The sequence below is a fragment of the Epinephelus fuscoguttatus genome, linkage group LG15 (genome assembly GCF_011397635.1).
Source record: "Epinephelus fuscoguttatus linkage group LG15, E.fuscoguttatus.final_Chr_v1".
Taxonomy (NCBI): Eukaryota; Metazoa; Chordata; class Actinopteri; order Perciformes; family Serranidae; genus Epinephelus; species Epinephelus fuscoguttatus.
In genome coordinates, this window is record NC_064766.1 from 42,020,256 (window position 1) to 42,083,456 (window position 63,201).

At 43.0% G+C, this 63,201-nt stretch overlaps 2 protein-coding genes and 2 gene segments (V, D, J or C); 2 read left to right on the forward strand and 2 right to left on the reverse strand.

The window, feature by feature from the left end:
* Nucleotides 1-10,983, reverse strand: part of LOC125902886 (T-cell receptor alpha chain V region CTL-F3-like) — an 18,928-nt gene extending 7,945 nt beyond the window's left edge. Inside the window, 2 exon segments of the V gene segment in view lie at nucleotides 10,633-10,726; nucleotides 10,815-10,983. Coding sequence covers nucleotides 10,633-10,726; nucleotides 10,815-10,860 — 140 coding nt within the window.
* Nucleotides 7,894-8,923, reverse strand: LOC125902880 (T cell receptor alpha variable 38-1-like). The segment is given in 2 exon segments: nucleotides 7,894-8,447; nucleotides 8,758-8,923. Coding segments are annotated over 2 exon segments (504 nt in total).
* Nucleotides 10,984-14,679: 3,696 nt separating the features above from the next.
* LOC125902879 (armadillo repeat-containing protein 1-like) lies at nucleotides 14,680-24,334 on the forward strand. Its single transcript, XM_049599538.1, has 7 exons — nucleotides 14,680-14,939; nucleotides 17,293-17,486; nucleotides 17,571-17,662; nucleotides 19,689-19,878; nucleotides 20,133-20,249; nucleotides 20,708-20,782; nucleotides 23,082-24,334. Exons 2-7 carry the CDS (start codon nucleotides 17,325-17,327, stop codon nucleotides 23,271-23,273), a joined length of 828 nt encoding a protein of 275 aa, XP_049455495.1. The 5' UTR covers nucleotides 14,680-14,939; nucleotides 17,293-17,324; the 3' UTR covers nucleotides 23,274-24,334.
* Nucleotides 24,335-38,141: 13,807 nt separating this feature from the next.
* Nucleotides 38,142-59,944, forward strand: LOC125902090 (cytochrome P450 7B1). Of its 2 annotated transcripts, XR_007451057.1 has the most exons (7): nucleotides 38,142-38,334; nucleotides 47,063-47,199; nucleotides 52,569-53,180; nucleotides 53,622-53,828; nucleotides 53,944-54,122; nucleotides 56,263-58,945; nucleotides 59,028-59,944. XR_007451057.1 is itself a non-coding variant. In XM_049598210.1 (6 exons), the coding sequence occupies exons 1-6, from the start codon at nucleotides 38,264-38,266 to the stop codon at nucleotides 56,554-56,556; spliced, it is 1,500 nt and encodes a 499-aa protein (XP_049454167.1). In that variant the 5' UTR covers nucleotides 38,142-38,263; the 3' UTR covers nucleotides 56,557-59,944. The 2 variants fall into 2 exon arrangements, 1 of the variants encoding a protein (XP_049454167.1); XM_049598210.1 differs by having other exon boundaries at nucleotides 56,263-59,944.
* The last annotated feature ends 3,257 nt before the right edge of the window (nucleotides 59,945-63,201 follow it).

The window sequence follows — 63,201 nt, forward strand, 5'->3', positions numbered from 1 at the left end:
AAAAAAGGTTAGTAGTTTAGTCTGTGTTAGAGGTTCCCTGCAGATGTAGAATAAGTGGTTTCCATATTATATCAAACCTATATGCCTGATCCATCCTAAGATATCTAATCCTCTCCATCTCCAGTGAGTTAACAACATCGGCAATCCACATTTTAACATTAGGTACATCTTTCCCCTTCCATAACATTAATATATATTTTTTAGCAGAAATGAGACAGAAGTTAACAAAATGCTGTTGGGACAAAGAGAGACCACTCAAATTCTCAGACAGATTAAAGATAATTATTTGAGGATCTGGTTTCACTTGGAATCCAAGTATTTTAGAAATAATATTGAAAACATCAATCCAGTAATTCTCAATTTTAGGACATAGAATAAAACTGTGAGCGAGAGTGGCCTCACTTGTCTCACATTTTTCACATAAGGGTGACACAGAAGGAAATAGTCTGTGCAATTTCACTTTAGAATAGTGTAGCCTGTGCACAATCTTAAATTGCACGAGGCAATGTCTAACGTTTATTGAACATCTATGTATTTGTGTCAAACTATGATTCCATTGTTCATCAGTAATAATAATGCCAAGATCTCTTTCCCAATGTGTACGTATGTTTGAGGTGTCAACTTTGTCCTGTTGTAAACTTATGTAGAAATCTGAAATAAGATGAGGAGAGTAGGGGGAGCGACTAATAATTTCCCTAACAGTGGAATGAGACATTATCTTATATGATGGACTCGTTTACGGATATGGTCTCTTACCTGTAAATATCTAAAAAAAATTATTTTTGGGGAGTCCACACTTGTCAACTAATTGTTGGAAGGAAGCAAAAACGCCCTCAACGTGGAGATCCAAAAAAGTCTTAATACCAGCTCTTTCCCATATATTAAAAGTATAATCTAAAGTGGATGGAGGGAATGAGGGATTTCCGACGATTGGCATCAGTGGATATAAGAGGCTCAAATCAACAAGCTTACCTATCTGTTTCCAGATGTCCACTGTTGCACAAATTAGTACATTATTATTATATTTGGAGCTGTGTACTCTAGATGGCGCCATTAGGATGGACACAGGTCGGTATGGATAACTGTCCTCACTTTCAAGTATCAGCCATTTAGGAGAATATTGGAAGGAGTGAAAAACATTATCACTCTGGCATTTGCTGCATAATAATATCGGATAAAGTCAGGTAAAGACAGACCCCCCTCAATTTTTGGTTTACATAAATGATTCTTTTTAATCCGATGTTTTTTATTATTCCACAAAAAGGGGTTAATAATAGAATCTATTTGTTTAAAGAAATTCTTATTTAAATAAACTGGCAAATTTTGGACAAAGATAAAGTAACTGAGGAAGACTAATCATTTTAATTGCATTTACTCTACCAATAAGTGAGAGAGGGAGCGTTTGCCAAAACTTCAGACATGACTGAAGTTTATTAAGAAAAGGGGGGAAATTTGCTTTATATAAATCCTTATATTTTTGAGTGACCTTTATGCCTAAGTAAGTAAATTCAGTAGTTGTCTTAAAGGGCAATAACTCAAGGAAGGTTGGGTCTTGCAGCCTGATGGGCATGAGTTCACTCTTACTCCAATTAAAACAGTATCCAGAGAGACTACCGAAGAATGTGATCAAATCAAGAATATGAGGAATGCTCAACTCTGGTTTCTTAATATATAACAAAATGTCATCTGCATATAACGAAAATCTATTTTGCGTCCCGTCTGTGTCATAGCCATGGATCACAGGGTCAGATCGTACCGTCTCTGCTAATGGCTCTATTGCAAGAGCAAACAGAAGAGGACAGAGGACGCAGCCCTGTTTTGTGCCTCTGTAGAGTGCAAATTCAGGTGATATGGTTTGATTTGTAATTATTCTGGCTTCAGGACATTTATAAAGGAATTTCACATATTTAACAAAAATTTCTCCTATGTTGAATTTATGTAATACTGAAAATAAATAATTCCATTCAACTTGATCAAAAGCTTTTTCAGCATCAAGGGCAAGAACCACTAAATCATCATCTGGAAAACGAGTTGAATACATGATATTAAATAAATGTCTGAGATTAAAAAAAGAATATCTTTTGGGGTTAAAACCTGTTTGATCAGGATGAATGATCTTACCAATTACTTTATTTAGTCGAAGGGATAATATTTTAGCTAACAATCGATTATCAAGGTTAAGCAAGGATAGTGGTCTAAATGAACCCACTTCACGAGGGTCTTTATCTTTTTTGGGGATTACTGTTATGACAGCATCATACATTGTTTGAGGTAAGTCATCCGTCTCCAATGCGCTTGTAAACAAACGGTGAAGATGGGGGAGAAGGGTTGTAGACATTTTTTTGTAATACTCTGCAGTAAAACCATCCAGTCCAGGAGCCTTGCCACTTTTTAGACCATTAATTGCTATTAATATTTCTTCTTCCGAGATATCTTTATTTAAGAGGTCACTATCTTGTTGACTTAAAGAGGGGAGGTCACAGTTTTTTAGAAAATCTTGTATTTTTGCAATATTGTTGCCTGTTCTGGAGCGGTATAGCTCTTCGTAAAATTGGAGGAACCTGTTAGTAATTTCAGTAGGATTAGAAAGCGTTTTTCCAGTCTTACATTTGATTCTATGTATTGCATGATCGCTCTCCATTTTTCTTAGCTGTCTGGCAAGTAGTCTATGCGGTTTCTCGCCATATTCAAAAAATTGCCGTTTCATATTCAAGAGATGTCTGTTTACATTAGAGATTATGATTTTATTATATTCATATTTTAATAGTAAAATCTTCTGATATAATTCCCTAGAGGGATTCTGCATGTTTTCTTTGTCAATTTGTTGCTCTAATATAATTAGTTTATTTTTGCATCTCTAACGTCTGTGCTTCTGGGGAAAAAAGTGAACTCTCTGAGACCCCAGCTTTTGTTTTTATGCATTTTAATTTCTTCTAGCTGTTTGGGATCAGTAGGACCTGATAAGTCTAAAAAATAAACATTGTCTTTAAACAGGAAGTAGCTTTTGAATAGTGATGTCCTCATATGAGGCCAATGGGTTCATTTTTAATAGTGTGTAATAAAGTATAAAACACTTTATTTCAACATTGTTGTGCAAAAACAAAATTACAAACAATGCAGCATTTGTTCAATGTTGTGTAACTCTGTGGGTTAGGGGTCACTGTTCAAGTCTAAACTGTTCAACACTGTTCATTTCAACCACCTGAACATGGCTGTGCAAAACTAAATTATAAATAAAAGCTATATATCTCTAAAAGCCATGTGATTTGTTCATTTCATAACTCTGGGTGGATTTTCCTTGCTCCATATTCCCAGCTAGGAATGTTCTTTTGTTTGTAGGAACAGTCTGTCACACCTGATTGGCCTGTGTAAAAATGTTGTGATAATACAGTAGTAAAGTCCCAGTGTCCTCAAACGAGTATTTCTTAATTAACAGCAGCTCAGTTTGTTACTTTTGTTACAATTGGTCCAAGTTGTATGCAATATCAAACTACACACATTATTAAGCTTAAACAAGTTTCAGCCATAAAATGTGATCAGGTTTTGTACCTTGGTGGCCATCTTGTTTTTACATGGATTAGTGTGTTGAGGTCTCACTACCACTAGAACGAGGACAACAGGGTTAAATTCAGCAGAATAAGCTATAAGGTGCAGGAAACCCCAAAAGAAATGTCCTCATATGAGGACACAGGGTTGTAGGAGGGTAAATGTGTGTTCTGTCTGATTTTACCTGAGGTTAACTAATTACGTCTCTGTAAGATCATTAATTACTGCATTTGAATAATACCTGGGAAACAAAGTGAACTCACACAGAAGCACATTCTGTGTCAGTAAAAGTCACTGGGGATCATTATCTTGTAATGTGTCCTCTGGATCAAACTGTCAGATTGAACCAGTTTGACTTTTAAGGATCAAACAGCAGTGGAGAGAAAGGACATCTTTGGTGGATGCCTCTGATGTTGGTTGAGTTGTTTGAGCGTTTGTTGTGTTAAAGTCTAACAGTGTGTGACTCCCTCTAGTGGATGTTGTGGAGTATTGTGTTGTCTTTGCTCATCATGTTTTTGTACAGAGTTTTGGTGTTTCCTGTCACTGTGGGCCTCACAGCACAGTAGTACACAGCAGAGTCTGTCACTGCAGCAGAGGAGATGTTCATATTGATTTGTTTGTCCTCCACTTTAATCGTCAGTCTGGGGATTTGTTTATTTCCTTCTGTTCCTGAAGCAGAGTGTGAGATGATGAACTCTGGTGGTTTTCCTGGATATTGTCGATACCAGTAGAAATAATCACCAGGTGACAGTTTGGAGTATCTGTAGGACAGAGTAACAGTGCTGCCTTGTAAACTGTACTCTTCATTCTTGACTGGAGTGAGTTCTTCACAGCTGACACCTAAAGGAAGAGATAACTCTGTTATAACATGTTGTAAAAGTCATAATAAGTGAATGACATTCAGAAACGTTGACAGTGATCTTTTTGAAATGCAGAATGTAACATACCTGTTAGAATGTAAAGAAACAGCAGAGAAAAGACACAATACTGCAGTGACAGCATGTTGAATAAAGGTAATGTTGATGGTTTGTGTATTGAACTCTGTTGAATATGCAAGTTTCTCTCTCTTCTATAGTTCAGTAACATCTTAGCTCCTCCCTGAGTCTCTGTCTCCTCTTAGATCTGTATTTTCACTTCTCTCACTTACACTTCCTCCTGGTTAACAGACCGGGAGCAGCATTTTTTTCCAGCTGGAGGTGGAAAGTGTTTTTGTTTTTTCTTCTTCTTCTAATTCTTAATAATTAATTAATGTTAATGAAATATATAATCACATATTGTCAGAAAAACAGTGGAAATTGATCTTGAGTTTAGAAATAATTTGACCTAAAGACAACAGGTATATAAAATGAGAGGACCTAGGATTGAACCCTGTGGTACACCACAAGAAATCACAGCCTGACAGAACAACAGAGAAACTTCTTTTATAAAGATCAGAACAAAATCAAAACCTGAGTCTGTGATGACAACCAGTTTATGGAGATACTTTATTCATCTGTTTGATTAGTCAATAATGGAGTTAAATATTGTGACACTCTATGTCATATGATGATCATGTTTTAGAAATATGGAATATACCACTCAAATATGTTAGTTGTATTTTTGAAATGGTTTGAGATTTAGGTATTCATGAATATGTTCAAGAGTCACTGACAGAAATAACTGACATGGAGAGTGAGACTTAAGTTTTATTAGATTTAAGAGGATTTGCTTTCAAACTGAATCATGAAGAATTATTCCTCATACAACTATTAAGTAATAAATATCAAATACTAAAATATATAGAATAATAATTATAAAATAATGGATATTAATTATTAAATATATGTAAAAACATTAAATATAAACTAAGAATAGATATAGAATAGAAATTATAAAATATAGCAAATGGAGTGAGAATCTAGAACCATTTACCAGCTGAGACTGATGGTCGTTGGGATAAATTACGAAAACTATACTTTGTATGAATTTTTGTTTGATGCTAGTTGTGGAATGTATGAATATGTATTGTATTGAATGTATCTAAACAGTCACCAGGAATCTTTGTTGCTTGGTGCAGGATGTAGGAATATGTAGGCTACAGTATTGAATGTATCTAAACAGTCACCGGGATGACTATAATCTCAATACGAGTGTCAAAAGTAGCATTGGTCTTATTTAGCAGTAATCTAAAGTATATTTTGTTGTATGAGCTTGCTTCATTTCATTTCTTTTTATTTTCTTGTTTTTTTCCCCTTCCTCTATTATGCTACCTCTTTTTGTTTGTTTTTAATTTTTCAGTTGGAATGTACTGTATTTAATATCTCCGACCCCAGGAAGTATAGCTATGGCTAATGGGGATCCTAATAAACAAACAAACATATAAACAATATCTCATAACACCACATTATCATCACAACCAATCTGTGGAGGCACTTAATTCAAAGTGTGATCTTTTTACAGTGGCAAAGAGGACAACAAGTGATTTATGGCCAGCATCAGTTGATAGTAACAAGTCTTTTAAAACCTTTAAAAAAAAGTGCAGTTTAAGTGCTGTTTTTTTTTCTAAAAACCAGACTTAATTTTTTTTAAAAGATATAATTTTCATTAATAGAAGTTAACAGTTGATCTGTTACAATCCTTTCTAAACCCTTTGCAAAAAAAGAGATCTTAGAAATGGGCCTGAAAGTATTAAGATCAGAGGACTCGAGAGACGGTCTTTTTAAAAGTGGTTGAACCAGGGCAGTCTTGTAAAATATAGGGTGAAACTGTGATAACAACTTAGTTTAAAAATTTTACAGGGAGAATATCTAAAGGACACGTTGAGGCTTTTCATCTTCATTCCCAGGTCAGCCAGAGAGGTTAAAGAAAAGGGAGCAAATGAACAGAGGGATACTGAGCATGGCTTCTTCATGATGACTGGGGAATCTGGAGGAGAGATTCAGTGTCTGATAGTTAACCACACAAGGGAACTGGCACTTGAAATTCACCTCTTGGCACTTCCCTCTTTACACACACACCACACATATGGCAGTGGTAGTAGACCTAATGGATAGATAGAGCTGGGTGTCATCAACATAACAGTGGAAATGAATACCAGATTTTCTGAAGATATGGCCCAGAGGTAGAAGGCAGATAATAAATAAATGGGGACCTGAGGCAGAGCCCTGAGGAGCACCACTAGTAACTGGAAAAGAGCTGGATCTGAAAGTTCTGATTTGAACAGAGTGAGTACGACCAGAAAGATATGATTTAAACCAGTTGAGGGCATTGCTGATCATACCAATGGTAGCTAGTCTCTCTAGAAGGATGATAAATGAGATGGTTTCAAAGGCTTTAAAAGCCCAGAGTCAGCTGCCATTAAGAGATCATTAGTGATTTTTTCCAGAGCTGTGTCAGGACTGTGACAGGAGCGAAAACCAGACTGAAATTGTTCACATTGTTATGACTAAAGTGAGTGAGGACCTGAGCTGCAACTGATATTTGAACTGTTTTCAGGAGGAACAGTAAATTTGAAATTGGTAGAACATTGTTCAAATTCTTCAGATCTGTACCAGGTTTCTTTAGTATTGGACTTATAGAGCAGGTGATTGAGCAAACCAGTTGATATTTACGGAATAAAACAGCAGTGAAGAGAGATGACACCTTTGGTCTCTGCCTCTCAGATCTAACCTGACAACTTTTCTCATCTGTTGTTTGATTCTCTCTTAAAGTTATGTAGTATTCAGCTCCCTCTAGTGGACGCTGTGGAGTATTGTGTTGTCTTTGTTCAGAAGGATTTTGTACAGAGTTGAGTTGTTTCCTGTCACTGTGGGCTGCAGAGCACAGTAGTACACAGCAGAGTCTGTCACTTTAGCTGAGTTGATCTCCAGATCAACACGTTTCTCTGTTTTGTTAATGTGAGCTGAGAAATCAGAATCAGTTGGATAAATCGATCCTCCCTCTGTGATGTAGAGCAGGAACTCTGGTCTGGATCTCTGGTACTGTCGGTACCACTGGATATTGTAGATAGCACCCTCATATTTACAGGTCAGGTTGATGTTTGTGTCCTCTGCAACATGTTCTTCAGTTGTTTGTGGCTTTATGCTGTTCATGGAACCCAGGGCTGCAAAATGAGTATTATTCATGTCAGTTAGTCTGCAAGAGATTCTAACATCAGGAGACTTCTGAGATCAAACATGAGCAAATGTCTTTTTCTGTGGTAGAAATTGTTGCCTTACACAGATAAACCTCTAGTTGTGAGATATGTGGTTAATACAGCAGGTTAATGAGACTTTGATCTCTGTTGTCACACTCACCTATAAAGTGAAAGAAAAGTAAAAAGAGGTAAAGCAACATGTCTTTGGAGTTGTTAAAGCCAAACAGACAGCAGATGAGCAATGTTCTTCACTGCAGTAGAATGAACAAACTAAAGAGCCTCTCTGCTGCACAGCCCTTCTCCTCAACATCAACCTGATTGTGCTTTTAGTTCCTCCAACATTTCTGCTCTGGAGACACAAACAATCTCATTGGTTGATTCAAACACCAGTGGGCGGGGCCAGAGTAGATGTTGTGGAGTATTGTGTTGTCTTTGCTCATCATGTTTTTGTACAGAGTTTTGGTGTTTCCTGTCACTGTGGGCTGCAGAGCACAGTAGTACACAGCAGAGTCAGACAGCTGAAGCTTCTGGATCTTCAGAGGAACTGATCTGAAGGTGGAATTCAGTGTGGATGAAAATCTCTCTCTGGACTCTTCTGGTGTGTTCCCATCGTCCCCTTTAATGCGGCTCAGGATGAATTTGGGGCTGTTGTTTCCATCCTGTTTGTACCAGTATAAATATGGAACTAGGCTACTGGCCTCAAATGTACAGCCAAGTGTAACTGTGTGTCCTTCAGTAGCGATGACATCTCCTGTTGGCTGGATCACTCTGTCTTCTCCTTTACACTCTGGGGAAGAAGAGAACATGCAGAGGAAGAGATGAATCAATAAAGATGATTGATTAAAGGAGAACAATCAGTAGGTTTAAAGAGTTACCTAGACAGAGAGTCAGACACACACACATGTAGAATAGTCTGGATTTTCACTGCCTTCTGTCTGATGTCACATTAAACCATATAAGGAGTTATTTAGAAGGTACTAGATGCCAACAGAAATGATGTGTTTAGCTTTTCTGTATGGTGAACATTAAAAGCACTCACAGCTCAGTTAGTTGTGAAAAGTGTTGAGAGAGTAAACATGTAGTTGTTTGTATCTTACCAAAGAAAAGAGCAGCAAGAATAATCCACAGCCAATGTTCCATCTCTACAACAAGGTTTAAATCAACAGGAGAAACTAGCTGATGTTCAACATTCAGTGTGAGAATTGTTCTCTTCACAGCAGCACTTCTTATTGACTGAATGGTTGAACACAGTGCAGAAGTAGTGCAGCGCCTACTTGATAATGTGGCCCTCTAGTGGAGGTAAAAGTTGAGTCCAACAGTGTGGAAAAAAGGCTTCCAGCAGCTTGTCAGTGTGTCAGCTTGTGTTTTTGTACAGAGACTGTGGCTTTGCTGTCACTGTGGGCCTCACAGCACAGTAGTACACAGCAGAGTCTGTCACTGCAGCAGAGGAGATGTTCATATTGATTAGGTTTTGATCCACTTTAATTGTTAGTCCAGGAATTCGTTGATTTAATATTGCTCCAGTCCCTGAATGATACATGAAAAACTCTGGTGGTTTTCCTGGATATTGTCGATACCAGAAAAATTGATCCCCAGTTGCTTGTTTGGAGTATCTGTAGGACAGAGTAACAGTGCTGCCTTGTAAACTGTACTCTTCATTCTTGACTGGAGTGAGTTCTTCACAGCTGACACCTAAAGGAAGAGATAACTCTGTTATAACATGTTGTAAAAGTCATAATAAGTGAATGACATTCAGAAACGTTGACAGTGATCTTTTTGAAATGCAGAATGTAACATACCTGTTAGAATGTAAAGAAACAGCAGAGAAAAGACACAATACTGCAGTGACAGCATGTTGAATAAAGGTAATGTTGATGGTTTGTGTATTGAACTCTGTTGAATATACAAGTTTCTCTCTCTTCTATAGTTCAGTAACATCTTAGCTCCTCCCTGAGTCTCTCCGTCTCCTCTTAGATCTGTATTTTCACTTCTCTCACTTACACTTCCTCCTGGTTAACAGACTGGGAGCAGCATTGTGTACCAGCTGGAGGTGGGAAGGAAATGGAATATCAAATCACAGATTGGCAGCAAAACAATGGAAACCAATATTGTGTTTAAAGTAATTTGCTCTACAGGCACCATGTCATAAAAATGAGAGGACCTAGGATTGAACCCTGTGGTACACCTCAGTAAAATCACAGCCTGAGAGACTCCAATCACAAACACAGTGTTCGTTAGTAGACATACTTCTCTACATGGGTGAACATCATTTTACCAGCTGGACATTTTTAAATATCAGATCAACAATGATGTGTTTATTCATTTGAAAAATCAGTGAGGAACACAGTCAGCATACAGAGAAACATGTTATGTGTCAATAAAATCAATTAGTGATCCATATTTTAATCATTATTTGTCCAAACTGTCAGGTTGTGTGAACCAGTTTCAGCTTAAAGGATCAGTGTTGGAGCCTCTCTGTTAGCATGTCTGAGGATTTTCTCTGTGAAACTCTCATTAATTTAAACTTCTCATTATCATAAAAGACACAAACACATATTTGATGCAGTAGATTCAGTCTTCTGTGTTTTGTGGCTTTGTTGTAAGTAGTAAGACTGTTGTAACTGACTTGTTGTAAGACTGTAGACTTTATTTGGACCTCCTGTTAAAGTCTAACAGTGTGTGACTCCCTCTAGTGGATGTTGTGGAGTATTGTGTTGTCTTTGCTCATAATGTTTTTGTACAGAGTTTTGGTGTTTCCTGTCACTGTGGGCTGCAGAGCACAGTAGTACACAGCAGAGTCAGACAGCTGAAGCTTCTGGATCTTCAGAGGAACTGATGTCTTGTTGAGTGTTGCATCAAATCTGTCTTCCTGAGAAACTTCAGCAACTTTTGCTCCAGAGTAGCCTCGTAGCATAAACTTTGGGTAATCATTTAGTTCTTGTTTGTACCAGAACAAAGTTGGACCTGAGTAACTGGTCTCAAATGTACAGCCAAGTGTAACTGTGTGTCCTTCAGTAGCGATGACATCTCCTGTTGGCTGGATCACTCTGTCTTCTCCTTTACACTCTGGGGAAGAAGAGAACATGCAGAGGAAGAGATGAATCAATAAAGATGATTGATTAAAGGAGAACAATCAGTAGGTTTAAAGAGTTACCTAGACAGAGAGTCAGAATCAGGATGTTTCTCAGCCAGTGTTTCATGTCTGCAGTGAGAGGGGAGGAGACAGAGGAAGAACATTGATACTCTGATGGATCTGGGCCTTCACATCATTGGTCCTTCATCTTCATCATCTGCTGAGGAACTCTCAACATTGACATCTCATCAGCCACCCTGGTACGATCATGAAATCAATGATGCTTGAGTCACAGCTCTGTTGTTGAATAAAAGGAGAAGCTGAAGTGTGTAAATGTTGAGTGAGGAGCTGTCAGGTTTTTGTACAGAGTTTTGGTGTTTCCTGTTACTGTGGGCCTCACAGCACAGTAGTACACAGCAGAGGAGATGTGCAGGTCATCACCTTGATTTCATCCAGACAGTTTACATGGAAAGCTGGTGTCTAATCTCAGAGACTCTGCTGGTTCTGTACCGCTGAGCTGGAGGAGCTCAGGTGGTTTTTCAACAACACCAGAGGATCAATAATCACCATCAGCTTGTTTGGAGTATCTGTAGGACAGAGTAACAGTGCTGCCTTCTAAACTGTACTCTTCATTCTTGACTGGAGTGAGTTCTTCACAGCTGACACCAGAAGTGATTCCTTCACTGCTGCAGACTTCTTTACGTCAGCATTCTGGACCAGTTGCTCATCTGTCACATGTCATGTTGACCAACTCAAAATCAGTAATCAATGACTTATGTCGTGTTCCATCACTTGTTTCCTTGCTTTCAGTACTCACCACAGCTCCGTCCTTCAAACAACTCTAAATCCTCCACAGTCCACACGTCACGTCTTCAGTGTTGAACATATGTAGAAACAGACCTCAGCTGAAGGTTCACACACCCTCCTCCTCCTCAGTGGTGTAAGGTAGTTTTGAAGGGCCCCAGTACACACTAACACATATCATCTCACATGATCAGAGACCTGATGGTAGATAACATCAGCACACGCATTACCCAGCAATCATCACTGTATATACTGCATGTATGTGACCAAAGACAAGAATTAACAATTTTAACACTTTGTTTACAGTGAAAGAATAAGTATATAACTTTATTAAAGATGTCATTCAGTATTTCATAAAAAAAAGAAAAATAAACATGATGGAGATGTGTTTCTCTTTTTCAACGGCAGTTACAGCCGATGTTTTTAATTTAATGAGAGTTCTTCTTTGAACACATAAGGGCCCATTCCACAGCCAATACACTGTCAGAGGGCCAACTCTCTCTATGGGCCCCCACCTCACGGGGCCTCGTTTATGGTTTATTTTTTTGCACAATTACAACACACAAAAAGGCAAGAAAAATGAATAATGTAATACAGTGCAGGGAGAAGTAAAAACCCCACAGGCCTTGTTTAAAACCTCCTTCAAATAAAATGTTTACAAAGTTATTAAGAATTCAATCAATCAATCAATCTTATTTATAAAGCCCAATATCACAAATCACAATTTGCCTCACAGGGCTTTACAGCATACGACATCCCTCTGTCCTTATGACCCTCACAGCTGATCAGGAAAAACTCCCCAAAAAACCCTTTAACGGGGAAAAAACGGTAGAAACCTCAGGAAGAGCAACTGAGGAGGGATCCCTCTTCCAGGACGGACAGACGTGCAATAGATGTCGTACAGAACAGATCAGCATGATAAATTAACAGTAATCCACATGACACAATGAGACAGAGAGAGAGAGAGAGAGAGAGAGAGAGAGAGAGAGAGAGAGAGAGAGAGAGAAGGTGCCCGGTGTATTATAGAGGGGTCCTCCGGCAGACTAGGCCTAAGTCAGCCTAACTAGGGGCTGGTACAGGACAAGCCTGAGCCAGCCCTAACTATAAGCTTTATCAAAGAGGAAAGTCTTAAGTCTAGTCTTAAATGTGGAGACGGTGTCTGCCTCCCGGACCGTAACAGGAAGATGATTCCACAGGAGAGGAGCCTGATAGCTGAAGGCTCTGGCTCCTGATCTACTTTTGGAGACTTTAGGGACCACGAGTAACCCTGCGTTCTCAGAGCGCAGTGTTCTGGTGGGGATGATCGTTCGACGGATCCCACTTCTGACACCAAATTGTTGCGGAAATTCTTTGCTGCTGGTGAATAATGAAATAGAGACTTCTGCCGGCCGACAAGGTTTTTATTTTCTTTGCAAAGAAAAGGTCAGTCATCACACGAGCAGTCAGAATGAAGAAAGACCCCGAGCATGGGGAAGGTTAAACATTTATACCTGAGGATTGCCTCTTACGGTGTGTTTCACACCCTTCTGTCTGCGGCAGGGAGCGGTGCCCCTATCCATTGTTTTCACACTCTTTCGTCTGCTGCAAGTATTGGCTCCGACCCCCTAGGGTGTGTTTCACACTTGGTGTATCCTGCAGGATTTTTCTATCTAGGTGGGAGGTTAAGATGTCTAGACATCTGAGGTATTTGAAAACACAAAGAATACACAAAGAAATTACAATTATAACAGTAGGATTTTAAATTCAATTCTGGATTTTACAGGGAGCCAGTGTAGAGAAGCTAAAACAGGAGAAATATGATGAATGAATGAATGAATGAATGAATGAATGAATGAATGGTCATAAAGAGTTTTTAAGGACTTACTAGAGCTACCTGATAATAGAGAGTTACAGTAATCCAGCCTTAAGGTTATAAAAGCGTGGACTAATTTTTCTGCACCTTTCGGGTCAGGATAGGCCTAATTCTCACAGTATTACGCAGAGAGAGTGAACTGGTCAGGCTCTGTCATATCCTAGAGCGCTCATAGTGCCATGTTATCCCACCACAGTACATTAATCTGAACAGCTGTTTGGTACAGCTCAGTTTGAGTCACTATATCTTAATGAAAAATGTGTTGAACTCAGTCTGATTTAATCGATGATGATGATAATTATTGATTATTTACTCCATCGCTGTGTCATGATAAAAATATCCACTAGATGTCGCTGTGTCTTTAAACAGTCACTCCAGACACGAGAGCTGATTGAACAGATTTACTTTACACAAAATAATCATCATAATTATAATAATAACTAGAAAGGTCGAATAATGATTACAAAACATGCTCTGCTAAATGCTTCATTTGTCATTTTATGGTAAAGGTAGTGAAGCTAATCTTACGTCACATTCCTTGTTAAACGATTTATGTAATGTTATCCAACACATATATACTGGAATAATTTTGTTAGTGTAATCTTTTACCAAACAGTTGACTTGTCTTTTTTCCAGTAAAGGTAGTGATGCTGAGATAATACATTTAGTTTTTATGAAATCAAAAAAGATGAATATTCACTGTTCTTAAATGTTATTTCACTTTATATTTGATGAAAATAAAAACTAGTATAATTTTTCACCTTTTCTGAGATGTTGTCAAAGTACAGTGATGGTAAATATCTAGAGACATGGAAATAATTATCGTGCTGATAACAATACTGACTCCATGACGACGTGTGTTGCTATGCTAACAGCATTATATCAGGATATGGTTTGTAATCTAGATTTGTATTTCCTTCTGTTTTTACCACTGACCATCTGCACCGTTTGGGAGACGCTTAAAGTTAAAAACAAACAAACAAACAAACACTGATTTTTGTTTATTGCCCAAAGGAAAAAAAATACAATGAAACTGTTCTCCGTAGGTTTCTTAATGTGTGGACATTAAAGGGTTAAGTAGCCTGAAGTACTTGAGTAAATGTACTTCGTTACTTTCCACGGCTGTTTGTTTTCTCCACCACTAAAACTGATCCTGCATCAGTCCTCCAGCACCCACAGGGCGTGGGCCCTTTAACTCTTAGAACAATGCAGCTGATTGGTCAGCAGAATCAGGTGGCGGCTCGCCATCCAATCACAGAGCTCAACATTGATACGTGTCCGCGCTGGGTTCTTTTCAGCAGGAAGAATCGCCTTCGTTTATTTACCGTCACAGTGAGCAGCACCTGACACACAGCGTGTCTTTATTTAATTCACATATAAATGTTATAAATATTAACCTGTGAATGACGTCAGTCAGCTGCCGCATCGGAGCCGTGACGTGTTTCCTGCTGTTCATGTCTGTTCACCGTGAGACTGACGGAGGAGAAGCTAACGCGACTGCTAGCTGCTAACGTTAGCCGTTAGCCGCTCGGAGCCGGTGACCGTCAGAGGTGAGCACTGTTAGCATTAGCATTCATCCACAGCCGGCGGGTCACACAGCTGCTCTGACCCCAGATACGCCGCCTGAGAGCCGGACTGGCAGGGTGACAACACCCGCTCCCGGTGGCACATCACCGTGTGTGCGGTCTGTGAGGACACGCCGAACATAACGACGGACTCTGACGAGTTAACGAGTTTCTGTGAACCAGGACGAGTTCACACGCCCCACAGACATGACGGGATATAAATTAGAGAATATTCTGGTGAACTCGGCTTATGCTTCATCCACCAGGAAACAACAACAACAACAACAACAATAATAATAATAATAATAATGTTTGAAATGTGTTTTAGTGTCATGGCTGTGCTGATAGCAGGTTGGTCTATAACAGGCTCAGACTGAACTGGATGTTTGCAGTGGCACTCAGGGGTTTGAAGTTAAAGTAGTGATAACCTGTAAAATACACAGAATAATACACGAGCATCAAACTGTATTTAAAGAAGCAAAACTAAAGGAAGTCAACAGTCCCTGTGTTAATGTGTGATCTGTAAATAAACATCAACCTCCACAAACACAAAACAAGATTTGGAAACTTTCAGAAACAGTTTTGTAAATATAGAACAGACCTGCAGAAACACTAATAATGCCACACATTAAAACTAAAACTACAAATAAATAAGAAGTGTTGGTGGATGTTTTAGTGACATTTACAACTTTTAAACAGATATTTGTGAATCCAGGTTTTATTTTTATTTTTGAATATTTGTTTTGCATTTTACTGAGTATCGCAATTATTATTATTATTATTATTGGGTATATTTTAAATAAAAACCTGACTCTGCAGATGAACCAGTGACTAAAGCTTTTAGATTAAATGCAGTGCAGCAGAAGTTTGATGTGTGAGTGAGGGTTCTGTGTTATATTCCACCTCTGGGTTATTATGGGCTGTCTCTGCTGTGAGAGACCTCCTCAGGTACCAGACACATGGCGCACACAGTGACATTAACCTGACAGATTATTGGTTGAAGTTCAGCGAGGCAGAGTTTCATGAACAGTTTTTATGCTTCAGATCCTCCTCTGCCTCCTCACACTGCTCCTGATGGCATCTGCAAGGATCACATAATAACCAATCAGAGCTCAGGAGCCATGTTGGTCACTGCTGCTGAGCTGCAGTCAAACGTGGCAGTGCCGATCAAATCTGAATCACAAACATGTTTTGGTGAGTGTTCAGCTTCAGGACGTCCCAGTCAGGTCTCAAGGATCAATATGGGGACCGATCAAAGCATTTTTTAACTGATTGGCTGCGTTAGTTTCACCTCAGCTGTCACACAGACTTTCATGCACAGAGACATGATCATATATATGTATGTATGTATGTACACCAGAGTCAGGCTGTGAAACACTTCTTCACACTATGAGCACACGTCCGTGTCCTGTCTGTGACATCATCACCTCCTGAAGTCCAGTTCAGACCAAAGATTCACGACCACGTGAAACTGTTTCAGAACGTCACAGAGAAAAGTGTCAGCGGTGTGAACTGGCCGGTCTGAGCTCGACTCAAGCCGGCTGATGGTGTCACCTGACACTCAGCTGGTCAAATGGCCGGCGGCTGGTTTTAAAGCACGTCACCTGTTTCAACAGCCAATCAGCTTGTAGTGAAGTCCACTGGTTAAGTCAAAATGACCACAGACGGTGTGTTGGCTTGCTGCAGCAGGTGCTCCGTCCCCACAGAGCCCTCTGTTTCTGTCCTCACGGTGTGCCGGTGTCAGACGGTGGGTCGCTGCTGCTGCTGGCTGTATGTGCTTATGCCCCGCCCACACACACATTCTCACTGGCGTATTGATTATGAATACAGTCCATCTGATGCTGGTTTTGTTTCATCACTGTAGCCAGTATCTCACTATCACTATCCTCATTCAGATTTTAAGAAGCCACAAATTATATTCAGCCACAAAATAAGTCTGAAAAGCTGCAAAGTCTGCGGGTCTCGTGTCTCTGCGCTCTAGACGCCTTGGCGTGTTTGCCGGAGCGCTCTGAACCCCTTGAGTTGAAAAACCTTCAGCTCAGAGCCTCACAGCACCCCACACCATCTTTACTTTTTTCCCATTGTCCGATGGGATGATTTGAGGGGTGGGGCTTCTGTGGTGGTCACGACAAGAAGTTTACTGTTGGTATTATTTAATATTTGAGAAAGTTGTGCGCTGCCATGTTGGATCTGACCTTGTACAGTAACATCACATGGTACTCAGTGTGAGTTTGAGGCTGATGTTGGAGAGAACAGACGCACAGCAGAGACCCTGAACCTGTCGGAGCCTCACACTCGTATCAGAGTTTGACTGAATGTTTGCTGCTGCCGTCCTCAGTTGGTCGTTGCATGGGTGAGTGACAGTCAGCCATGAGTGCGGAGCCGGACGCCCTGGCCGTGGTCAACCAGCTGAGAGACCTGGCCGCCGACCCCATGAACCGCAGGGCCATCGTCCAGGACCAGGGCTGCCTGCCGGGACTCATCCTGTTCCTGGATAATCCCAACCCTCAGGTGGTCTACTCCGCCCTGCTGGTGAGTGTGTTAGTGATCAGTACAGCTGGTTGGTGCCGTCAGCCTGCTGTCGTCAGTCTAACTGTGATCGGTTGTTGTTCCCAGGCAATCCGGTACCTGGCAGAATGCCGAGCCAACAGGGAGAAGCTGAAGGGGGAGCTGGGGATGATGCTGAGCCTCCAGAACGTCGTACAGAAGTGAGTCTGACGCAGCCGTACAGTCCGGATCTCTCGTTTGAATCCGGTGTAATATTTGTTCCGCAATCTGACATCTGTGATCCAGCTGCAGACTGACACTGCTCATCTGGGATGTTTCTCATATAATAATGGATGGTCTATGAAATGTTCCAAGATAGGATTAAGTGTCCCTGAGTCCAAGATCATGTCCTCACATGTTTCATTTTGTCCGACCAAATGTCCAAAACAAAGAGATTCACTTTGATATTAAACAGAAAAACAGAAAATCCTCAGAGTGACAGCAGTGACTGTTTTTCATTCATCGCTGACTCTAATCGATGTCTCCTCACACATCACCTTACAGAACAAAAGGCCAGTGTGTTTCGTGTCATGTCTCCAGAGGCATTTTCAGAAACATATGCAGGTATTTTTGTAAACAGATATTTTTCCCCTCTGTTTAAAAAAAAAAGTTCTGTCCACATGACCTCCTTTTACAAAATGTCTCCGTCTGCACTAGAACGCCTCCAAACATTGACATGTGCAGCGTTCACACAGACTGTGTTGCTGCTGCTGTAACTTCTGTATTTCCCCAGCAGAGCCGTGCAGCTGCTGCATCATCACCAACATGCTCCTGCAAATATTTCACAATAAAAGCCTGGTGTTAACAAGTGAGGGGATTCTGTCTTCAGAAGCGTTGCTTGGGGACTTTTATTTTGAAACGGAAAAAGGAAGTGTTGAGTTGAAAGTAAATACTTTTTTTATGACTGACAGATATAAACATTGAAACTGTAGGTATGATGTCATGTGATTGTTAAAACAACATTGTCACTTCCTGTCTGTTGCTGAAAATGCATCATGTGAAAAAAAGAACAGGCGAGCCGCGAGACTCCTCTTCTCTAGACGTGCTGGGCAGCGTTACCTGCGGCCGGGCGTTAGCCGTCTGTCTCAAGTGTTCAGGCTGATGTTACCCTCTTTAAAACGTCTGATTCGTTCAGTTCAGAGACGAAGGAGCTCACTGAAACACACGAGTGATGCTCTGTGAAAGTTTCCCTTCCACTCCTCATCAACAACAGTCCCAGTCTGGAAAGTGTCCCACCGTCTGCTGGTTCCACTGGTCCTGATCCAAAACTGTCAGTTCAGGTGGACTTTAAACCGCAGACGCCTCTGTTCGTCTGTGAAGTGGTGAGTTTAAAGTCGTCATTAGGCCAGGCGGTGCCGACAAAACGCTAGCTCATCACACAAAGCATCAATGGGCATGTGAGATTTGAAAAGATGACGTCATCATTTTCCAAATGCTGCATTTAAAATGTCCACACAGATCAACAGTAACCTCAGAGGGCATTCTCTGTTTTAGTGACCTGAAACTGTCTGTGTGGACGAGAGGCCCAAACACAGAGCGAAACATCTGTTTATAAAATCATCTGCAGACAGAACCTTTGTTTGAAGATGTGCCTTGTGTCACTGCAGAGGGACAGCTGACCCACATGTTGGTGACAGAAGAGCATCACGCTAACGTCAAGTAGAGCTCAGTTTGTCCCCAGAGGGACAGTTGGTCCTACAGCAGTGACACAGTAAAACACACACGAGACAGTAAAGGTTAGAAACAGAGAGGAAAGAATATATTAAGTTTACAGAGTGTGGTTGGTCAAATGAAGTTACAGGGTTCATGGCTGGAGTCCTCCACGTCGGTGACCAATGTGACCACGGGGTCAAAGGTTACACATAAGCATATTTTTACCCGTCACACAGCTGTTTGCAAGGTACCTGTCAGGCACCTGACCCGGTGCACTCATTAACGTAACAGAAGCTAGCAGCAGTGGCACATAGGGCCAAAAAAAACCTGGAGCGCTTGAGACCATCAGTGTCGTGGCACGTTTAGATGCACATAAAACACATCTGAAGTAAAGTCGCAGTGATTGGACTAAACAGAATCCACAGGGACTGGCTGAACTGCGTCACTCTTTGTGATGGCAGCGTTCTGCAGAGTGCGTGTCCCTGCTGCACCGACAGGGACTATAAACTCTTTCTTCTTGTTCTGTCGTCATAGAGCGACGACTCCTGGAGAGACGAAGCTGCTTGCGTCTGAGATCTACGAGCTCCTGCAGGCGTCCAGCAGCGCTGACTCTGAGCCGGGTGAGGAGGCCGTCAGCAGCCGCCGCAAAGCCCAGTTCTTCCTGGGCTCCAGCAACAAGAGGGCCAAGACCGTCATCCTCCACATCGATGGACTGGACGACTCGGTGAGCAGGAAGCCCTCGATGATGACATCATTCATTCATTCATTCATTCATCAGTGTGTCACTGTCTGAAAGTTACAGGCTGAGAAATCAAAGACAGAACAGACCTTTCAGATCAGCTGAAAAACTTTAGAGTCTCTTCATCTCCAAATGTTCCTCACTGTGTTCGCTCCAGTTCACCACAGCTGAGGGCGACCAGTACATAAAGAATATTAAAACAGTAATCATCATCATCTTCTTCTTCTCCTGTCGCTCAGAGTCGGAGGAGTCTGTGTGAGGAGGCTCTGCTGAAGATCAGAGGAGTCATCAGCTTCACCTTCCAGATGACCGTGAAGAGATGCATTGTCCGAATCCGATCAGACCTGAAGGCTGAGGTGAGACGACGCCCAGTGCTCCTCTTCATCAACACTCTGAAAACAGGATGTTCCTGTTCAAATCATCACCTCTCTGTGATCAAATAATTCAGTCTATAAAATGAGACGTAACAAGTTTTTCCATCTGATCACCTGCTCACAGTAACAGTGTGACTGCTCTGTGTGCTGTCGTTCAGACTATCATCATACATCATATTTAACGAGCTCGTCTCATGAAGCTGTCAGATTAATGTCTAGGAGACACAGTACAGCATCGCCCTCTGACGTGTACTGTAAAAAAACCAGTCATTCCCAGGAATCCTGGAAAACCTGGAATTCTTTAAAACATACAGACGAGTAGACGAACATATCCTGTTACCATGGTAACTGGTAACTGTGTTTATTTGTGGTATTTAACAGACCTGGTCAGTGAATGCAACAGAACAGGTGATGGCTGACTGTAACTGATCCTTTTTCAGGCTCTGGCGTCTGCGATCGCCTCCACTCAGGTGATGAAGGCTCAGCAGGTGGTGAAAGGAGAGAACGGAGACGAGGTCAGTTTCAGTTTTCATGTTTGATTTGACTCCATGCGTTTGTCAGGGCGAATTTAAATCTAGCTGAAGGTGTAAAACATGTCGATTTATGGAGTTTGTGCCTCACTGAAAAACCTGCCAGATAAATGATGAAGAACAGAAGCTCTGCTCCTTCACCAGGAAGTTAATCGTGTCAAACACTCGGTTTCCTGCATTCTGGTGATTACTGATGCACCAAGTTATGGTGGAAACGTCTGTTATTTATGTTCAGAAAATACAAAATTCAGGCGACGATTCAAAATATAAAAATCATTTATCAGTATAAAAAAAGATAAATGACTGCTAACACACTTTGATGGAGCGTTAAGTGTTTGTCAACATTTATAACCCTATGAAAACATTTTATATCATCACAGTTGTGTTTTTTATTCTTATTATTATGTTATTGTTTGATTAATGATCTGTTTCTCTTCAGTGTGTCCACAGGAGGACGTAGAGATGTTAACTAAGACTTTAACACTTGAATCTGCTCACAGCTGCATCATAAGCCCTTTTCAAACAGGAGTTGTGCAAATTAGCAGGAAAGCCCAATCAGTCTTTTTTCAGCATTGGCAGTATAAAAACAAAATCAGGGAGTGCAGCAAAATGCCGCCTACCTACTTTTGTTTATACAGAATGTGCCTTTTTCGGGGCAATGGGGGGCGTGAGCAAGTAACAAAACGTGTAGCTCAGCGTGTGACGTAAACACTGACTAAAAGGGTTCCACCAATATGTCTACCCTACAAGGCAGAAAATTGGGCACCTCGGATCAACTCGCCAATCCGGCTCTGTGTGTCTAAACGCTCGCAGCTTGCCGGCAAAACGACCCAACATTCGCCGAAAATCTGGCAGTGTAAAAGGAGCTATAGTCTGTTATAAACCATTTATCACTTAGACACATTCCTGTTTCCAACGAAGGCGACCGTCCTCTCAACCTCCGCTTCCTAAAATGTTGGGGTTCATATTGGATCCAAACATTTTAGGAAGCGGAGGTTGAGAGGACTGTTGGGGTTAAATGAGGTTAAATGAGGTTAAGTCTCTACACCAGGAGGTGGCAGCAGAGTCAAAGTGACCCTGAATGAAGAGTCCGTTGTTCTCAGCTAAATGTTTGTCTTTGTGTGTTTTGGAAGTAACTTTAAAAGCCGTCGACTCACAGCGACCTCCTCACCGCCCTGATGAGATACACTGATTCACACTGTGTTCCAGATTATTATGTGAGTGACACATCAGCAGGACTTCAGTTTCACATTTAGTTTGTAGTTTGGTCTTCATGAAAGCGAAACTTACTGAAAGAGGCCGTGCCACATTATAAAGCTCGTCACACTAGAACCAGTTAGAACCACCCACAACTTTTCACTGTGGGAACAGACAAAAAGCGCACTGTACTGCACCAAACTAAACTGCTTGGTGAAAACAGCTAAAATGACCTCCATAAAATATGTAGAATTCCTAACTGATCATTTCCTGCCATGGTTGCTGTGGGCAAAAAGTGAGAAGAATAATGGTGTGGCCCCGATCACCACCTGACCCCAACCCCACTGAGACCCTGCAGATCCTCCATAACAGAAGGTCTGTGAGTGTGGGCGGCAGGAAGCTCAAAACAGCAGCTCTGAGAGGCAAAAGTCTCATCCTCAAATAAAATACAGTCAAACTAAACATGGTTCTACAGGGTCGATGTAAGAGACAGTCGGTAAAGTGATGTCAAATATTAATGTACAATTTTATCTGTAAGCATGTTGTTTTTGGTGTTTTCAAAAAACGATTTGACCATGTGTTTAGAATTCATTTTGAATGTTCTTAGACTGTGTCATAATTTGGAACAGTGTATTTTGAATACTTTTCCAAATATTAAAAAAGCTGTTGTCATCATCATCAGTAGTTTTACTTGTAGTAACATTCACATTATAATCTAATTGTTGAGGATAAAAAAACCTTCATTCTATTGAATGTTTGGGAAAAACGAACAGAAACAGTTTGTGCAGAATCATTTGGAACACAGTTTACTAGTTTTAATTAAGATGTCTGTCTGAGTCCACACTTAGAAAAGCAGAGCTTCTGTTCACCCGTGGTATCATCCAACACATTCTAATTTTCTGACACATTAGTAAAGAACAGTTGTCTCCATAAAAAGGACGGCAGTAGAGCAGGAAAGCCTCCGACCATTAGGAAACGCTATAAACAAAGGAGGACCCAGCAGATGACCCTGTGGGACTCCACAAGCATTAGATCATTCACACTATCACTTACTTTAAGCAAGTCCAACAAAAGTTTTTGTCTCCAGGTTTTGATCCCGCTGGCGGAGGACGGTTCGGTGGAGGTGGAGCAGAATGTGGACCTGCCGGACTACCTGCCGGAGGACGAGAGCCCGTCTCAGGAACCCGACAAGGCGGTGAGCCGGGTGGGATCCAGCCAGGAAGGGAACAGCTGGCTGGGCGCCGCCACCAACTTCCTGTCCCGCTCCTTCTACTGGTGACCCTGTGGGGCCACCGCCCCCTCAGTCAGTCATCCCGCCTCCTCTCAGAACCAAAATCTACCTGTTGCCAAATCTCACCGCTGTCTGTCTCAGTCAGAGAGACAAAGACCGAGACAGATCCTCTAACAATGAGTGTAAAAAAAGAGCGTGCAGCACTTTACCGCTGCGGTGAAGACAGGCTGCTGTTCCAGGCGAGAGGAGCCCATCCAATAAAAACACAGGACTGGGGTTTCAGTTTGAGGTGAGACGACGTCCTCTCTGCAAACGGGTCCATCTGTTCCAAACCAAATTGTCTTAATGGACAGGAAGTGTCCTGCAGCGACATGAACAAACACCACCGAGTTAGAATAAAGAGGACCAAACGGGACGTCCCTCTCTTCCCTTTTATTATTTATTTATTTGACCAACAGACTGAGCGACTCTTCTTCTGCAGTTTGACGTGATTTTAAGGACAAGCAGTTGGAGTTCAGTCAGCGGTGCCTTCAATCCCTCTGATCCTCCGTCACCTCAGGCTGCAGCTAACCGTTGTTCATTATGATTCAGTCACAGGTTCATCGACCGTCTGAAAACAATGGTGACAAACGCTCAGAGCGACGTGTTCAAATGATCCGCCTCAGTACACTCTTATGCCCCATCAATGATCAAAACAAAACTAATAAAATCCTCCTCACCCTTAATACTGAACTTTTTCAAAGCAGCTTCTTTATCACTGTAACTGTGATTAAACCTCAGGAGTCGTATTCACAAGCATTCAGAGAAAACTCACAGAGCTCCGAACCCTAGATATTTTCAGTAAGGAGTCAGAGGTCAGGATTATTTAGGAAAGTTCTCAGAGGGACAGAAACTGTGACCTCAGTGAGGAGGTGTGGTCGACCCTATCGTTAAGGGTGACACATTCCTTTAACAGATGTGATTGGTTGTCAGTGACACACCCCTCTGTGAGTCTGTAAGGTGTGAGGACACCCAGTGGACATGAGATGAACTGCAGACTGTGACAGTGTTGCCAACAGCTGTGTCTCAGTTCAGGGGCTGTGGTCTTCAAAGGACGTGGCCTTCGCAGCCGATGTCGACTACGAAGGCCACGTCCTTTGAAGACCACATCAGCCAAAATGAACGGTCTCCGAAATGGGACAGTCTGCGGAGGATTTCCTGGTTGCATCACCAGTTGTTCTCGCCCCGACCCGTTGGCGTTCCTGTTACTTACCAGCTGCGCTTGACGAAAGAAGGAGTAAGCTAGTAAGTTAGTTAGCCCTGAGTCATGCACCCACAGATTGTTACTTTATATATTTTATTTAAAACTTGAGATGATTTACCACAGGAGACACTGCCGTCTGATACATTTCAGGCTGACGGAGTGTTTTCAGGTAAACTTAAATCAAGATTGTTTAAACTGTGTGCTTTTAGCTAACGTAGTGTTAACAGTTAACCATTAGCTAGTTAACAACTGTTTGTTAACTTGCAATTACAATTGTCACCAGCGCGCAATGCATCTTGGGATAGGCTGGGCCACAACGGATTCATCCTCTGCATCCACCTGGGACGCGTCGATGTGACACAGTCGGCCTTCAAATGCAGCCTTTGGAGGCTGCGGGCCTGAACTGAGACACTGCTAACGCTCACTGCTGAACCCAAAAAAATCTTAGTCTTGTTGTGATTTTATTTCTGGCATTACAGCATTATTCCATTGGCTGTAAAATGTGTCCGTACGCCTTATGAATCTGACCTCACATATTCTCCCTGCACCCTCTAGTTGGTAGCATTTAATTTCCTCACTGTCCTCCAGTGTTTGGAGAATTTCTCCGACCTCTTTGTGTTTCCACCATTTTCTCCTCTGATTCATAAACTCATAAAGTCCTCCTCTCTGCTCCGAACAGTGTTTCACCTCAGGAGCTCCTTAACTGTCTGAGACACTTTGTGAATAACTTTTATCTTCACAAGACCTCGTCTTAACTACATGACTTATAATGTAAGAACTGCCCGTTGTTGCATAGAAAATTTGAGGCTTTGAGTGGAAATTCTAAGAAATTGTCACAATTCCAAGAATTTTCCTTCTTTCTTCACTCTTTCACGCCTCCTGTCAAGCAACTCTTCATACTAGGAGGCTTTGTGAATGCGGCCCCAGATGTTTGAGGTGTCCTAATGAATGTTTTTAAATGGCGTCTGCCAACCATCCCAGAGTATTTGCTGGATGTACTGTGGACGCAGGCGCCTCAGGTTCAGATTTTTACAGGTTCATGTAAATTTGAAGCTCTGGGAACAGCGCCAGGCATTTAAACCAATATTACATTGTGGCCAAAAGTGGAATTACACCATTCGGGTCCGTCACCTGACGCCCCCCAGACCATAAACACCCATTTCACCCGCAGACTTACGTTGTGAAGGAGATGACTGTAAATCAGTGGATAAATTATTCTGAGCATCACAGCTTCAGAGAAATGACTTGTTTCACTATCAGGATTTGATCCATTCACTCCAATAACATTTGAGATGTCTAGAAGAGCCACGCCATCAAATCATATTATAGCCATTCTAGTTAGCTGTTCAGCTGCTGTTCAGTCTCCAGTGCGCTGGCTCTGTGGGCTGCACACTGTGGACGATACAGGTCATTTCATACCGAGGAAATCAAGCTTTTTGGCTTCGTGCACCGCTGAGCAACTTTAATGGAAAAGAACAGGCCCCGCCTCCAACGCTGTGTCCAGGTGTCTTTAAACATCCACTCTGGATCAACGTTGTTCTGAGTGTTTGTCATCATTTCTGACAGAGTGAAATCTGAAGCAGACTGACGGCGAGCTGCAGCCTTCCTCGGTGGAGTTAAAGGACCATGAACAGATCTGAGGTCAGAGGGACGGACTCGTTACTGAAAGGTCACAGGTTTGATTCCTTGTTACTGCTGAGAGAACAGTGCTTTACTTTTATTTCCAGTGTTTACACCAGTGTCCCCGAATGAACGCCTTCACACTGAACTTTATTTAAAATGTCCCCGTGGATCAAACTCCTGCTTCACGTTTAAACATGGTGGTGTTTTATGGAGCAATGTTACTGAACTGTATTCTTATTTATTGTTGGTGATGTGACAGGGAATCATTTCTGCACGGTTTAATCTGAGTGTGTTTTTAACTGAGACTTTGAAAAGAAACAACAACCCCAGAGATCATCTGTACCACAGGCTGTATGTAAAGATGGACGACGCGTCTCCACTTCCTCCCGCTGTACAAAAATGAAGCCAGGATGTCCTGATACTGCCGCTGCCATCTTGTTCTGGTGACGTCATTTGGAGCCAGAGTCTGCGCTGTACAGACGGCTCACACAGCCATCAATCATGATGTCACATCCTCCTTTTTTATAACCTTAAATAACCAATTAAACCCAAACTGATCGACCCAAACTCACAAAAACAGTCTTTGGGAAAAATTAATCCGACATGCTCTTTGAGTTTTCAGTTTGGCTCCCATCCGCTAACGTGGAGGGGGCGGGGTTTATGACCTGTGCCAGGGGGCGATTCAGATGTTTTGGCTTCACTTTTAGGGAACTATCATGTTGTCCATCTTTATACACAGTCTGTGGTTTGCGCAAGGAGCTTTTTTTTTACCCATATTTACCGCTATTGTTAGGTGGCGACTTCTAGTGGCCGTAGTCATTATGACGGGAGATAAGACAGGAAGTCAGCTGATGCAGAATAAAGAGCGACAAAGTGTGTGCAGACAGGAAGTGGATGAAACACATGACTTTGACCTAGGAGGTCACTGTGTCCCGTCTGAAACCAAAAGTCAGCGTTTTTTAACCGACGTACGTAAGTTAACCTACGTCAGGTACACACAGGGCTGAGCAGCATTTACAACATTAAGATACCAGAACTCTTAAAGTGATACTCAAACCAATAAAGAACGTCATTTGATACCTTTTTCTACGTCATTTCGATAATTATGTGAATGGAAGCTTTAAGTTGCCTAAATCGTCACCAAACTTTCTAACGCTTCGGTGGCGTGTCGGCACACTGACCACCGCACTCGTCTTCATCGCACCACACTGTTTGGGTTTTGTGGGCCAATGACACGTCACATTAAATCAAAGAACGCAGTGATTGACTTCGAGTAAAACCATAAAGGATCAAATGCAGGTATGATCTCACTGAAGGAGATTTGATCCTACCTGGTACTGAGTTATTTCAGTCGATAAGAGTTCAGATACTCAGCCCTACGTACGGAACATACTTTGAGCTCCAGTGTGTCGGATTTAAATCTAATCTAATGGTCGTGTTCTCGTTCCCTCAGAATGACACGAGCTCTGTAGACAAGGACCTGCTCCCTACGTAGACATAAACATCTCATTCTGTGGGAACGAGAACACAGCCATGAGATCAGGTTTGGATTGGACACACTGGAGCTTGAAGTTCTGTCATTAAGGTGTGAGGAAGTGTCGATCTGTAATTTCAGAAGCGCTCCTGTGGGTGGTGTTGAAGAGGAGGAACAAACCGCCTGTGAGGTCGGACATGTTGGAGGACCTTTAGTTTTCAGACAGAGCAGAAAATATTGGAGCAGGTTGGAATGATGTCAGGTGTGTTTAAGAAGCATCTCCGAGCTTTTGACATTAAAGGCCTTCGCACATTGAGTCTGTTTTGTCGCATGTCCATAAATAAGTACGACCTCACGTTGTGTCATGTTCACACACTGAGCCCAGCAGTTTCACCTGTCATTAAACATCATGGAACAGCCTCAGTTTCCTGCGTTTTTTGCTTCCGTCAGAGTCTTTAGAGACGTCTGACCTCTAATCAGTGATGACAATGTGGCAGCAGGTCACAGTCATGATCATTTCATAACTCTGACAGCAACTGTCAACAGGTCAGATAGTGACATTCAGGATGATGATGATGATGATGACGAGGAGGAGGATGTGGACCACACATAGCTCCGCCCCTTCATGCAGCTGTGGTGACAAATGAAAGATGGGGAGGAAGTGATGTCAGATAGGTAACTCCAGTGACGAGAGAGACAAAGGAGGAAATGTGTCTTTTCATTTTGTCATTTTTTGAATTTTCACACCAGAAGAATAAAACACATCTCAATCTGTGTGTAACGAATTCTTCTGGATGACGGATTTTTTAAAAAAAAAAACAGACTCAGTGTGCGAAGGCCTTCAGTGTAACAAGGAAGTGACCGCGCTCTGAGCTTCACACTGTTTTTACGACATGATTCACATCAACAGTTTTTATTAAACGACTCTTTGCTCCTGAAATCACGTCGGTGTTAATTAATAATTCACCGGACAGAAACATGTCTGAAAACTGTGCGATGATTTTAAATGAAACAGAAACTGTTGTTTGATTTCCAGGAGACGTCGATGACATCATCAGTTTTTATAATTTTTAATGGATCATGACGACGAGGAGCAGACCTTTAATGACCCTGTACAGATTTCTACTGTCCTGTTATGATGCTGTTGTGTCCGTGTGTTTGTGTGTTCATGTACCTGCCAGGTGTGCTCATAGCTCCGCCCACAACACACACTGTCCAATCACATTCTGAGAAGCCTGTTGTCAGATGTTAGCATGAGCTTGGATCTAAATTACAGTATTGGCCTGAATATGAGACGACTGATTAAAATGAGAGAAAACCAGACTCGTACTCAACAGTTTTTATTTAAAAGATAATTAAAGGTTTTTAACTGGTGCGTCGCTGCCACCAGCTGTCGCTCAGTGGAGACGTGACGTCAGTTCTGCTCAACATGATTGGTTTTGTCCTTTAGTCATGGCGTCTCCTTTGGGAGAAAATAGCCTCTTGTTTTAGGGTCAGATTATTTGTTTTCTGTGAAAGTTCTCATGACGAAAACAACATAAACATGAAAGTTCATCGAACAAAAGAAACCATTAAATACTCCTGCCTGTTAAACTGGACTCACTGGACACCAGTAAACTGACTGCTGATGGTCAGGTAGAAACTAACTAGCCTAGCAACATCAAGCTACAAACAACCCATAATGCAACACTGTGTTAGAGTGACAGACTGGCTCTGTAACGCAGGTTAACAGTGAAGTGAGGTTACATGTGTAACTGCAGAGTCGTGATCATGTGACTGAACTCCTGCAGCTAAATCTCTCCCTCGCTGTCGTCTTCTGTTCAGCCGATGTGACAAACGTATCAGGTATGTTTACGAGCTCCTACATCAGGAGAGGTGGAATTAACCAATCAGTGGACGACGTTTGTTCCACCTGTGTGTTCTCGCAGGTAATATAATCCATCATCATCATCATCATCAACAACAGTCACCTGTCAGAGCGAGTTTCTACCTGAAACCTGCCAACAGTGGTCCACATGACCCTTCCTCCTCCTCCTGCTCCTTTCCCAACTGACCTATGGCTAAGCCACGCCCCCTCCACTCACTCGGACAAACTATCAACATTCAGTGCCCGGCGCTATGGCAGGTGTCACAGTACACGGCATTTCACAGGAGGCAACTGATGATTTTTGGAGACATAACGATCAGATGTCATTGAGAAGTAACCAAAAGGGCCTAAACTACGCATTGGAGGGATATATTCATCATTTTATTGTTGAGAAGGTCGATGAAAAGCTTAAATTACAAGCCAAAATTTACAGGTCACAGTGTACACTTGTGAACCGCATCTGGTTGCCGTCACCATCAAAGACAACAAGTTAAAGTGCCACTGAAGTTAAGGTTTTTGGCTCAGAATATGAGAAAAGGATAACGGCCTTTTTACCATCTTTACCAAGAGTGTCTCTGCGTTAGTTTGGTGCTACAGTATTTACACTGAATCATTCAGCATAACGTTTGCCAACCTTTGTTATCTCTGCCATTACAGATAAGTTAATGAAGCTAAGCTCCAGAAGTTAACGTTAGCTTAACTAGAGCCCTTTGGACAACAGCTAACAATGATGTACCATCACCAAAGTACAAAACTAGAACAAAATAGGCTAATGAACTCCCAGCAAACAAGGTGACATGATGAACAACGCAGCTAGGAGCTAACGTTAGGCTAACTTTAGCTAACGTTAGCTAGAGATGTTAAAGATAACTTTATATTTCTTTGCAGCAAAGTGACAATATGTTGCCTCAAACACAATGTTGACTTACCTTAGAACAGATGTAGACATCATTGTTAATCTTATTCACGTTGAGTTGATGTTGTGGTCTAACGTTACCACACAACTTTATCCAAAGGAGACACTTTTCTCGCTTGAGATGTGGTTTAAAGTGTAAAAATACACCTGGTCGCCCAGCCTCTCAGGATACCTTGTGTCAGAGTTGCATGTACCCCATGCACACCGTTTGACCATTTTTAAACTTCAAATCTCAGAAAAAGCTCATAAAACCCAACAAACTGACTTTCTGTAATGCATTTCAATGGACGTCCAGGCAGAGAATGTCCCAGTGTGTGGGGATGGCTATACGCACTGTGATTGGCTCATCGCGTTTGAGGGCGGGGCTTAGCCATAGGTCAATTCAGGGTCTGCAAACCTTCGAAGGGCGAATTTGAAGGCCAATTACATCACAACGCTGCGCGAAGGTTGTCCCAATTTGTCCAAATTCGAACACTCCTCCAAATGTGACTGAGATAATAAGAATAAAATAGGATAGAATAACGTGATGACATCACACGTTGTGAAAGACGACCAATGATTTTATGACTCCTTGATCATAAAATCATTGGTCCTCATGTACAAAGGGTGCATACGCACAAAAACGTGGCGTACGTCCTTTTCCACAGCAAGAGTCTGTGATAAGAGTGAAATGACCGTGGAAATGTGCTGTGCCTCACGCCTGCTTCATGGCTGGCGTATGCACGTTTCTACAGCTGCTGATCCTTTGGTGACACTTAAAGTTGATGCTGGGAAACTGTTATAATAAATAACTGTGAAAACAATTAGAGTGATGTGCACATCAGAGACACATGAACAATTAATACTGATGAACAATTAACACACCCACGTGTCTGCAGTTAGATGAGTGGATATAAAGCATGCACAACATGGTGCAGAAAATACCGTTAAAAACAACGGCTGCTTTAGCAGTATTAGAAGACATTGTAAATGGTGCAATATGAAGAGAGCGTGTGATCAGAGACAGAGAGGATTTACTGGCACATGATGACAACTAGCTCATCAGCCGCTTTAGGTTCCCAAGGGCAATCCCCCTGGAACTGTGCGGAGCGCTGCGCCCGGCCTTGGAGCGCGACACGGCGAGGAGCCATGCGCTGCCTGTATCTACAGCCTACTCCGACATGAGCGCTCAATTCAACGTTGATTGGGATGTACAAAGGAAATGTGCGTGGGTTCATATGTACGCACAGTTTCATACATCTAGATGTTTTTGTGCGTACGACGTTTTCTGGATTTAAGCGTACGCCATGTTTCAGTAGGAAGTCCACGCAAGTCTTTGTACATGAGGCCCCTGATCTGACACAGACTGTAGGAACAGACAAACGTGGCGTGAAGTCTGGACTTGATGTCAGAGCTCGTCTGATCCTTCTGATTTTCAACAAACCAGCACGAATCATCTGAAACTGCAGAAACACGTCGACGCAAACATGTTTAACAGCTGCATATGAAATGATTCCATAGTTCCAATACCAAAACAATATAGATTTTATTATATTGACATCTTATTTTGAAGTTATAACTTTATTTATATTGAACCTTTAAACCGTTAAAGGGTTTTTTGGGGAGTTTTTCCTGATCAGCTGTGAGGGTCATAAGGACAGAGGGATGACGTATGATGTAAAGCCCTGTGAGGCAAATTGTGATTTGTGATATTGGGCTTTATAAATAAAATTGATTGATTGATATAAACACAGAGACCTTCGACACCCAAGTCAAAGCAGAAGCAACAAACCTGTAAATAACAACAGAAACCAAACGATGTCAAACTGAGGCCGGACGCAAACCAAAGAAGATCAGGAGTATGTTAGAGAGAAGACGGATGATAATGAGACTGAGCGATAAAAACACACCAATAAAATAGAATAATTATAATAATTAGGGTTAAGACAGAATAAAAAGATGACATCACATAAAAGTCTAAAAAACCTGTTTGACAGAGTCAAACAGGAGTTAAATGTGTGACGACTGATGAACAGAGTTCAATCAGGAACTCTGATCAAACAATAAATCAATAACATGATTAATCTGACGAGGCGTTTGATGTCATGTTTCATGACTCGGCATTATGGCGCTCAGCTCTGTGGACGTATTTTGGTCGAACAGGAAAAGTGTTAAAGTTTGGAAGACGAACAAAACCAGTTTGGACAGTGTGATGCTGAGGGACTGAGGGGTCGTAGAATCACAGTGTGACGTCCTGCAGTGCGTGAAGAGTTTCTGTGACTCTGATCCTGAACGCCACACACGCTGAACGGAGGGTTTTGTTCGGGACTGAAAGCCGAGCCGGACGTATTATTGGGACGGACAAAGAGTTGTTGTTGACGCCTGAATGCAGCTCGTCACTGAGAGGTTACTGCAGTTCATCTAGAGAACACTGAGGAAAACACGGAGGCAGTGAACGCCTCATCCAACACTGTAAACATTTTAAAACTGACGTGATAATCAATATAACATGCTGATACAAGAAAGAAATACAACAACCTGCACCCTGAAAATAATGATTCAGATCGTGCAGTTTTTTAATCTGGAATGAATCAAAAAACTCGTCAATCTGTTAAAATGGAGCAACTCTTGTGTGACAGCGTGCTACTGTCTTCACACGTTCACACACTGCAGCTGCACCAGGTGCCGCCTGATCCTCAGTGACCTTTCATTCACACAGGGATCAAACAGCCTCCTGAAACATTTGGGGTTCAGAACACTTCAACGTGCGGACTGGAGGACGACCCGCTCTTCCTCTGAGCCACAGCCGATCTGTTTCTGACAGTCAGCTGATTTGCCACATCTTTGGAAACGTCTTCAGTCTTTTTGTGCCGAGGGTCTGATCTCAGACCATCTCGACTCCGATCAGAAAAGTTTATGTTGCTGCTGTGAGTAAAGCTGCTCTCCTGCAGACAGTCTGCCCTGTTAGCACAAGCTAACGCAGCAGCGCTAACATCAACTCTGAGCTGCTAAACAGTCCCAACAAACTCACACAGACACAAAACGACTTCACTCTGTCGTTGAATAGTCAGTAACCGTCAGCTAACGTTAGCTGTGTGATGCTGACAGTTAGGTCTGTCATGTGATAAGACCAAAGGACTGGACGGAGGCCATCATCAAAAATGCTCACATGTGCAGCGCACACTTCATATCAGGTTAGGGAAAAAGTATTTCCTGTTGTAGGGATGAATAAGGTTATGTGTATTAAGGGTTATCATGTCCACCTCATCAGAAACTGGGGAGGGATTAAGAGGAAGATTGGATTTCTCTGCAACGCTAACTTTTTAGCACATTAGCTAACGTTAGCTTCCATAGCAAAACAAACAAGTGTGGTCCTCCTTTGTAAGATTGGCTTCCTGTGACATCATCCATCCACTGAGTGAGAGCATACGGGTCGGCCAGTCTGGTCCCGTTGGTCAGTGTTTACTTATTCAAGTAACACTGGCGGTCCCGGAGAGTGAGTGACCTGACATGGTGCGTTGGTAAATTCAGTCTGACGCTCTACACTAAAATGAGAGCCCTGTTGGTGGAAGAAACGCAGCGTTATATTTCTACATGAATGAACCAACGGTTAAGTTAATCACACATTCACTCCGCTCAGCGCTCTGCTGCTCCGTCTCCACAGACAGAGTGTCCAGAGTGCGCTCTGCCACTCTGAGAGTGCGCTGCTCTGGATAACCCAACGCTACATTCAGACAGCGCTCCCAATTTATCAACGCTCCAGTTTGTGTCAGAGTGCGCTCCCACACTCACAATGAGTGTTTCTGAACGCACCACTCACATCATCTTCCTCCATCGTCTGAAACAAGACAACACAACTTGTTAGCTAGCGCTAGCTAACGTCTGTGGAGAACTGTTTGCCTCCAGCTAAGCCCCGCCCACCATCAAACATCACTCTGTGTACTGACAGTAAAGGGTCTGTAGCAGAATGATAATGTGGTGATTCCAGATGTTTCTGTTGCGCTGACACGGTGCTGTGGGAACACGTCTGACGACACCAGACTGTCCGCTGTGGTTCTGATTTGATAAATTTTCCAATAAATTTTGATAAACAGATATAGTGCGGCTCCTCAGAGGTGTGTGTGTGTGTGTGTCTGAACAGTTTGAGCTGAGTCATCCATTAGCTGTTGAGTCATCAAATGCAACATGAAAAAACACGACACGTAGTCTCAACAGATGTTTAACTTATTGAGAAACCCAGCTGCAGCTTCCTGCCGTGATGTCATGATGATGTCATGATGACATGAATCACAGGTTCTTTGAATCAGCTGAAATAAAATGATCATCAAACACTCCTGCATCCTTTACTTCAACAAAATAAAGGACCAACTGTAACAGTGTGACATGACTTGTACTCGAGTCACAAGTGATGCCTTAAGAGTTAAGATGATCAGAAAGACTTGGACTGAACACCAGTGACTTGGGACTTCACTTGGATTCGAGCCTTTTGACTCGAGGTACTTGACGCCTCTCCCAAAGCTCACACATTTAGTTCATGTACAGAAACTACGTGCTGCTCAACAACAAGACAAATCACAGTTTGCAAAACCTGCAGATCAGAAATTACAGACAGCGACGCAACGACTCAGAGCAGAGTCTCTTCTTGTCTTTGGACCAGAGTGAGGAAATGATTTAAAGTCACAGCTGCACACGGTGTGAGTAACAAGGTCCTGACAGAGAGCCACAAGCCGCTGCGTCCATCATGCCGCCATCTTGCCAAGTTCTAACATCATTCAACATTTGAAGTCACACAAAGAACAGTAAGTCAAAGTGAACTGTAACCAGGCCTCTGGGAACGCCGCTCAGTCTGCTCCGATGTTTCCCAGCAGCCACTCGCAGTGTTACACTGACAAAACCTCCATTTCAACAGAGACGTCTGTAAAGTGCTGACAGGACACGTCCGACTGCAGACAAGCTCTGACATGAGCTGTGTTCATGTTCAGACAGAGTTCAGATGTTTGAGTCTTGACTCAGAGATAAGACTGTCGATCAAATCAGACATGTCTCCCTGTCCTACAAGTCCTCAGGTCAGAGACACAGGACACGTCTACCTGTCCTACAAGTCCTCAGGTCAGAGACACAGGACACGTCTACCTGTCCAACAAGTCCTCAGGTCAGAGACACAGGACACGTCTACCTGTCCTACAAGTCCTCAGGTCAGAGACACAGGACACGTCTACCTGTCCAACAAGTCCACCTGTCCAACAAGTCCTCAGGTCCAACAAGTCCACCTGTCCAACAAGTCCTCAGGTCAGAGACACAGGACACGTCTACCTGTCCTACAAGTCCTCAGGTCAGAGACACAGGACACGTCTACCTGTCCTACAAGCCCTCAGGTCAGAGACACAGGACACGTCTACCTGTCCTACAAGTCCTCAGGTCAGAGACACAGGACACGTCTACCTGTCCTACAAGTCCTCAGGTCAGAGACACAGGACACGTCTACCTGTCCAACAAGTCCTCAGGTCAGAGACACAGGACACGTCTACCTGTCCTACAAGTCCTCAGGTCAGAGACACAGGACACGTCTACCTGTCCTACAAGTCCTCAGGTCAGAGACACAGGACACGTCTACCTGTCCAACAAGTCCTCAGGTCAGAGACACAGGACACGTCTACCTGTCCTACAAGTCCTCAGGTCAGAGACACAGGACACGTCTACCTGTCCAACAAGTCCTCAGGTCAGAGACACAGGACACGTCTACCTGTCCTACAAGTCCTCAGGTCAGAGACACAGGACACGTCTACCTGTCCAACAAGTCCTCAGGTCAGAGACACAGGACACGTCTACCTGTCCAACAAGTCCACCTGTCCAACAAGTCCTCAGGTCCAACAAGTCCACCTGTCCAACAAGTCCTCAGGTCAGAGACACAGGACACGTCTACCTGTCCTACAAGTCCTCAGGTCAGAGACACAGGACACGTCTACCTGTCCAACAAGTCCACCTGTCCAACAAGTCCTCAGGTCCAACAAGTCCACCTGTCCAACAAGTCCTCAGGTCAGAGACACAGGACATGTTTACCTGTCCTACAAGTCCTCAGGTCAGAGACACAGGACACGTCTACCTGTCCTACAAGTCCTCAGGTCAGAGACACAGGACACGTCTACCTGTCCTACAAGTCCTCAGGTCAGAGACACAGGACACGTCTACCTGTCCTACAAGTCCTCAGGTCAGAGACACAGGACACATTTACCTGTCCAACAAGTCCTCAGGTCAGAGACACAGGACACGTCTACCTGTCCTACAAGTCCTCAGGTCAGAGACACAGGACACGTCTACCTGTCCTACAAGTCCTCAGGTCAGAGACACAGGACACATTTACCTGTCCAACAAGTCCTCAGGTCAGAGACACAGGACATGTCTACCTGTCCTACAAGTCCTCAGGTCAGAGACACAGGACACGTCTACCTCTCCAACAAGTCCTCAGGTCAGAGACACAGGACACGTCTACCTGTCCAACAAGTCCTCAGGTCAGAGACACAGGACACGTCTACCTGTCCAACAAGTCCACCTGTCCAACAAGTCCTCAGGTCCAACAAGTCCACCTGTCCAACAAGTCCTCAGGTCAGAGACACAGGACACGTCTACCTGTCCAACAAGTCCTCAGGTCAGAGACACAGGACACGTCTACCTGTCCTACAAGTCCTCAGGTCAGAGACACAGGACATGCCTACCTGTCCAACAAGTCCTCAGGTCAGAGACACAGGACATGTTTACCTGTCCTACAAGTCCTCAGGTCAGAGACACAGGACATGCCTACCTGTCCAACAAGTCCTCAGGTCAGAGACACAGGACACGTCTACCTGTCCAACAAGTCCTCAGGTCAGAGACACAGGACATGTTTACCTGTCCTACAAGTCCTCAGGTCAGAGACACAGGACACATTTACCTGTCCAACAAGTCCTCAGGTCAGAGACACAGGACACGTCTACCTGTCCAACAAGTCCTCAGGTCAGAGACACAGGACACATTTACCTGTCTAACAAGTCCTCAGGTCAGAGACACAGGACACGTCTACCTGTCCAACAAGTCCTCAGGTCAGAGACACAGGACATGTTTACCTGTCCTACAAGTCCTCAGGTCAGAGACACAGGACATGCCTACCTGTCCAACAAGTCCTCAGGTCAGAGACACAGGACATGTTTACCTGTCCAACAAGTCCTCAGGTCAGAGACACAGGACACGTCTTATTATTATTAGGCTACAATAATAATAATAATTGTTGTTGTTGTTTCCAAAAAGACAGAACACAAATGATCAACAAAGAATTGAATTAAAAATAATAAAATTAAAATTAATCAAAACAAAAAATGAGGATCAATAAGGCCTGTAATGACGTCACGTTCATCATCAGCTCCATGTTTTGGGTCGGTGTCGGACGGGGACATCTCGAGTCTGCGCAGAGAGGAGGGTCTGCTGCCAGACTCACCCGGGGGGACCGGAAGTCAATGTGCGTGGCCTTCACAATAAAAGCTCACAAACAAAAGAAAATCAGAATAAAGTGTCTGAGAGGACAGACACACACAGAGGACACACACTGAGAGGACAGACACCCAGAGAGACAGACTGGACATCTTACAGACTGAATTCAGTTAAACTCAAACTAAAGTTTTTATGAACAGTTTGTTTGGAGTCTAGTTGATGAATAAATGAACTGTGTTAAAGATTTAATGTGAAGCAGCGCTGCTTCCGGTCAGAGCAGCCTCAACAGATGTTTCATCACTTCATCAGCAGCTCCTTCCTGTGACTGTGTCAGTCCTACTGCAGCAGCGCGGACTTTATTTTGAAGGTCACAGCCGGATGCAGTGTGTGTGTGTGTGTGTGGGTGTGGGTGTGTGTCCTGAGCGCCACAGTGAATGTTGAGCGTCGGTGAGTGTGAGCGGACACACACAGAGAGATGTCCCCGCTGCTGCTGCTCCTGCTCGGCCTGCTGGCCCTGATCCTCTGCGTCCTCCGCTCCAGGACCAGGTCAGTACTGTCTCCGTCTGTACCGCGGTACTCAAGTACTCGGATACTTAATCTGAGCACACTGCGGTCAAAACTTTACTCAAGTATAAATGTCTGAGGGTGACCAGAGGTGGAGGCTCAAATACCGCAGTGTGTGACACAGGTAGGCTCAGCGCAGGGGCGGTTCTAGGACCAGAGGTTTAGGGGTGCTGAGCACCCAGAGAGCTGCCCGGCCAGGCAAGATACATTTCACTGTTTTGTACATTTTGACTCAGTTTCATTCCCACATCTGTGAAAGAAAAACACTTTTTGGTAAAGTCTGTGACTAAACCATCAAATCTGATAAAGGTTATTTAAATGCTGAGCCACAGCAAAAGAGGAATGGAGTGGAATCATAAAGGAAACATATCGTAACCCTAATTTCTGGAGGAAGACAACTCATTTTGATACAGCAGCTCCTCAACATACACACAAACAGTATGTACTAGTGTTGTCATGATACCACAATCTTTGTTTCGGTACCAACACCGATATGAATTTCAATACTTTACGATACTCTTCGGTACTTTTCCTAAGGAGAAGTCCTTTTGGATACAAACCTTTAGAACAATAAATAGTAGGGGTGTAACGGTACCAAAAAATCATGGTTCGGTAAGTACCTCAGTACGGACGTCACGGTTTGGTAACTCAAATGTTCCACCAAGTTGTGTTGTCTCGTGTTGTCTCCCTTTGCGAGGCAGACTTTCTCTTGTCTTTTTTCACGTGCGCCAGCTGCGGATGTTGATACAGGTGTTGTCATACACACCACTTGTGCAATCTGTGCTCCAACAGGAACAAGGAAGGCGTTTGTGTGCATAAATGAGTAAAATAAATTAACTAAATTAATGAATTGAATCAGTATAAAAAGTACCGGTATTTTCCAAATGCAGTATAGTACCGTTTGGAATACTCTAGTACCACAGTACTATTTTAGTACCGGTATACCGCGCAACACTAGTATGTATGTTTCTGGAGTAAAGCAGCCCCCTATAGTGAGGACCAAAAATACCAAAAATTTTGGACTTTTATTTGAAATGCAATGCACAACATGTAACATTAACACATTAACAGTAATTGACTTTTTCAATGTTTGTCTCTGCCTTCTTCCTTCTTGTCTGTATTATATAATACAAATACATAAATAAAAACACACTTCGAAAAATAAAAGTGCTTGAAATCTACAAAATAATAACAATAAATACGCACAATAGGAGTTATAATGTTAATGGGCATCCAGTCAGTTAGCTAGTCAGTAGCACCTTGGCTTTAATATTAACACATGCACATGACACAACAGCTAGCTTCTCTCATTGCAATTCATTGCTGTAATTTTGTTGTTAAAATATTACGTTTCAACCAAGTACTGTATGGTTTTGATACTTTTCTATCTTGTTAAAAACGACATATAGGAAAAATAAATAAATAAATAAATAAAAATCTCTCAAATTTTAGGGGTGCTGGGATTCAATTTAGGGGTGCTTCAGCACCACCACAAATGGGCTATTTATTGTTATTATTTTGTTCATGTATCCCAGAGCTCACACACACAGTTATGACACAAAACGATAAAATGTTATAAATATAAATATAACCAGAACAGAACAAAAGTAAATATAAAATAGAATAAAAATGAACAGGAGAAATAAAAGAAGTTAAACTGCAGAGTGATGTCACTCCACATTAAAGCCAGTTTATACAGACAGGTCTTTAGTTTTCTTACATTACACTGGAAATACTGGGAGCATGTTAGCCGTGCTAATAACAACAGTTTAGGGGCAGCGCTCTCAGCAGGACTTTGATTGGACACATAGGAACATTTTAAAGGAGCTCAGTGTGATAACATGACCTCTGACCTATGGAGGGGTGGGGTCACTACGGCTTTATAAACAAGTCAGACAACTTTAAAATCAGTTCTAGAAGATACAGGCAAAGACGGTAGATAAACCAGGACGGTCCACTGCAAGTCAGTTTCCTGTATCAGTGTCACGTGGGGTTTGCGACCACCACGCCCCTTTAGGAGACGAACAGCAGGTCCTGAGTCCACTGACTTCAGTGGGAGAAATGAACGTGATTACAAATTATGGCCGATTCTTTCGCCCCATAGTCACGGAAGCAGATATTGGACACATTTATCACAAGCCACATATCTTCAGAACATCCCGACACCAAAATGGCAAATTTCACACGGACAAATCAGGAGAAAATTTACTTTGTTCAAGACCTGTCTCTGTCTCAACAACACACTCTCGCGAGATCTGGCAACAGATAGCTCCTCTCTGGTGCTGAAATCAGTGCAGTTTCACCAAAGATACTGGATTACTAAAAATTATCTTTTCCAGCGGATATCTTAGTTACAACATGATTGAGCTAGCAAAGCAGTTTTGTGTTGCTATGTGTGGTATTTATTCAGTTTTGGGAAATCACGATGTCTAGAAAGCATCAGTGGCTGCAGCTGACAGGGACAGCTAACAGCAGCAGCAAAGCTAACATCAGGACGTCATCTGTTAAAAGCCTCCCGTTGTCGGATACGACATGAAACTACTCCAGTTAGCTCAATCATGCTGTAACTAAGACATCCACTGGAGAAAATATTTTTTTCACGGACCGTTTATTTTTTTAGCTTACGGCCAGTAAGGGAACACACATGCTGACAGAAGCGAGGTTGGGGATACTCGTCTTTGATTGAGCTACGGGGGACAACGCCTACTTAGGAGACCGGAAATGTATACCATGTCATACAATGGGAGGATATTGTAGACGGGCCATCTTGAAGTAATCCAGTATCTTTGATACAGGGCGCTGGTGTAGTGATGTCACAGTGATGTCATGTGACCCATTGTCCTTGTTTTAGCTGACACTGATGTAGCGTCCTGGACTTACAGGAAGTTTATATTTCTGTGTTGAATTGATGCTGTCAGGCTGCACCGTAGGCTCTATACGTTGATGTAGAGCCTGCGCCGTACCCTGACGTGCACCTCCCCAGAAATGTAACTCCACAGTGTCACAGTGACGCAGACCTCCTGTCTGTCTCTGTGAGCTGAAACCATTTCCCTCAGTGGAAACAAAGCTTTGATTTACTTTAATTTCACAGATAAGAAACAATAAATTGTGAAGACAATAAAGCCTCCACACACTGTGTGTGATTTATCCTGGCTGAAATATGAGCAGAGCAAATCTCTGCTAGCTGCTAGGCTCATTTATACAATGTAAGATGCCATAGGCTTGTGCTAATAACGTTAGCATGTTGTATTTGTGGGGAAAATGTGTCCAGATAAAGACAAGTGTTTGTCTGTGAATGCTGCGAGTTATAGTGAAGCTGATTTGTGTTTGACACTGTCTCTATTAAGCCATGTTTACTGTGTGTTTAATGTGTGTTTACTGTGTGTTTAATGTGTGTTTTGAACCAACTAAACTTTACAGCCCTTCACAGAAACCTCTGCCACCACCTAGTGTTTTGGTGGTGTAACTGCAGAGTGACACAGACACACCACCACACGTGTAAATTCTCACAATGATGTAGATTATGGCGTAGGGCCTGCATACGTCAATAAATCCGGCTTCACTGTAGTTTTCTTATTGACATTTTGGGTTGTCTGGTAATAAAAGCATGAGTGAGTATTTCAGCATCTTTCTGGGTTTAAAAAGGTCGGACCTTAGCGATGTTCTGAAGATGATAAAGGGATGTTTTGATGAATCTGTTAAAATGAGAATTAAAATTTAAATCAGAGTCTGAAACCACTCCTGAGTTAATATCAGTTTGAATGTGCTCGCTGAGGTCACCAAACTCTGAGTGCAGGTTTTCTCTCGCTGCTGCTTTTTGGTCCAATTACAAGAATCTGATTTTTTCTTCGTTCAGCTTTAAAAAGTTTTGACCCATCCAAACATTAATGTCAGTGAGACAGGTGGTCAGAGCTCCCAGTGCATCAGGAGCATTCAGCATGGCAGACATGTATAACTGTGTGTCATCAGCATAAAAATGGTGATTAATGTGGTGATGGTTAAAGTGTGTCCAGGTGGAAGTTTATATAATGAAAACAAAATTGGTCCAAGAACTCTTCCTTGAGGAACACCATGTTTAATACCATGAGTCTGTGACACATGAGCACCAAGGCTGACACAAAACTGTCTGTCGGTTAAATACGACTTAAACAGGCTGAAACATTGTCAGAGAGACCGACTCATGTTTTAACTCTGTCTATTAAAACACTGCGGTCGACAGTATCTAACGCTGCACTGAAGTCTAACAGAAGAAGAACAGCCACATTGTTTTCATCCATAATAATTCAGAGATCATTTACAACCTTGAGTCGGGCCGCCTCTGTGCTGAGGTCCACTCCGTACCCAGACTGTGACCTTTCTGTTAGGGATGTGTGCGATTAGACGTCTAATCGATTAATCATCCGCCCCCTCGCTAGTCGGCACCAGAGATATCAGTCAGTTAAACCAATTAGTGTTTTATTCATGTACAAGGCTGCTTAACTGTCATTGCAGCCCCCCGCCACTAGTGGGTGCTACAGAGCCGTCAGACAGCAGTCCCCCTCCCTGCGGTAATGCTCCAGTAGACTGGAGTTTTAAACTGGAGAGACGTCCTGTCATAAACCAGCGCGGTTTGATCTAGAACATGAATTCAGCAGCAATGAATCTTTTTGAGACGTTATGTTATTTGTTTAAGAGTTGTTGTCAGATAATGTGCAGGTTCACATTCACACTGCACGCAGCAACAGGCCACATGTCAGCTGAAGTTTAATTATAATTTACTTGTTGTTTTATTAACTGTAAAGTGAAGTGCATCATTTCTGTCAGACAATCTGCAGGGTTCAATGTGCCCCACACTTCACAGGCACTTTATTTATTTCAGATGTTATTCATGTCTGTAATTGTTTCAGTCTGAGTGATCTAGGCTGGATTGTTTGAGATGAGGTTTCACCACCGAGGTCTGAACGCTGTGGGAAATGTGCCTGAACTGAGTGAGGAGTTTATTATACGTGTCTCTGTAAGCAAGATTTGAACAGCTTGGTTGGGGCGGGGTCTAGAGCACATGTAGTGGCCTTCAGTCTGTTAATCACCTGGCGCACCGTGTCTTCTGACATCATGTTAAAGGACGGCATTATAGACCAAGGCCCGGGGAGGTCCCAGGAAGTTTGACAGTCCACATGTCCAATCCTGGCTCTGATAACAACTATCTTCTCTTTAAAACATGAGGCGAATTTGTTGCATTTTAGAGGTGATGAAGAGTGATGAAGATGAAGAGCTGGTGATGGATTGAGACTGTCAGTTGTGGAAAAAAGCACCTTGGGATTATTTTGGTGACCTGATATAATCTTTGGGAAACAGACTCGTCTGTGTCTCCAGACTGAAGTGTTGTAAACTGGCACTCAGTGAACATGTAAAGTCAAAGTATCTGAGGATTATCAGCAGTAACAGGACTAATACCTGTTCAGACTCACCTGTGCAGTGATGACATCATCTGTGATCAGGATCAGGTCAGAGTCATGCTGCGTTCGTTTTGTACTCGGAGGTCGGAAGTCGGAATGACGTCACCTCCGCAACAGTTAGTAAAGGACGTGTTGAAAACTGCAACCGGAGGTGGTAGGGCGGGACTTCAGCGGGTGGCTCGTTCCGCCCAATGAGAGGCTGATCTCTGCAGCAAACTTCCGCCCACTCAGACTACTATATATATATGTGACCAGCAGCCATCTTGAATTCGTAAGTTGGGGTTGATGCGGTTGGAAATCTGATCTCAGGGTGCGTTCAAGTTTAAACTTCCGACTGGGAACTGGGAATTTCCGACTTCAGAGTACAAACGAACGCACCATCAGTCTCAGCTCTGATAATCATTTACAGACCAAAGCTCACAGAGCAGTGTGTGACACCAGGGGTCCTGAGCCATGTGTTGGGAACAGCCATGATAACCCTTAACAGTCCGTCTCCATGACAACGGTTGTGAATCATCAGTTTGGGGGATTTTTCCTGATTTCAGATCAGCTGAACTCAAGCGGGGGTTTTCCGCTCGTAATGTCTACCAGCTGTCGTCTTCTGTGGTTTCTGTTTTCATTCTCTCTGTCTTCCTCTTCTGCCCTCATGTGTTTGGTTTCATCACACTGAACAGACAGACAGACACACAGACAGATCATCTGTGATATAGACTCTTTGTCTTTGATCTGAACTGAACGATCAGTCGATCAGATTAATCAGCTGTTATTGTTTCAGTCTTTCTCTTCCAGTTTCAGGTTTGTTTATTTCACAGACTAATAAATAAAATCTGAAACACTGTTCTAATCACTGAGCTGCAGTTTCACTGATGATTAACTTTTGTTATCTTGTTTTGTGTGTTTCTGCTCAAAGTGACCACACCCAATGACAAGTCACTGTGTGTGTGTGTGTGTGTGTGTGTGTGTGTGTGTGTGTGTGTGTGTGTGTGTTGTTTCAGAAGTGGGTCAGCAGTAGCAGGACGTCCTCCCAGCAGGATACAAGTCTGATAATCACATTCCTTCACTATAATACACACAGACTGAAACAGGAGGATAGACTCAGGCTCTGTTTAGACGACAACAGTTTCTCTAAAAACGGAAAAGTCTGTCACTTCAAATCAACAGGGCGAGCAGCACAAACAGAGCTCGGCGTTGTTGTTGTGACGGTCGGCGTGCCTAGTGACTGGAACCGTAATGCACATGTGCGAATAGTCTCCGTTTTCAGAGGAACTGCATATTGCACGTTTACATGACAACGGAGACGCTGCCGTTTCCAAAAAGTTGCACTCTGGAACCTGTTTTCAAATCGTTGCGTTTTCAGGCACCCAAAACGCAACTAAAGTTTACTGTTTTCAGTTGAAATCATTGTCGTATAAACAGGACCTGTGTGTGTGTGTGTGTGTGTGTGTGTGTGTGTGTGTGTGTGCCTGCTACATAGTGAGGACCAAACCATTTAGCAACAGTGTGAGGACATTTTGGCCGGTCCTCCTTCTTCATCGGCCTGTTTGAGGGTTAAAGCCTGACTTTAGTGTTCAACTTACAGTTACATGTAGGTCACAGTGACCCTTCAGACATGGTACCTAGACCCTGGGTGTGTTCAGACAGTCCTCTTAAATGTGGGCGGGGTTGTTGTCACTCACTGCTCCGTCCAGCACTCGCTGTATTTCCTCATCAGCGGTGACACAGATGGAAGTCTGCACCTGGTTTATCGTCCACAGAACGAGGCTGCACGCCCACATTTTCACAACAAAATAGAACAGGCTGCAGTGAGAGTCTCTCTCCATGGGATATTTCAAAATAGCAGCTTTGTGCATTTAGTCCTTCTCAGGCAAGCTCAGGGGTTTAGTGTTGCTGTAGCCCACAGGAAGTGAGGATTAGAATATATGACCTTCACATAATCCGCTCCAAATGAATCTATATTTTTAAAGTCATTACTAAAAGTGTGTGTCATATAAAAACTAAAGTGATGGTCAAAGTTGTCACAGTGAAATTTAAGGTGTGCTGATGGATTCACGTCATCACCTCATGCATTGAGTAACATTACAAGTTAACGTTCCACCTTAAAAGTTGCCGGCAGTCGGCCCAGTGAATGAAGTGATTTTTTTCTCTTTCATTTTATAGTTGTAGTTTACTGATGTATGAACAGAGGTTACATAAAACCAGAGTGAGCGTCCTCTACTGACCAATCAGACTGCAGGGTTTCTAGCTCCACCTTTTAGTACCAGATCTGTGTGCTAGGTACCCCAACAGAGGGGGGACCAAACATGGGGACGCTAAGGAACGCTGCTGTTGGGACCATCCACAACTTTCACTGTGGTAACAGAAACTATGAACAGCTGGGAGGAGGCGGGGCTTCAGTCGTGATGGTTAAAGTTAGGGACTGTTATCAGAGGAGGGGGGTTGCTGTGGTGTGAAACTCCCTCCACCATAAATGAGTTGTTAGATTTTTAAAACTTTGATGTTTGCGGCCATGATTAGTGCCTCTGCGCTGTCTGTCAGTCCAGCATTCTCCAGCCACTGGTCGGTCTTCTTGATATCAGCCACTTCCTCTACCTGACGGTGGTATGCACCATGTAGGGACTTGTCCCTCCATGTTGTTTGCTGCTCCACCTCTTTGCCCTCATCAGGTTTCTGTCATCTGAAGCATTCACTTAGCAGCTCGTCCTCTGGGGCCGTCTTCCTGATGTATTCCTGGATTTTGGATGTTTGATCCTGGATAGTGGTTCTGATGCTCTCTAGTCCTCGGCCTCCCTGCACACATATGTATAATGGGAGCAGCTGTACTGTGAGAACATGGGGAACAAAGAAGTTGACCTCTGCCTGTGTTGAGACAGAAACGTGGGAGAGAGTTGAGGGTTCATTGATATGTGACACTGCAGAGAGGAGGGCTGGTGTTTGTTTCAGATCTCAGGTCAGTTAAAGACGAGGGCGTGTGTACAGTCTGAGGTTACTTCTTGTTCCAGCTCGTTTGGTTTCAATTCAATTATATTCATTGTAAATGAATACAATGCAATTCAATGCACAGAATAAAACAGAACTCATTGAACCACAGAACATGGAACATGGAGTCCATGGGCGGATTCACAGACGCTGCCGGACACAAACAGCACGTGGTTACAGTTCAGTAATTAAATCAAAAGTCCACACACACCCTGAGAAAAGTTCAGGTTCAGAAGGTTGAAGTCAAAGAGCTCATGAAGCAGGTTGTGAAACACATTTTGTCTCTGTGTGTTCTGCAGAAGAGACGGTGAACCTCCGCTCATTAAAGGCTGGATTCCTTTCATTGGGAAGGCTCTGGAGTTCGGACAAGATGCCTACACATTTCTGGAAGAACAGAAGAAGAAGTGCGGAGACATTTTCACAGTACAGATCGCAGGTTGGTATTAGGGATGGGCGATACCACTCTTTTCAGATTCGATACGATACTTTTTCTTTCAATTTCATCGACACCGATACTGATCATTTCTTATTGGTTATTTTTTCAAGTCAAAATGTAATTACACTTACAGGCAAATCACATGAAAAATGACATATATGACTGGCCTGTTAAACACATTTATTAAGAACAAAAGAGGGCGTCCTATACAGAGAGGCCTTAACATATAAGTTACTTCACTTTGATTATTAAAGCACCAAATTGGCCTTTTGACCACTGGCACAAATCCAAACACCAGGTCTGTAACAATTACTTATATGTAAGGTAGGTGAAAACTACCAACAAATTTATTACATCATAACAATGCTGTGTTGAAAACTTGTATGTTGAAGTAAACATGTCTGTAACACTGTGATCCATACCTTCTCACTGAAGTGGAGCAGAAACAAGAGACAGACTTAAAAAACATTTTGTTGTCTTAAGCTTACAGGAAAAAGCAAAGTATCATTTGAAATAACAACTTACACTTTGCAAAGCACGTTTAATAAGTAATGGCACAGTTAGCGGAAAAAATATACACTTTCCTATACTATCATGCCTCTCAGGAGGTATAGCTCTACATTTTACTCAAGTTTTAGGTTGGTGTTGAGGAACAGTAACATGTTAACATTTTCAGCTTTAAGCCGATTCGCTTCTGGCTAATTGTCTCTCCTGCCTTGGAAAACAGCCTCTCTGCTGGAACAGAGGTTGCAACAGTTCCAAGGTATCTTTTTGCTACTTTGCCCAGCAGTGGAAATGCATTCTCATTTTTCTTCCACCAAAGCAAAGGGTCCTTGCTCCTTTGTATCACTTTTTCTTCCATGTATCTCGCATTTCAGTGTATGCATCTGTGTTTGCTGTGCGACTGCTCTGAGAAGCCATAACACGAGTGTCAAACTCCTGCCATAATCCTCCCTTGGATGTTGAACACTTTGCATCACTACTTTCAGTGTTTGCAGCAGGTGACCCTTGTGTCAGTGACATGGTTGCTGTCATGGAGTTGGTTGATGCTGTAGCAGAGGCTTCACTGCTGGTTGCCTGACACTCACAGCTGCCCAGGGCGTGCATCTCACTGATTATCCTCGATTTGATCATTTCCACATTTCCAGTATCACAGAAGACAATGTTTTTGAATCGAATGTCCAAAAAAGTGCTGGCTGCAAGAGTGTGGTTGTGCTCAATGTTTTGAAAGCGCCGCCTGCATTGTGCTGAAAGCTGTGAAGCCAGAGAGTTACCCTCTGCCCAGCAGATGAGGTTGCTCGTTGGAGAAGAGAAACCAGAGGAATGACTTTGGAAATGGTTACGTAGTGCTCTGCTGAAACCTCCTTAGTGGCCTCTTCAAAAGGCCTAAGGGCTTCAATGGCTTGGCTAATGTGGGACCATTCTCCCTCATTCAGGCACAGGGTGGTTCTCCCAAGAAGACAAAGTGCTGTTGTGACAGCTTGTTGTTGTTCATGCAGTCGTTCTAGCATGTACAATACTGAATTCCATCGCGTATCCACTGCTTGGATTAGTCTGTGCTGTGGGAATCGCAACTGACTTTGTACTTCTTTTAGTTTGTCAGTTGCTTTGGTGCTGTGATGGAAGAACCGAACAATAGCACCACATTTCTCCAAGATGGACTCGAGACTTGTGTCAGCCTTAATAGAGTCCTTCACAATGAGGTTGAGTGTGTGTGAAAAGCACGGAATGTGTTTCCAGCAAGTTTTCCGCACAGCTGAAACCATATTTGCTCCATCGTCTGTAACGACAGCGTGGATCTTGCTGCTGATGCTCCACTCATCAGTTATTTTTGTGAGGAGTTCACAAATATTGTCTGCTGTATGCTGTACAGCTACATGGTATGTTGCAAGATTGCAGGACTGCATCTGCCAGTCCTTATCAATAAAGTGTCCTGTCACAGTCAAATAAGCTTCAGTGGTTCTTGCAGTCCACATATCACTTGTTAAAACCAGGCTGCCTGCTGATTGTATGGAGTCTTTCAATGTTTTTTTAACTTGTTCATATAGTTTGGGAATTTCACCTGTCATCAGGGATTTCCAACTTGGGATCTGGTAACGGGGATCCACTACTTTCATAAAATGACGGAAACCTTGATCCTCAACCACTGAAACTGGTTGCAAGTCTTTCACAATCATCTGGGAGAGGCTCTTTGTGATCTCTTGGGCTCTTTGGGACTCAGCTGAAAAAGATAATGTTTTCAAAAAACAAAAGGGAAGATGAATTGTTTTTGTTTTTTTCTTGTTTTAACAAACAAAATGTTTGTTAAGGATTTGATTAGATACAAGGCCTACATAATTAAATGTGAAATAATTGAAATCACAATATGGCCAAGTGCAATATCAAACCTGCAAGAAGCTGCAATTATTTGTAAGTATAACTTGTGAAAAACAGTTTTATCATGAAGTGATAAAATATGAATTATATTCTCCAGTGTTTTAATCATAATGATTTGAATGGGCTTTTTTCAGTGAAAAATAAAACTATGATGTAAAAATGACAATTCCCAATAATTATGAGTCATATTGCAATTGCAATATCTCTTTTTTAAGCTTCAAAATCAGTTTATGATCAGATCATGCAGCCCTATTAGATATTTTATAAAAAGCAAATTCCTGGACTAGTACTATACATATATATATATATATATATATATATATATATATTTATATTCCCCCTAATACTCTGGACCATAAATTTCAGAAGCACTTATTTTGTGGCATAAAAAAACAAAATTACCCACATCCTCCCTACAGAAACTTTGCCACTAATTTATCCTCATAGTAAATTCAACCTGGCTTAATCCATTGTTTGGACTCCTAAATGTATATTGTTGTAGAGAGAGCTTAACACGTCCAATTCTTGTATTACCTTTAAGACCGAATTATAAATTAACAAGCTTCTCTCTGCGTGTTCGTTTGATGAAGAATTACAGGAGAGTAGATGACTTCAACTTAACTCTTCTTTATTTCTCAGATCACGATGTACAGAGCTCTGGGTCTATTTCTTCTTGCCCTAACCAACAACATCAGCGAGTCAGGGCACGAAGTCTGACAACCTATCTCTCCCTGACCCAGTCTTTTTAAGCGTATACAGTTATTTGTGACGCAAGCATTGCCAGTGGCGTTGCTAGGGAGACCTCGTTCCTTTCTGCTGACTCCGTTCTTATCTGCTGCTCCAGCTCCTCTTCTCTCTGAAACACATATCAGAACAGGAAACACAGCTGCCCACAAGGCCGCTGTGAATGAGTCGCTTCTGCTACACACCTTTCACGAGACGCTCTTTGTTTCCTCTCACCTGCACATTGTCTAAAGGTCATGTCTAGTTCATCTGCTATCGAAAGGTCATCTCTGGTGCATCTACTGATATTTTCTACTCAAGCAGCCACGTTCCTCTGCACTTGTCTTCTTATTATGCAAACTAGTAATTTATGCAACTGTTAGTAGGAACGGGTGTGCATTCAATAAATGTACTATTTACATTTTCCTTCACCCTATCAAATATTCAATATCCAACAATATGCAAATTGTAGAGTTTTGCAAGATTATTACCAAAAACAGTGTTAAATAGAGGAGTGCCATGGCGATTTCTCCCAATTAAAATTACCCTCTTCACCTGCTAACATCATAAGATTATGGTCACGATGTTGAGGAATTCACCTGTACCTGGATGTACTTTTCCTTTCTGGAAACTCTCATGTAGGGTCTTTTGCCAGACAGTGGGTGGTGCAGCAGCAGCAGACCTGTCTTTCTCTGCCTCCTCTTGTCGTTTTTCAAGCTCATTGTGACTTTCAGGGTGTGTACTTTTTAAATGTTTAAATAGGTTGCTGGTGTTGCTGCTGTGTGCAACCTTCTTATCACATATTGTACATTTTGCCGTGACTTTATCGAGTGGTGAATAATAACACCACACCACGCTCCTTTTTCTGGCTGTCATTCCACTCTGCTGTGCTGGTCATCGCTTGTCCCGCTGTTCTGTTTTAAAACCTGCTAGCTCGGCTGTAACGTCTCAACTTCCCCATGTCACGTGACACGGACCAGTCCATTTTGCAGGTATAAAGGGGGGTGTCTCGGCACAAAACATTGGAGTAGGTTACAGAAAACAGGTGAAAGTGATGCATGCACTTTCGTATTTATTAATCAGTATCGATATATTTTCAAAGATATCAACATGAAATGAGTAGCGTGTGAGCATCGATGTATCGATCCCGCTGGATCGATACGCCCATCCCTAGTTGGTATTTAACCTCTGACTCGTACTGTCACAACAGGCTGCTTCACCGGAGGCCGACTGCCAGGTCAAAGCAGAGGTCAGATTGTTTTAGGGGCTGTACGAGGTGAGAATAAACACAGACGCTCAGCGACCTACTGCTGCGGCAACTAAACATATGTTAGCCACCTAAAAACAAAACTAGTTTAGGTACACGCTGTATTTAGAATATTTTCACTGCTTCACCTGAATCATGTCAGACTGACTTACAACAGGAAAATGAAACCATTACATGGCTCTGTCCTCACACTGCTGGTCTGCTGCTGCTTCCATCTGTTAGTGTGTGTCACTGTGTGACTTTGGTGTTTAAAGGGTTAATTCAGATTCACCAAAGTCACACAGTAACACACACTGACTAACAGCTAAAATTACTGTTTTTGTCAGTGGAGTCTGGCTGTGATGAGAGCGTAGACGGAGACAGAGGCCATAAACAGCTCCTCTGACAGAAAGATAAAGCAGCGAAAATACTCCAAAGACAGCGTACGCTTAAACTGGAACTGATTTAATTTTGGCGCTGCCCGTCCACATTACCAAGCTTCTGTGTTAGACTCCAGTCTGCTTCTCCAAACTGAGGGTGAGCCAACTGGTGTCTGCTGTTTGTAACACACTCACTATAAATAGGAACCTCACACAGCCCGACTTCAAAAACCCAAAGTGTCCCTTTAACTAGCCGGACGGTCCGCTCACTGACTGAAGTAACGTTCACACAGTGAAACATGTTTGTAGAGCAGAGTTACTACAACGTGACATCATCAAGGTCACCAGATCTGGGCTGTGAGAAACTCAAAGTTTAAAAACATGACGGTGACAGAGCTCCTGTCCTCAGCACAGCAGATAAATACCAAAATTAAACCGTTAATAAAAACATGATGAAGTTTTATTCCATAATTATAAATATAAACATGATGAAACAACATGAAGTCAGATCAGAGAGTCAGAGTCTCTCTGTGGGAGTGAAGAGAGTCCAGATTCATTCGTCTCACACACACACACACACACACACACACTTTTGTCATGAAGACATTTTGTCCGTCCTCACTCAGGTGTCGTCTCCCCTGCAGGTAAATACATGACCTTCATCATGGACCCTCTGCTGTATCCAAACATCATCAAACATGGCCGACAGCTGGACTTCCACGAGTTCTCCGGTAAGGTGGCGCCCGTCACCTTCGGCTACCCGCCCGTCATCAGCAGGAAGTACCCCGGCCTGCAGGAGCAGATCAGCCGCTCCTTCCAGCTCCTCCAGGGAGACAACCTGCCCGCCCTGACAGAGAGCATGATGGGTAACCTGATGCTGGTGCTGCGTCAGGACCACCTGAGCGAGCAGCCGCATGGCGAGGGCGGCTGGAGGAGCAGCAGCATGTACGAGTTCTGCAACTCCATCATGTTCGAGGCCACTTTCCTCACCATGTACGGCAGGCCGGCGTCCGCCAGCCGCCACAGCGGGATGGGCGTGCTGAGGGAGGACTTTGTCCGATTTGACAACATGTTCCCGCTGCTCATCGCTCAGATCCCCATCTGGCTGCTGGGACAGACCAAGGCCATCCGAGAGAAGCTCATCAACTACTTCCTGCCCCACAGGATGTCGTACTGGTCCGACATGTCGGAGTTCATCAGGACGCGGTCGGAGTTGTTTGAGCAGTACGACGCGCTGAGGGACGTCGATAAAGCAGGTGTGGTCATGTGACTCATTTCTACTGCAGATAGTTCACCCTCAGTGCAGGCAGGATTTTCAGCTGATCGCCATGGCAACGCCACGTGAAACAGCTGTGACGTCATGTTCAAGGAGATGCTCGATCCTTCCAATCAGCAACAGTGTCTTTGCCAACAGTGTGTGCACTTTGTCTGCCGCACGTTAAGGACGATGAATGAATGGATATTTGATACGATGCTCTGGTACAGCTGAAACATCAGTTCTGTTTGTGATGTCACCAACACGCCTTTGAGTTTTATTAACGCACACAAAAAGTACAAACATCCAGATTTCTTCAGTTTTCAGTCTCTGTCATGATGAAGTCAAAAAATATTCCCAGCATTCATGTTTGTGCACTTCTGGAGCGTTTGTTTTGTGTCTCCTCCGAGCTCTGACCGTCTCCTCTCCTCCTGACGTTCAGCTCATCACTTCGCCATCCTGTGGGCGTCTGTGGGGAACACCGTCCCCGCCACCTTCTGGTCCATGTACTACCTGGTGAGTCACCCCGAGGCTCTGCAGGTCATCCGCCAGGAGATCCACGACGTCCTGAAGCTCAGCGGAGTCGAGTTCAGCAGCGATAGAGACGTGACGTTTGGCAGAGAGCAGCTGGAGCAGCTGGTTTATCTCGGTACGTCAGTTTCCTCCGAAGCTTCTGCTCAGTCTCACCTGTGTTCGATCGTACAGGTGAAGCATGAGGAACATGTCTGATTTCCTGTTCTGAGAAACATGACCTTCTTTCACAGAGAGCGCCATCAACGAGAGCCTCCGCCTGTCCTCGGCCTCCATGAACATCCGCGTTGCTCAGGAGGACTTCAGCCTGAAGCTGGACGGCGAGCGCTCGGTGGCGGTCAGGAAAGGAGACTTCATCGCCCTCTACCCTCAGAGTATGCACATGGACCCCGAGATCTACGAGGAGCCGCAGGTACGACTGATCGATCGTTAATCAATGATGAACTTTGATACACTGTCAGACCGCAACTCTCCCTTTACTCATCAAACATGATGAAGGTCGGCTGCTTTAAGGGGAATTTACAGGGAGTGGTGTGTGTGTGTGTGTGTGTGTGTGTGTGTGTGTGTGTGTGTGTGTGAGGTAACTGAACAGTTAATGGACTTTTTGAGGGTTTAAATTGGAGAAAACAAATGAAACCTGTCCTTTAATTAAAAAAAGGGATACATTTTTGTTTAAGATGATAAGGTAAGATATTTTTCATTTATTTGGTCGATTTTAAGACGTTCTCACTCCTTAAAAAAACATTAACCTGTGCAGGTATTAGGTATGATAATAATATAATAAGGTATATTATTATCCGTCAGTTTTTCCAGGAATTAACTTCATATTTTCACCCTGAACTTAAAGAGATAGTGCACGCAAAACTGAAAATTCAGCCATTATCTACTCACCCATATGCCGAGGGAGGCTCAGGTGAAGTTTTAGAGTCCTCGCATCACTTGCAGAGATCCAAGGGGAGAGGAGGTAGCAACACAACTCCACCTAATGGAGGCTGACGGCGCCCCAGATTCAAACGTCCAAAAACACATCATTGAAACCACAAAATATCTCCATACTGCTCGTCCGTAGTGATCCAAGTGTCCTGAAGCCCCGACATAAAAAGTTGTTTGGAAAAACCTCATTTGAACTCTGTTTTTAGCCTCATTGTAGCCTGTAGCTCTGACTGCCTCTCTGGGCACCGCGCTCACGTGTGTGCGCTCAGGGTGATCGGTGATGCACGGTCTCTGAAGAGCAGCAGTCTCGTCAGTACTGATGTCCAGGTTCTCAAGTGCAGGCATCGCCAATTCCCAGTGTGAGCAGCAAAGACTTTCCTCATCCGTTGGCATTGCTTTGCATTTGAAACAACTACACCACCAGGTTTCCAGTGCTCCACTCCGGTATTCTGCGGCTGGCTGAGGGTTAGGCTCATGAGCTGCGGCGGCTGCTTCGTCCAGTAGCCTGAGTTCCGTCCGTATACTCGGGCTCAAACAAATACGGCTCAACAAAGAAATGCTGTTCCTCCTCAGTTTCAAAGTCTTCAGACATGTTGGGCTGTCCTTTGCTAAAAGACCGTAGTGCAAATTATCTTTTAGCTACTGTGGTTACTGTTGTCTCCCCCTGCGGTGCACGTGTCACGTGATGTAAACATGGGTGAGCAAAGCTCATGCTTTCGCTGGTGTCGCGCAGGCGCGCACACGTGAGCGCGGTGCCCAGAGAGGCAGTCAGAGCTACAGGCTACAGTGAGGCTAAAAACAGAGTTCAAATGACGTTTTTCCAAACAACTTTTTATGTCGGGGCTTCAGGACACTTGGATCACTACGGACGAGCAGTATGGAGATATTTTGTGGATTCAATTTTGTGTTCTGGGACGTTAGTCTGGGGCGCCATCAGCCATTAGGTGTGCTAGCCGCTCCCCCCGCTGATCTCTGCAAGTGATGTGAGGACTCTAAAACTTCACCTGAGCCTCCCTCGGCATATGGGTGAGTAGATAATGGCTGCATTTTCATTTTTGGGTGCACTATCCCTTTAAACCTTAAATTTAAGGTGCAAATCACGGTAACTGAAGTATTATTTTGCACCACTTTAAGGGGTTCTCACCCCTTAAAAACTCCTTAATATATAAATTATATAATGAACGTTTCTAATAATTTGTCCATTAATTACCTCATAGTTACACCCCCAATCTGAAACCTTAATGGGAAAACTTAAGGTGCAAATAAGGGGACCTGAAATATTATTTTGTACAGTTTTAAGGGGTTTTCTCTTCTTATAAAAACTCCTTAATGTAGAAATTAAATCATGATTGTTTCCATTAATTTGGACTGAACCTGTTAAATATCTGAACACTGAACAAAATTTGATTCAAAATCTGATTAATAAGCAGCTAAAAAATATTTAAACTAAAATCCACGCACCTTAAAAACACCTTAAACTCATCATTCATCCTTTCAGTCGTGTGACATCATTCTGTCCTCTGTCCTCTGAGACGGGGCTCTGTCTGTCCTCTGTCCTCACAGCTTGTCTTCACTGCCACAGTTTAACGAACTGTCTGTCCCCCTTTTGTCTCTGTCAGTCGTTCCGGTTCGACCGCTACATGCAGGACGGCCAGCTGAAGACAGACTTCTACAAAGACGGTCAGAGGCTGAAGTATTACCTCATGCCGTTTGGCTCCGGCTCGTCCTTGTGTCCCGGACGATACTTCGCCATCAACGAGATCAAACAGTTCCTGTGTCTCCTGCTGCTCTACTTCGACCTGCAGCTGGAGGCGGGGCAGGACAGAGTCACTCTGGACGCCAGCAGAGCCGGACTGGGCGTCCTGCTGCCCTCCAAGGACGTCCTCTTCCGCTACAGACTGCAGAGCGTCTGACCTGGTGTGTGTGTGTGTGTGTGTGTGTGTGTGTGTGTGTGTGTGTGTGTGCGTGCGTGTGTGCGTGTGCGCGTGCGTGCGTGTGTGTGTGTGTGTGTGTGTGTGTGTGTGTGTGTGTGTGTGTGTGTGTGTGTGTGTGTGTGTGTGTGTGTGTGTGTGTGTGTGTGTGTGTGTGTGTGTGTGTGTGTGTGCGTGTGTGTGTGTGTGTGTGTGTTCACTGCGGCGAGCTTCAGATTCTATTTTTATAACCCTGACACAGATTATAAGTGTGTAGTTATAGAGTGGAAACACTGTGACAACATGAGGGAGTCTCTCATGTCGACCTGATCGGACTCGACCTGACTTGAATTGACAGGACTCAGCGTGACCAGAAGGGACTTGATCTGATGCAACGCGACTCAACCATATTCAACTTAATTCAACCTGAAAGGATTCGGAAAGATTTGAAGAGACATGTCACAACTCAGCCTGACATGATGCAAGTTGACTTGAAGAGACTCGATCTGATTCAAATTGACATGACTTTACTCAACCAAACTTGACACAACTTGACCTGAAGGGACTTGACCTGACACAGACTGACATGACTTGACTCAACCTGGCATGTCTCAGTGTGACACGACAAGAACCAACCACTCTCGACGCAACTTGAACTGAAAGGACTTATTCTGACTCTGATAGACATGAAATGACTCGACCTGATGTAACTCGTCCTGATGTGACTCGACTGGACTTTAGGATCACAGTGTGTAAATGAAAACACTTGGTGAAGCCCACAGGTCAGTGTTTCGATAATAACATGAACGTGTCCCATGTCAGCAGTCACTTCCTGTTTGTCCTCACAAACTCAAACTTGAGACAGACTAAATCATGTGGACGTATGGACCAGAGACTCGAGACACTGAGGACATGAGGACCTGAGGACATGAGGACCGACTGTCTTTAACGGTCTTCATCAATGTACCTTGTTTCGTTAATCAGTGTCCTAACCGTGAGTCGTCCCTCTGGGGACAGACGATTGTCCTGAACACTGATCTCAGCTGATAGAGACACTAAACTGCAGTAACCTTAAAGGAACATTACAAAGTTTTATCTTCATGTTTTTAATCATGTCTTTAGTTTTTACAGATAGGAGCAGTCCAAGATTTCACTGAGACACGTCTCAGTCACGTTTCATCTGTCCCCGAATTTAGCTTAGCTTAGCACAGAGACTGAAAGCAGGGGGAAACTGTTAGCCTAGCTTAGCACAGAGACTGAAAGCAGGGGGAAACTGTTAGCCTAGCTTAGCACAGAGACTGAAAGCAAGAGAAAACTGTTAGCCTAGCTTAGCACAGAGATTGAAAGCAAGAGAAAACTGTTAGCCTAGCTTAGCACAGAGACTGAAAGCAGGGGGAAACTGTTAGCCTAGCTTAGCACAGAGACTGAAAGTAAGAGAAAACTGTTAGCCTAGCTTAGCACAGAGATTGAAAGCAAGAGAAACTGTTAGCCTAGCTTAGCACAGAGATTGAATGCAAGAGGAAACTGTTAGCCTAGCTTAGCACAGAGACTGAAAGCAAGAGGAAACTGTTAGCCTAGCTTATCACAAGACTGAAAGCAGGGGGAAACTGTTAGCCTAGCTTAGCACAGAGACTGAATGCAAGAGGAAACTGTTAGCCTAGCTTAGCACAGAGACTGAAAGCAAGAGGAAACTGTTAGCCTAGCTTAGCACAGAGACTGAATGCAAGAGGAAACTGTTAGCCTAGCTTAACACAAGACTGAAAGCAGGGGGAAACTGTTAGCCTAGCTTAGCACAGAGACTGAAAGCGGGGTCAGCCCTATGTTTCCAATAGGCATCCTCCTTCCTTAACGTTTCCTCCATGAGCCTCTGACGCCTCCAGAGGGCTGGAAAGTGACTCCAAGCATCCCAGGAGCCCCCCTCTCTATGCCAACCCGGCTTCCCAGAGGTATTGATGCGCTGCAAACTATGGTTTGCGTCCAGCTGATCTGACCGGAAGCTAGTCAATGCGAGGCCTCTGTGCTACTTAGTTTAGTTTGTTTATTTAAAAGGACAGTGTGCACTTACATTAAATGTTTGCAATAAAGAAAGAGAGGGTCGCACCAGATTTAGCTAAAAGCTACATTCCATCTGTAGTCCATTGCTACTGGATAATAGGCTGGGTGTAACTGGCTACCAAAGTGGGAGAAAGGGGATAAAATCTGCTACAAATTTATGAAAAAGGAAATGTGGGAACACAGGGCTGTGGGAACATAGAGCTGTGGGAACACAGAGCTGTGGGAACATAGAGCTGTGGGAACACAGAGCTGTGGGAACATAGGCACACTCCCCTGAAAACGGGGAAACTGTTAGCTTAGCACAAAGACTGAATTTCAGAGGAAACTGTTAGCCTAGGTTAGCACAGAGACTGAAAGCGGGGGAAACGGTTAGCCTAGCTTAGCACAGAGACTGAAAGCGGGGGAAACAGTTAGCCTAGCTTAGCACAGAGACTGAAAGCGGGGGAAACGGTTAGCCTAGCTTAGCACAGAGACTGAAAGCAGGGGGAAACGGTTAGCCTGGCTCCCTCCAAACATTTCAGGTCTCCATGAGCAGCGTGACTGAAAAACTCCAGGAGTCGTATTCACAAAGCTTCCTCGTGCTAAGAGTCGCTCCTAGTGACGAAATTCTAAGAAAATTCTTAGAATTGTGACGTTTTCTTAGAAATTCCACTTAAAGTTAAGACGAGGTCCTTGTAAAGATGAAAGTTTTTCACAGAGCATCTCAGACCTTAAGAGAGCTCCTAAGGTGAGAAACTGTTGGAGCAGGAGGAGGAGTTTAAGGGTTTCTGAATCAGAGGAGAAAATGGTGGAAACAGAGAGGTCAGAGAAACGGTCTCTAAACACAAAATGACAGTGAGTCAGTGAAACACTACAGATGAGATCGTGCAGGGAGAATGTTTGTGGTCCATCTCATTTGGGATACGCACACATTTCACACCTGACAAAATAACACTATAACACCAGAAATAAAATGATCACAATATTAAGATATTTGAAAAACCCGTCAGAGCAGCAGTGATGACTTTTGTCTCCTCAGTGAGGTCACAGTTTCTGTCCCTTCCTCGCTCAGAGTCGCTCTGAGAACTTTCCTAAATCCCTCCTGAGCTCAGACTCCTTACTGACAGTCAGGAGCTCTGTGAGAGAGTTCTCAGGACGTTTGTGAGTACGACCCCAGGAGATTAATTTTTAGCCAATCAGATGGCAGCTGTAAAACATAATATCCACATAATGAAAATGTTTTTTGAGTCATTTATTTTTTTAAGATTTTTATTTTAGAAAATTGTATAATGTGAATTATAAACACTGAATCATTCCATGTCAGCATCGTTAATAATAAACACTTTTTTACTCTGAACTGAACTCGTCCACTTTTGAAACTCAAATGTTTGTCATCAGAGACGTCCATCAGTCTGAGTTTCTCTCTTCATCACGTCATGTTGCAGCTGCTAAAGTTTAAATGTGATGATTTAATATATTGATGAGTTTATTTTCTTACGATACATCATAATTTGTTCGTTGATTATATTTTGTTTTACTGATGTGAATCTGCACAGTAAGTATCAGACAAATGAGCGCTGTAAAAACGACCATAGTCTCCTCTAACATGTGGAGTTCAGGTCCCACCGCGCACAGCTGAGTCTACGGGTCCTCAGAGGGACATTTGGATCCAGTCAATTGTTGCAGTGTGATTTCCCGCCGCTAGAGGCAGCAGTGACGCAGCAGCTGCTCCGGTCAGTGAAAGAAGAAGAAACTACGCGCCATCTTGGATTTACCGGCGTTGTGTATGAACACCTGTAGGCCCACCTGTCCAGGTGAAGAGGCCGTGTTTTCGTCACTGTAAAGCCGCCTGATGTTGGTGTGTGTCTCCGGAAGAGACGCCGGAAGTTCCTCCGTCATGAGGTGAGTTCATTTCTCTGTGGACAGTTTTCATAAACTCTGAGGCGACATGTTTCCACAGTGACGTGACGACCTGCAGGTCCCGGATCAGGTGGGACAGGTTTTAAATGTGTCGACAGACTGTGTGAGCTCTGTTAGTGGAGTGTTTTATTTTAATTTTCACCCGCCGTCAACCGCCGCCATCTTGAATGACAGTCAGTCTGTGTTACATTCAAGGGGTCTCTGCAGAATGGGAACAAAAACCAGACCAGGGAACAAGTTACCTAAATGAAGTAACTCAGTTTACAGGATGTGACTCCTGCCGTCATCATCATCATCATCATCATCATCATCAGTATTTTGAAGCTGGATTTCATTTGCTGTGTGCACAACACGACCTGAACGCAACATAAGCAGCAACTAAAAGATAAATGTTTTTATTTATTTATTTATTTATTTATTTATTAAAAAGCTTTATTTCCAGTCAAAAAGGCGTCATGTGACACTTGAATACAGGTTACAGTGTTACTATAACTGAGCTAACTGTACAGTGAGATAAATGATAAAGATAAAAACAGTGGTCCTTCAGCAGTGAAGGTACACACACAGTGTGCAGACACAGGGCCTCTGTAGTTACACTATCTCACACGTGTTTCATGATTTAATTTAGAAATGAAGGTAAAATGGGGCCAGTTTTTGTTTAAAGAGGCAACAGATAGGATTCATTTGTTTTTAGCTTGGCGCCACCTAGTGTCAGTGGTGTTGCGTCGCACTGTGGCAACAACCAAACTGAGCGTGAGGATCAGAGATAAGGAATAAAATGTAGGCTGTAAAGCCACCAGTATACCTCTATGTATATGTAGAATGAGAAGCTGTGTGGACACTCTACTAAATAAATGAGTAAAGAGACCGAGCAACAATTATCAGATTTATCTGAAGAAAAAACAAATAGTAATGCAAATAATTATAGCAGAATGCACAGTACCAGTACAAACAACTCACAGTAAGTTATACCAATATGTACAGTACCAGTACAAACAGCTCACAGTGAATGACACCAATATGTACAGTACCAGTACAAACAGCTCACAGTAAATGACACCAATATGTACAGTACCAGTACAAACAGCTCACAGTAAATGATACCAATATGTACAGTACCAGTACAAACAGCTCACAGTAAATGACACCAATATGTACAGTACCAGTACAAACAGCTCACAGTGAATGATACCAATATGTACAGTACCAGTACAAACAGCTCACAGTAAATGATACCAATATGTACAGTACCAGTACAAACAGCTCACAGTAAATGACACCAATATGTACAGTACCAGTACAAACAGCTCACAGTGAATGACACCAATATGTACAGTACCAGTACAAACAGCTCACAGTAAATGATACCAATATGTACAGTACCAGTACAAACAGCTCACAGTGAATGACACCAATATGTACAGTACCAGTACAAACAGCTCACAGTGAATGATACCAATATGTACAGTACCAGTACAAACAGCTCACAGTGAATGATACCAATATGTACAGTACCAGTACAAACAGCTCACAGTGAATGATACCAATATGTACAGTACCAGTACAAACAGCTCACAGTGAATGATACCAATATGTACAGTACCAGTACAAACAGCTCACAGTGAATGACACCAATATGTACAGTACCAGTACAAACAGCTCACAGTGAATGATACCAATATGTACAGTACCAGTACAGACAGCTCACAGTGAATGACACCAATATGTACAGTACCAGTACAAACAGCTCACAGTGAATGATACCAATATGTACAGTACCAGTACAGACAGCTCACAGTGAATGATACCAATATGTACAGTACCAGTACAAACAGCTCACAGTGAATGATACCAATATGTACAGTACCAGTACAAACAGCTCACAGTAAATGATACCAATATGTACAGTATCAGTACAAACAGCTCACAGTGAATGATACCAATATGTACAGTACCAGTACAGACAGCTCACAGTAAATGATACCAATATGTACAGTACCAGTACAAACAGCTCACAGTAAATGATACCAATATGTACAGTATCAGTACAAACAGCTCACAGTGAATGATACCAATATGTACAGTACCAGTACAGACAGCTCACAGTAAATGATACCAATATGTACAGTACCAGTACAAACAGCTCACAGTGAATGACACCAATATGTACAGTACCAGTACAGACAGCTCACAGTGAATGATACCAATATGTACAGTACCAGTACAAACAGCTCACAGTAAATGATACCAATATGTACAGTACCAGTACAGACAGCTCACAGTAAATGATACCAATATGTACAGTACCAGTACAAACAGCTCACAGTGAATGACACCAATATGTACAGTACCAGTACAAACAGCTCACAGTAAATGATACCAATATGTACAGTACCAGTACAAACAGCTCACAGTGAATGATACCAATATGTACAGTACCAGTACAAACAGCTCACAGTGAATGATACCAATATGTACAGTACCAGTACAAACAGCTCACAGTGAATGATACCAATATGTACAGTACCAGTACAAACAGCTCACAGTAAATGATACCAATATGTACAGTACCAGTACAAACAGCTCACAGTGAATGACACCAATATGTACAGTACCAGTACAAACAGCTCACAGTAAATGACACCAATATGTACAGTACCAGTACAAACAGCTCACAGTGAATGATACCAATAT

Coding starts and splice junctions, on each gene's coding strand:
- LOC125902879 (XM_049599538.1), top strand. CDS start 17,325: ATGAGTGCGGAGCCGGACGCCCTGGCCGTGGTCAACCAGCTGAGAGAC. Junction 20,250..20,707: donor GATCAGACCTGAAGGCTGAG/GTGAGACGACGC, acceptor ATCCTTTTTCAG/GCTCTGGCGTCTGCGATCGC. Junction 20,783..23,081: donor AAGGAGAGAACGGAGACGAG/GTCAGTTTCAGT, acceptor TTTTGTCTCCAG/GTTTTGATCCCGCTGGCGGA.
- LOC125902090 (XM_049598210.1), top strand. CDS start 38,264: ATGTCCCCGCTGCTGCTGCTCCTGCTCGGCCTGCTGGCCCTGATCCTC. Junction 47,200..52,568: donor TTTCACAGTACAGATCGCAG/GTTGGTATTAGG, acceptor TCTCCCCTGCAG/GTAAATACATGACCTTCATC. Junction 53,829..53,943: donor GGAGCAGCTGGTTTATCTCG/GTACGTCAGTTT, acceptor CTTCTTTCACAG/AGAGCGCCATCAACGAGAGC.